This window comes from Lolium rigidum, chromosome 6 (assembly GCF_022539505.1).
Source record: "Lolium rigidum isolate FL_2022 chromosome 6, APGP_CSIRO_Lrig_0.1, whole genome shotgun sequence".
NCBI classification, from domain to species: Eukaryota; Viridiplantae; Streptophyta; class Magnoliopsida; order Poales; family Poaceae; genus Lolium; species Lolium rigidum.
Window position 1 is genome coordinate 67,210,887 of NC_061513.1, and position 72,089 is coordinate 67,282,975.

General features: G+C 47.9%; 3 protein-coding genes across 3 annotated transcripts; 2 read left to right on the plus strand and 1 right to left on the minus strand.

Moving 5' to 3' along the window:
• The first annotated feature begins 4,131 nt into the window (after positions 1-4,131).
• On the plus strand, positions 4,132-6,634 carry LOC124662733. Its single transcript, XM_047200535.1, has 2 exons — positions 4,132-5,146; positions 5,661-6,634. The coding sequence occupies exons 1-2, from the start codon at positions 4,132-4,134 to the stop codon at positions 5,957-5,959; spliced, it is 1,314 nt and encodes a 437-aa protein (XP_047056491.1). The 3' UTR covers positions 5,960-6,634.
• A 1,899-nt stretch (positions 6,635-8,533) lies between these two features.
• On the plus strand, positions 8,534-10,893 carry LOC124667708. The gene is made up of 2 exons (XM_047204966.1): positions 8,534-8,985; positions 10,534-10,893. Exons 1-2 carry the CDS (start codon positions 8,589-8,591, stop codon positions 10,812-10,814), a joined length of 678 nt encoding a protein of 225 aa, XP_047060922.1. The 5' UTR covers positions 8,534-8,588; the 3' UTR covers positions 10,815-10,893.
• Positions 10,894-23,404: 12,511 nt separating this feature from the next.
• Positions 23,405-24,565, minus strand: LOC124667945. The gene is made up of 2 exons (XM_047205168.1): positions 24,145-24,565; positions 23,405-23,798 (listed from the first exon to the last, which is right to left on the minus strand). Exons 1-2 carry the CDS (start codon positions 24,554-24,556, stop codon positions 23,509-23,511), a joined length of 702 nt encoding a protein of 233 aa, XP_047061124.1. The 5' UTR covers positions 24,557-24,565; the 3' UTR covers positions 23,405-23,508.
• Positions 24,566-72,089: the final 47,524 nt, after the last annotated feature.

Below are 72,089 nucleotides of genomic sequence, written 5' to 3' on the forward strand. Positions count from 1 at the left end.
TCACCAATTTTAACAGATAGCATAGGAACACTAGCTTGCTTGGGTTTATTAGGATGTGAAACAATATTAGAAGCATCTTCACAGAAAATAATATGACCATCCTCAACATTTTCAGTCACTAGGTCTTTAACTATGGCAACAGCAGGTTCAATTTTTATTTGTTCTTCAGGTTCTACAGGTTTCTTTTCACTTTTATGAACCGCACTATTTATAACAGAGTACTCTTTCATTTTAGCAGGGAAAGGAGTTTTTTCAATATAAGCTTCAGGAATAACACGATCAGCAGTTTCAACTACAACACACTTATTAATAGATGAATCAATTTTATCTTTATACGGTTCATGATACTTATCAAAATTCTTCTTAGGCAATTCATAATGAGAGGCAAAAGCTTTATAAAGGTTTACGGCAACTTGAGAATCAAGACCATATATAGCACTCATATTACGGAATTTATCAGTATCCATAAAAGCTTCAATGCATTTATAATCATAAATTATACCTGATTCTCTATCCTTGTCGTTCTCCCAACCTTCAGTATTTTCTTGGATTCGATCAAGAAGGTCCCTTTTAAACTCTTCTTTGTTGCGTGTAAATGATCCAGAACAAGAAGTATCCAGCAAAGGTCTTGTCTTGAAAAGAAAGTCTTGCATAGAAATTATCAATAATAATATTACCGGGAAGCTCATGAATGGGGCATTTGAGCATTAAAGACTTCAATCTCCCCCAAGCTTGGGCAATACTCTCTCCATCATGAGGCCAAAAATTATATATGCGATTCCGATCCTTATGAATTTCACTTGGAGGATAGAACTTAGAATAAAACCGGGGTACAATATCATTCCATTCAAGAGAATCCCCATTATCCAGTAATTTATACCAATGCGCCGCTTTACCAGACAGCGATATAGAGAATAGCTTCTTCCTAACTTCATTCATAGCAATACCTGCACACTTGAATAACCCGCATAATTCATGCAAAAACAGTAAATGATCACCTGGGTGGACAGTTCCATCCCCTTCATAGCGGTTATCCATAACATGTTCAATAATTTTCGTAGGTATTTTATATGGTATTACTTCCTCACCTGGCGCCTCATCCACTACCGTTGCAGTAGTAGTAGATTTCCCAAATAGAAAATGAAGAGAAGATCTCTCCATAATGACTTATAGCAGCAGACAGAAATAAAATCAGCACAACAGTAAAGGTTTTCCTTACCAATTCCACTTACCAATAGCGCTTCACTCCCCGGCAACGGCGCTGGAAAATAGTCTTGATGACCCACAAGTATAGGGGGTGTATCGTAGTATCTTCGATAAGTAAGAATGTCGATCCCAATGAGGAGCAGAAGGTGTTGACAAGCGGTTTCGATGAAGGTTTCACTCGTAAATGCTCACGGACAAGTATTCGTGGGGTTTTGATGTGACAGATGAAATAAGTACGAGTAAGTAAAATGCGAGAGAAATAATTGCAGCGAGTGGCCCAATCCTTTTTAGCACAAAGGACAAGCCGGTTTGTTTACTTATAATGACCAAACGTTCTCGAGAACACATGGGATTTTAGTCTAGTGCTTTCGCTACATACGACTAAATAATCTTCATTGTTATGATAAGTGTTGTGTGGGTGAACCTATGCTAATGTACCGCCCTTCCTAGGACTAAATACATACTTGTGATTATACCCCTTGCAAGCATCCGCAACTACAAGAAAGTAATTAAGAATAAATCTAACCACAGCCTTAAACTCGAGATCCCGCGATCCCTCCCGCATCGATATACCAACGGGGGTTTAGGTTTCGTCACTCCGGCAACCCCGCAATTAGCAAACGAATACAAGATGCATTCCCCTAGGCCCATAAATGGTGAAGTGTCATGTAGTCGACGTTCACATGACACCACTAGAAGAATAACACCACAACTTAAATATCACACCATTGAATATTACTCAACCATAGTTCACTACTAACATTTAGACTTCACCCATGTCCTCAAGAACTAAACGAACTACTCACGAGACATCATATGGAACATGATCAGAGGTGATATGATGATGAATAACAATCTGAACATGAACTTGGTTCAATGGTTTCACTCAATAGCATCAACAACAAGTATGAATAGATACCGGGAGAGTTTCCCCTATCAAACAATCAAGATCAAACCCAAATTGCTACGGCGGTGACGAGGTGCTGCGGAGGAGATGGCGATGATGATGGTGGAGATGATGACGATGGTGATGGAGATGATGTCCAGCTCGATGGCGGTGACGATGGCGTCGATTTCCCCCTCCCGGAGGGAATTTCCCCGGCGGATTCCTGCCCGCCGGAGAGCTCTTTTCTCTCGGTGTTCTCCGCCCCGCAGAGGCGGCCGTAACTCTTCGCGAGGTACCCTCTCGTGGCTTAGGTCTTCGGGACGAAGGGTTTGGCGAAGAAAAGGAGGCGAAAGGGGTCGTGGGCCCCTGCACCACATGGCGGCGCGGCCAGTGGCCCGGGCCGCGCCGCCCTAGGGTGTGGGCCCACCCCGGCTCCTCCCGGCTCCTCCTTCCGGCTTCCTTCGTCATCTTGAAAAATAGGATTTTTGGTATAATTTCCTTCCACAGTTGATCTTCCGAAATATTGCGTTCGACGGTGCTTTTTCCAGCAGAATCCCGGCTCCGGCGTTCGATCCTCCAATAATGATGAAACATGCAAAATAGATGAAATAACATAAGTATTGTGTCCCAATATGAAATATATCGATGAATAACAGCAAATTATGATATAAAATAGTGATGCAATTTGGACGTATCACTGGCCACACGAAGATCTCCGTCCAACCGGTGGCTTGCCCATCTCCGGCCAACACTTGATGCAAGGTTCGTTTCATCTTGTCTATATATCGGTGCTAAGGATCCTTCTTCTTCTACCTGTGTTTTTCTGTTCTGAAGTTCGCCGTCCTCCTGGCTGTGATTTTTTTGAAGGGGACATCATCTAGTGTTGTACAGTACAGTCTAGCGCGGCTCTCCCTTCGGTACTATATATATTGTTGTTTGTGTATGCGGTGGCGGTGCTACAACATTTGGTACTATCTCCGAGAGAGTGCATCAACAGGTAAAATACAATTTTATAGGGTGGATATGCGGTGAGAGAACCCATTTTACAAATGTGTTTTTCTAACAGGGTACCGTGCAATCGTGCAACTAGAGCATCAGTTTCAAGAGAGTCAACATAAAAAACCTGCAACAGAGGCAAAAATATATGTAAAACATAATTAAATACATCCAACATACACTTGGTTTGTCAACAACATGTAAAAATTGAGCAAAAAACCACTACTACCAAACACAAATAAGGGCATGCTATGTATATCAACAAGAGAGGGCAACTGGAAGAACTACAGGAACATACCATAAGATATGGCATGCAAGCCTATTTGTCGCTAATCACACCTACATGCATTTGTAATCACCTTCTTTTCATCATACCAAAATCGTACATATTTCATCACACGTGAGTTAATTCAGATAACATAGCTAGTTACCATAATCGTCTATTTCCTCAATCAATAATATTGTGTTATCGAACTACTTAGTTGATATTACATGTAGCCACATGTTAATATCTAGATTACCTATAACTAATCTTAATGGCGTGTGCCCGGTGGCTAGAACCTAAGTAGTAGCCTATGGTTTCAGTAGTGAAGCTGGGATCCGTTGAAATTGAAACAATAATAGGTATCTTAAATAGACTACAAAGCTTATACTCCTTCCGTCCATAAAAAATACTCAAGATTTGCGGAAATCCATTTTGGCCCATAGGTGTAGATGCACCTATTACTGAAAAAACATATTTTAAAATGTCTAAATTTTTTTAAAATAAATTCGGGGTGTACTATCACATATTCTATACCTGCACATAAAGTGTCACGAAAAAATATTATTTTCTATGGAAGACAATTTCTGGTGTTCCAAAAAAGTTTTTAGAAGATATTTATTTGTCTTTTTTACATAGACAACATAAAGCGGAGGTAGTTCTATTATTTTTGACACGAACGACATCTCGGCTCTCTGCGTCCGAAGGAAGCAACCGACTGGACGGCCGCTCTCCGGTGTAAACCCTCGGTCGCACCGCCGCGCGCAGAACCCCACCGTCCATGGCGCCGGCGGGGGAGGCGACGGAGGAGGAGGCCTGGGCGCAGGTGGACATGAGCGCCATGAGGAGGAGTTTGTTGAGCCTCATCCACCGCTACTACCTCGAGGCCATCTCGCGGCTGCCGGCGGCCGACCTCCGGGCCACCCTCGCGCGCGGCCTCCTCGTCGCTGGCCACTGCTACGGGGCCCTCCACCCCGTCCACAACATCCTCCTCAACTCCATCTGGTACGCCGCCGCCTTCCCCCTCCGCGACGCCGACCGGATCGATGCCGGCATGATCAGCAACGACGGCGTCGTCCGCGCGTGCCACCGCTCTCTCGACGGGCTGGTGGCTTCCCTCCGCCTCTTCTGCCCCCACCTCTCCACCGGCGACGCGCTGTGGAACCTGATGTCCGCCGACGCCGATCTGTCCGCCGCCGTCGCCCTGGCGAACCGGACCAGCAGATCCAGCGCACAGACGGCGATGCGGCCCCAGGCCCATGGCGCCTTCCAGGCGGCCGCCATGGCAGCGCGCCACCCCAACCCGGCCGCCTTTGGGCTGTTCTCGTCGTCGGTGTTGCCCACTGTGAAACGAGACATTGTCCTGTTTCTGCGCACGACACACATGCTTTCACCTATGGACATCGAGCGCCTTACCAAATCACTGGTTCCTGACTTGCCAAACGATCTTCTGCAGCCTCGCTTAATGGTCAGCCCAGGAGTTCTTGATGTAATCACATCCCACAGGAAACTGTTCAAGGACACACAAGAGGCAGTGCTCAAAGTCGTGACAGTGGCATTGCGCAAGTACACACTACAATCCGGGGAACAGTTCGTTCTTCATTCAGTGTGTGGTGTGAATTTGCTGGAGAAAGAGAGATTGGATAACTGCTACCACATCAATTTCTTTGCGCATCGTCAGGAATCTGGTTCTGTGTTAGGTGCCCCTCTCCTCTTCTTCACGGAGGCACTTGTTCCAGCTTTGGATGACAGCAGTATCCGCTTGTGTGTGGTTGTTGATCCGTTAACAGAAATAGGTATTTTCTCAAGTCCAGTTTCTGACATCAAAATTTCCATGGCTTAAATACATCCATGGTCTGTTTGGCTTAGTAGCCACCATGCACTACAAACAGCTGGAGATCGTGGAAATCCTCCCTACTGTGAGCATTCTAAACAGATTCTTTTTCTGTGCTTGTTACACTGCTTATGTGTTTGTAATGAGTTTTAACTGCTTTGCTTATAGTTATGCAGGGACGACTTCTAGCATTGCTTAAATACAATTTCTTTTGTTACGTGCTTATTAACACTGTTACTTAAAATAAGTCCTGCTTATTCCACTATCTACAAAGGCACTTGCTGGGAATTGTCTCATTGTGCACATCCAGAATATGCCTTTTTTTCGGGAATATCTGATTATGTTGTTTGCTTGGTGTGATTTGTTCTTATCATGTGTGTTTGAAATACTGACCTTATTTTGTAGATTTTTTTAGCAAGGTTTGTTGAGCAATCTTTACTCACCTTATTTTGCAATGCTGCCTTTTGTAAATATAGGGAGTTGCTTTGCTTGTGAGACTAACAAAAAGAAGATTGTGCACCCCACCTATGATGAATACCTTGGTGGCCGGGACTTTCAAGTGGACTCTGTTGACAGTGGAGGTGATTTTCCAAATCCATTGGATGTCGACTACATCTTTTTTGATGCTGAGAGAGACGGTGTTTTTGCAAATCACTTGGATGGTATAGTTAGTTGTGATACGGGTGGTTCTACAGATGTTTTGGGGACTGCAAGGCCATGCTCTGATGTTGATTTAGGTATCCTGACAGGAAGGTTTGATGATGCAAGTCTGTAGGAAAACAAGCTATTGATTAGGTCATTAGGGAGCAGAGCTAAGATGATATATGGCAAGAAGACCTCTCGGTTATGTTTTAAATGATGACACAACCCCGCCATTCTCCAAAAAGTACTGTAGATGTTATGTGTATCCTGTTAACCTGCTGTTTTGCGTAAGTGTTTCGTCCATGTTCTACTGGGCTATCTCTACCCACTTATGATCGAAGAGCTTGCTGCGAGCCTTTTCCTATAGAGATGGTCTCTGTCTTTGGAATTATGCTTTTAATATATCTTTATCCTTGTTGCCTGTGGATTTTTATTGATCACCCATGCTAAGCTGATAATACGTTCTGTACTTTTGATACACATCTGTAGTTTGCATTCCGCATTCTTCCGGGCACTACGGTACAATTACAAGTATCTTGTAACTAGCAAAATCCAGGTAACCACGTTGATTCGGGAGGTGCTGAAGCTTTAAAGCTGCATTCTCTAGTTTCTAGTGGATTCCTTGTAGCCATGCTGATTTGGGAGGTTCTTAAGCTTTATTCTCTAGTTTCTAGTGGATTCCTTGTAAAACTATGAGCCTTACCATATCGATTTCATGGAGTGGCCAAGGAATCCTTCTTTTGCCAGAGAAGCTCCTGTGATTTTCTTTGTTGAAGCTTATGGTCTGCCTAGCTCTGACTTTTGTGAAGAGGCCATCACCTTTTTACTAAAATTAAGTGCTATTCATAAATCTGATCATCTAATGGTTGAGTTCAGAGGAGAACTGTCAGTTCAGGCCATTGTTGAGTTCATCGCTCTCTGGAATTCCATACGGAACATGCCGTCGCTTACGGTGGAAGAGGATTCATTCTCTTGGCGGCTTACTGCGAATGGGGAATATTCGTTGGCTTCTGCCTCTATGGCCGTCTTCAAGAGTGGTTCCACGGATGTTTTGGGGACTGCAAGAGCATGTTCTGATGTTGATTTTTATGTCTCAACAGGAAGTTGTGATGATGCAAGATGCAAGTCTGTAGGAAAATAAGCTATATACTATTAGGGAAGCACAGTTAAGACGATGTCAAGACTCAAGACTGCTGTTTTGCAGAAGTGTTCCGTTCATGTTCTACTGGGATATCTACCCACCGTGTAGAAGTGATACTCCCTCCGGTGACTCTAATATGGATGTATCTAGACATATTTTTGTTCTAGATACATTCATATTGAAGCCAATTAATATGAATCGGAGGGAGTAGTGCAATTAGTTTGCCTCCTTTTGATAGAATTTAGTTAGACCATTTCGGGTAAGTACATGAGGTACTTGATATAATCATTAATGATTGTGAATTGTATTCAACAATGTAAATGTTATTTTACCTTGTGTTGGGAAATTTTTCTCTTACTTTTATAATTTGAGCACTTAATTTAGCACAATTATGGGTTTGCGTAGATAAAAGACACAAATATTAGATGGCTTTGTGGTACCATGAAGTACTTATATGGCCCTGATAATGGCTGAATAATCCTTATATATCTTGTTGAATGTGTATAAGAAATTTAAGTGACTCATTTATAATATCAGGTGAGTAAAAAAATATATTTTCTTGTGGCACATGCCGTGCACATGATAATTATAAATTGTGTAACAAGTTGTGACCAACAGAACTGTCAGTAAATTTTCGCATCATCCCTATTCTGAACTGAGCAAGTTGATCATGCCAAATCTCCAATTTATCAAGATTCAAAATTTTAGTTTGTACACAACAAAATTTTGTTTGGATGAATAGGTGCACTACGTAATGGTATCAAGCAGCTTATGCCAAATGACAAACACCTGGATTATATGGTTTCAATGACCTCTTTATGAAAAAATGGTGGCAGATAATTAAAAGCTCTTAATGTGTGATGGTTTTTAAAGTACCCAAGCAGTGCCCTAGAGCGTAAAAAAAATGCTGAAAACCTCGTTCCTCCGCAATCAGAAAAAAGAATGTCTGTCCGGCGCAACCGCCGACGCCGGCGGCGCGCTAAGGCGGAGGCTCTGTCGAACCTCAGGGAAGAAGAGGAGGAGCCGCGGAGGAAGATCGTAGCAGATATCCGCGCTCTGCGGTGGAGCCTGCTGCGCCAGATCCGCGGCTACTACCTCGACGCCATCTCCCGCCTGCCCACCGCCGACCTCAATACCACCCTAGCGCGCGGCCTCCTCATCGCCGGCCACTGCTACGGCGCTCTCCACCCCGTCCACAACATCCTCCTCAACGCCGTCTGGTACTCCGCCGCGTTTCCCCTCCGCCCCGGCGACCGGATCGACGTCGCCGTCATCAACGACACTGCCATCACCCGCATCGTTCAGCGCTCCCTCGATGGATTGGTCGCCCTCCTGCGCCATCACTGCCCCGGCCTCTCCCACGACGACGCCCTTTGGCACCTCAGCCTCTCCGGCGCCGACCTCCGCGCCGCCGTTGCATCCGCGCGCGGGGCTGCACCTTCCGTGCTCCCTCCCACGGAACCGGAGGCCGTTCAGGCGGCTGCCACGGCGGCGCGGCATCCGAAACCCGCCGCCCTCGCGCTCTTCGCTTCTTCAGTGATGCCCTCTGGAACGTGACGCCGTCTCGCTGCTCAACAACAAGCGCAGGCTTTCCTCAGCTGACATTCTGCGCCTCTCCACTATGCTGCTGCCTTCACCAATACCCGATGAGCTGCCGCATCCTCCTCTCCAGGAGCGGTGCAAGGAGGCCTTCCAAATCATCGCTAGAAGAAGAAATGTTCTTATAAGATGGTACAGAAGATGGGTTGAAATGGCCGACGCAGCATTATCTAAGTATGCCAAGCAAACTGCGGCAGATTACCAGCTTCATATCATCCATGGCCTAGGAACCATGAAGGATGAATTTAATGTGGACAAATCTTTCCATATCAACTTCATGGCGTGGCCAATGGATCCTTCTTCCGCCAGAGAAGCCCCCGTGTTTTTCTTTGCTGAAGCTCTTCGCCCGTCTGGCTCGCACTTTTGTGAAGAGGATATCACCTTGTGCTGTACAGTACAACCTTCATCAAGTGAAGTTGGTATGCTCTCGCTTAGCACCTTTCAGTACTGAAATTAAGTGCTATCTGATCATCTCATGGTTCGGCTTGTGTTATACAAAACAAAATTTATGATTAGTCTCTCATTTTAATTGTTAGGTTGTCTATTAACCTTAGCGCTGAAAGGGGTGCCTGCCCCTCCTGATGTCTGTTTTATTTGAACTTTCAGATGAACTGCCTCTGGCCTGACATGCAGCATGTTGACATGTTTGCAACTTTTAGATTTTCTGAACTCCTTAGATAAAAATCTTTCTGATCTTGCTTCTACAAAATGCAGATTGCTGCCATTCTTGTCTGACTAAACACTATATAATTGATCATCCGGATAATTCCGAGAACTTCGGTGGCGGGCAGTACTTCAAGATGGATGGAACCAGCAAAGAGTGGGATTACCCAGCCACACTTGACATTGACTTCAGGTGTTTCGATCCTTTCAGAGATGTTGATCTCGTGGAGTACTTGGATCAAGACTACGCCCGTTACATATCCTCTTCACCCTGGCATTGTCGTCATAAAAATGAGGGGGATGTCTTGGGTTATTGCAGCAGAATTATGTGAAATGTGATGGTTGTAGTTTCACTATTGCTCTTAAATCGCTTTGCATCTTTCAGTGAAATAAATTGCTATCTGATCATCTCATGGTTGGCCTTGTGTTGTACAAAATAAAACTTACGACTACCCCCTTATTCTTTTTGTTAAGTTCTATGATTGGTTCATTGGGGAGTTTGACTGCATGGGTTTACATCAACACATGATATTATAATGTCTATTATCCTTAAATGAAGATTGCTGCGGTGCCTGTCCCTCCTGCTGGTGGTTTTCATTTAAACTTTCGGATCTCCTGCCTCTGGCCTGACATCCAGCATGTTGACATGTTTGCAACTTTTTTAATTTCCTATATTCCTTAGATGAATCATCTTTCTGATCTTGCTTCTACAAAATGCAGGTTGCTGCTATTCTTGTCTGACTAAACACTACTCCATCCATTCCATATTCTTTCCGCATATTCAGATGATCTATTCACAAAATATGTCTAGATACATTGCGACAAGAATTATGGAATGGAGTGAGTATATAATTGATCATCTGGATAAGTCCGAGAACTTCGGTGGCGGGCAGTACTTCAGGATGGATGGAACCAGCAAAGACTGGGATTGCCCAGCCACACTTGATGTTGACTACAGGTGTTTCGATACGGACAGGGATGCTGATCTCGTGGAGTACTTGAATCAAGATTATGCCCGTTACATATCCTCTTCAGCCTGGCATAGTCCAATCGCTTAGCACCTTTCAGTACTGAACTTAAGTGTTATCTGATCATCTCATGGTTCGCCTTGTGTTATACTTCACAAAATTTATGACTAGTCTCTCATTTTAATTGTTAGGTTGTCTATTAACCTTAGCGCTGAAAGGGGTGCCTGCCCCTCATGATGTCTGTTTTATTTGAACTTTCAGATGAACTGCCTCTGGCCTGACATGCAGCATGTTGACATGTTTGCAACTTTTAGATCTTGCTTCTACAAAATGCAGATTGCTGCCATTCTTGTCTGACTAAACACTATATAATTGATCATCCGGATAATTCTGAGAACTTCGGTGGCGGGCAGTACTTCAAGATGGATGGAACCAGCAAAGATTGGGATTGCCCAGCCACACTTGATGTTGACTACAGGTGTTTCGATCCTGACAGAGATGTTGATCTCGTGGAGTACTTGGATCAAGATTACGCCCATTACATATCCTCTTCACCCTGGCATTGCCGTCATAAAAATGAGGGGGATGTCTCGGGTTATTGCAGCGGAATTATGTGAAATGTGATGGTTGTAGTTTCACTAGTGCTCTTCAATCGCTTTGCACCTTTCAATGAAATTAATTGCTATCTGACCATCTCATGGTTGGCCTTGTATTGTACAAAATAGAACTTACCATTACCCCCTTATTCTTATTGTTAAGTTCTATGATTGGTTCATTGGGGAGTTTGGCTGCATGGGTTTTATTAACACATGGTATGAAAACGTCTATTATCCTTACCGCCAAGAGCGATGTCTGTCCCTCCTTCTGGTGGTTTCATTTAAACTTTCCGGTCACCTGCCTCTGGCCTGACATCCAGCATGTTGACATGTTTTCAACTTTTTTTTTATTTCGTATATTCCTTAGATGAATCATCTTTCTGTTCTTACTTTTACAAAATGCAGATTGCTGATATTCTTGTCTGACTAAACACTACTCCATCTATTCCATAATTCTTGTCGCATATTCGGATGTCTAGATATATCCAAATTTGCAACAAAAATTATGGAGCGGAGTGAGTATATAATTAATCACCCGGATCCGAGAACTTGGTGGCGGGCAGTACTTCAAGATGGATGGAACCAGCAAAGACTGGGATTTCCCAGCCACACTTGATGTTGACTACAGGTGCTTCGATCTGGACATGGATGTTGATCTCGTAAGATTATGCCTGATACATATCCCCTTCAGACTGGCATAGTCCTCATAAGAATGTGGGCAGTGTCTCGGAGTAGCAGAATTATGTGAAATGTGATGGTTGTGCCAAGAAAAATAAATCCTCTTTGGCTTTTTATTCAGTACAATCTCAACATCAAAGACTTAACGGTGAGAAAAAATTCCTTGCTCAAAGCAGTACCGTTTGCTGTGCTGTGAGCTCACAAATAAAACAATGGTCTGTCTTTTCTCCACGTGACTTCAGCCAAACCTTTTGGTGGAAGCTCAATCATGAATTGAACCTAAATCTTCGCATAATGGATATGCTCACTGATGCTCATAATAGGCATCAAAGTCAATCCTTCAAGGAGATGATTATATTGGGCAGCTGGAGTCCGTGGGATCATATAAATACTATCATTTTTTTTACTTGAAATAGTATCATCTTTGATAGAGATCAGAAGGACATTACTCATTGTTTCAGAGTCATCAGGGCTTACTCTGATGTAATCAGGCACAGGTCTAAGCTTTGTCATCAGGAGTAGTATTTTCTGTTGCCCATTGTGTACACAATCATTCTTAAATAGCTCCCTTTTATTGATGAGAATGGTACAGTAGGGGTCCATACTGTGAATGCTGAAAAAATAGTTGGGGAATATTTCTTCGTCCTGCCATTAGCTGCTCGGTGTCTATCACTGTATTGCATTAAGTATTTTGCAAAATCATCAGTTTTCAGCGATCTGAGCGTTCAATTCTTTGCTCGACAAAGGAACCATAAAACTGTTTACACAGATTTCTTTCACCACCTTTACATATATGATTGGAAAATAAGCACCGGTTTCCTTATTTAGGAATTATGGTTGCATAGGATTGAAATTCTGAATACATAAGACCAATCGTATGAGCCTGTGAGGATCTAAAAAGGAAAATAAGATCGATATAATGGTATTGTATCAACTGTCAAACAACGAAACAAGGTAGAACCGCGCTCACTCCCCCCCGATCCCTCTCTCTCCACCTCTCCTCTTCTGCCTGTTGACCGAGGAAAACCGGGCCGAACCCGACCCTTCTCCGGTGACTCTGCCGGCCGGAGATGGGGAGGGGGACGCGCCGGAGTAGATATTAGGTGTAGATCTAGGGTTCTCGGCAAGATGCTGTGGTTTTGGAGTAGTGTCCAGCTCTTATGGGCGAGATCTGGTGCGAGCGGTGGTGGCGGCGGCGCGGCAAAGAGCTCCGGCGGTTGGAGACGGTGGCGCTCCGTTCCCTCCCAGAAATCTCCATCAATAAGCCCCTGGTTTGTTCCTTTCCTCTGCTATGCACAACCTCTCCTTCTGCTCTTCTCCCGCCGGCCGACCGAGGTGGTGAGGGGTGGGGAAGAACTGGCTCGGGCGGTTGTGCTTCAGAGGGGAACAAGGGCCTCCACCCCCTGGTGATTCGGTGCAGCACCGGTGGGCGGCCGAAGAGTGGACGCGCCAAGCCCCCCCCCCCCCCCGAGGTGGGGGTGGATCTCGTCTGTTCTTCCTGCCGAGGCCCGCGGAAATAAGCACCTTTGGTTGCAGCGCTGCGTCCTCGACGTCCTCAACATCAACCTGGCCGACCGTGGCGGCGAGGAGGAAGATGAAGACGGCGACGATGGTGTTGGCTTCTGTAGCCAATATGTCCGGGATTTCCGAAACTTGGAAGCAACATCGGCGAGCTTCTCGTTGACGGCTTAGTGTCGTCTGTTAAAGCCGGTGAGCTCCGGCACCCTTTTAACCTCCATCGGATGCCTTCTTCAAGGTCAGCGGCCGCGCCCAACGTCGGTACTGAAGCAAGTGGTTTCGTCCCCGCGGTGGTGCTCAACGGCGGTGCAGCTGATTTCTGGCTCGGCAGAGGAGATAGGGAGGGACCTGATTGCTTTTCAGATCTTTCAGAGAGGTCTTCTCCACATAAACTGGGGACCTATGTATCATTTTCTCAATTTTATGAGGTCTTCTGTAATATTGTACACCTCCACTGTTTGTGTTTTAATATAAGCTTCCAGGCCCTTCGGAGCTCTCCTTGTTAAAAAAAAAACAACGAAACAAGGAAGAGATAGGCTCTTATACACCCGAGGACATGTCGTACTGCCAAGGTTACGATGGAGGCAGTGAGTTGAATGGGTTTAGAAGCTTTTATGTTTCAAGAATGTGCTTGTCCTTACGGATAAAATGTTCATTGGTTAGCCCACCAAAACTAATCAGACAGCCTGTTGCGGCATCAAGCATTCGGTTTAAAATTGAAATATTCAAAAAAGTGGGCTTGAAAGTTTCAAGTCATGGGCGACTGCTTTGCGATGGGAGGAAAGGCGTTGCCTTGAGCGCTGCCGCCGCCGCCGGAGTTAGCTCCCGCCGCCGCCGTGTCCTGCTCGCGATGACGCCGGAGCGCTCAGGGGAGTCCCCGCAGGCGGCGGAGATGCCTGAATGCATCCGGGGTCGGCGCTGGGCGGACGTGGGGGATGAGGCGGACGCCGAGGAGGCCGCGGAAGCCGCCCGCGTGGAGGCCATCGCGCGCTGCACGCCGCCGGGGGTGGCGACGCTTGGAGACTATCTCGCCGTCGCGCGTCGTGGTCGTCCTCGCCGTTCGCCTCCCCAGGCTCGACGTCCGGTGGGACGGGGGCGCTGCCAGCCGCCGGTGGGTCGGGCTTCGCCGGCGCGGCGCGTGCCCTCGACCTCGTCCGGGGCGGAGCCGCCCCCTATCTCCTCGCCGTCGGCGGCGTCCTTCGGTGACCCCAGCTCGGTGGGCGGAGCGCCTGTGGTCGGGAACGGGGCGGCGCAGGGGCCCCCGCGGCGTTCGCCGCCGCCACCCCCTCGGGTCGCGTCGGGAGCGACGGGCGCCACTCCCCGTCGTGATGGGCCGTCGTGGCGTGGGCCGTCTGGGCCTTCTGGGCCGTTGCCGGCCTGGAGGCGCCTGGAGGCTCGCGAGGGTGGGCCTGCTGGGCCCGTCGGGCCCGCCCGGCCCCCTCACTTGCCACGCTGGCTCTGGATCCGTCGGGGCGGGCGGGATCTAACCCTAGCCAGCGCTGCACGACCCGACCAGATCCGCCGCCACGCCGCCAGCGCCCGATCCATCCGAGTCCACCCACCCCCGCCGCCGTTCTCGTCCTCGTTCGTCGACATGGTGCTCAAGCGCCCTCGCGCCGCCTCCCCCAGCCGCTCGCCGCCGGACCAGCACCATCGGCGGGTGCGGGTCGCATCCCCACCGCCGCCTCCGCCGGCCCCGTACCGGCCCCCGGCCCGCCGGTCCCCGTCGCGCCGCGGCACCTCCCCACGGCGCTCGCCCCCGCCTCGCCGTGGCTCTCCCCTGCGCCGCTCCTCTCCGCGCCGGAGCTCTCCCCGCCATCCCTCCCCGCGCCGACAGGCGGAGCGGCTGCCTGCCTCGGGTTCGACCAGGGGCAGCGGCCGGGACGAACCGCGCGGCCCCCTGGGTCGTGGAGAAGACCTGGGGCAGCTCGCCCCGCGCCGGAGGTCGCCGGCTCATCGCGTGCCTTCTCCCGGGGGTGCACGCAGGTAGGCTGCGCTGCGGGAGGAATTGGCGTCGCGCGGCCAGCACTCCTCGCGGGACAGATACGAGGCGCCGAGGCATGCCGAGCGGGGTCGTTCGCCGTCCCGCGACCGCCGTTCGCCGCTGCGCCGCGAGGAGCAGGTGCCGCATGCCGCTGCCCCTACCGCGGCGAAGAAGAAGAGGAAGTCGAAGAAGAAGCGAGCCGGCCCAGGTGGTACTGCGGGTGGGGCTGTGGGTGGGAGCCAGGTTGGGCACCCGCCTATGGCACCTCCGCGGGGACAGGCTTTCGACGGCCGTGCCGACACCCGAGTTGGCGGTGTCGGCGTCGCCGGAGAAATCCCCCACCTCCAACATCTGCTTCAACCGTGGCGAGATGGGGCACTTCCGCTCCGATTGCACGATGCCGACGCAAGTGCCTCTTCCGCGGTGACCCCTCTCACCTAGCCGCGGCTTGCAAGGAGAGGTTCAACAGCCGAAGGCGGCGGGAGGTCATCGAATACCTGGGACACGGGCTTGACAGTGGCTTCTACTACATCGACCTGGCGGGGTCGGAGCTCAGTACCCCCCAGCACCTTGCTACCATCACCGTGCTGCCGAAGCAGGACCCCCGCTACGGCTTGAGGTGACAGCCGACACGATCCGCGCCGAGCTCGCTCGCTTGGAGTCGACTTGTGTGTGGAACGTGAGGGCGATCTCTCCCACCGAGTTCGCAGTGGCGTTCCCCTCGGCTGAGCTCCTCCGTGCCCTCTCCCCGGAGCGAGACGACCATCCCGCCGATCAACAACATCCGCGTTTCTCGTCCGAGCCCGTCCTGTGTGGATCCCATCACTGTGGCTACTTTGGCTGAGGTTTGGGTTCGGGTCCACGGCATTCCTGAGGAGGCCAGGAGTGAGCATATCATAGAGCTCGTCTCCCAGCCAATTGGCAAGCTTGTCACTGTGGACCCTCTCTCTCTCCCAGGCGACGGGCCAGTGCGCATGCTGATCCTCAACCCGGACCCCGCGAAGCTCACCTGCACTCTTCCCCTCTTCTTCTTTGGGAAGAGTGGCCGGACCGTGACGGTCGAGGTGGAGGGAGACGAGGCCCAGGCGGGGTCCCCATCACCTCCTCCTGACCCTTCTCGGCTCACACCGAGACGATGATGGCGAGAATGATGATGATTCTTCCGATGGAGACTCGGAGGACGACTTGGGTGGCGACGGCGAGGAGTCCCCACTGCGACAGTCTCCTGGTGCGGGGGCCGGGGCCTCCGACGCTCTGGACGCTAGACCTGGGGCGCAGTCGACACAGCCCGAGTCGACGCAGTCTCACAGGAGCGCGCCGGCCAAGCTGGGGGCGACCATCTCCCGCGCTCCCCCAGCCGTCACCGGGGAGTCCTACGGCCTGTCCATCATGGAGTACGGGTCCAACTCCCCCCAGGAGACGTCGTCGGCAAGTGTGGGGTTGGACGTGTGCCCCCCGCAGTCGCCGAGGTCGCCAGGGCTGGTCTGCTACACGTGCTCCCCGGGCTCTACTCCCACCTCGCCCCGGGCCCCGCGACCCCGGGTCCTTCAGGCCCCGGAGCCGGCCTCGGTCTTCCCCGACACTCCCGTGGCTGGTGCCAAGGTGAGGGCCCCGCGTCGCCAGCGGCAGTCCACACAGCCGTCCCGTCACAGCGCTAGGTTGGCTCGGTCTCGCTCCGGGACTGAGGCGATGGAGCCGACGGTTGCAGAGCAGGCGGAGAGGCGGGCTGCGGCCCGCAACCTTGACTCAGGTACTTGTCCCACCCCTCGCTCCGCTCCCTCCGTCCCCCTCTCCCCTCGGGTTCTCGGTTTTCGTTCTTGCTACGGCTTCGCTCGACCACTTGGGTCGGTGGCGCTCGGATTGTGGTGTGATTTTCGGGGGCGAACGCGGTCCGCGGGTCGAACAGCTCGGCGGCAATTCAGGCCAAGGAGGTCTACGATGGCGTGCTCGCAGCCTCTCGAGCTCGGTTGGAGCGCGAGAGGGCGACTCGCCGCCTCCCCGACCGACCCCGTGCGGGTGGCACTGGGTCCGGTCCGCAGCCTACCATTGGGTCTAACCCTTTGGATAGCTTCGACGTGGCCCCCGGCTTGGGGGGCCGCGAGGGAGACCTCCTCGACCACCGTCCGGTCCCTCGACACGTGGTAGGGCTCGATCGGTTCCCAATAGGGGAACCCCCAATCCGATGCGATCCGATGAGTAATCCCTTCTTCTCACTCATTTGGAACATCAGGGGGTTCGAGGCCCCGGGCCGCAAACAACAGCTGAAGGAATACATTAGGCGCGAGCACGTGGACATTGTGGGACTCCAAGAGACGATTAAGGAGTCCTTCCTCCTCCACGAGTTGGAGGGCCTTAGTAGAGACAAGTTTGCCCGGCATTGGCGCCCGGCCTCGGCCACTCGGCGGCATCCTCCTAGGCGTAAAGGAGGATACCTTCGAGGTTGAGGATATGGAGCATGGCGAGTTCTTCGTGAGCATGGCCGTTACCCATAAACGATCTAACCTTAGCTGGGAGGTTATTATCGTTTATGGGCCGGCGGACCATTCGAGGTCTCAGTCCTTCTTAGAGGAGCTGCGGGGTAAGATCGACCGGTGCACCACTCCTGTGGTGGTGGCCGGCGATTTTAACTTGTTACGCTCCCCGGAGGACAAGAGCTCGAGTCGCGTGGACATCCCTAGGATGAGGATGTTCAACGACTGCCTTGCGGATCTCGCCCTTAGAGAGATCACTAGAGTGGGAGCTCGGTTCACGTGGTGCAACAACCGCATTGACCCGGTCCGCAGTGTGCTGGACCGGGTCTTTGTGTCGGCTGAATGGGAAATGGAATTCCCATTATGCACCCTCGTGGCGGCTACCGGGATCGGGTCCGATCATTCCCCACTCCTTCGTGCTCGGGGGCTCTACCCCCCGAGGCTAAACCGATTCCACTTTGAAGACTTCGGCTGCGTCAGCCCGGGGTTTGTGGAGGCGGTTGGCTACAAGTGGGAGCGGGCCGCGGAGTCCCCTCCGCGGGTCTTCAACGCAGCTTGATGTCCGGCATCACCGCACGAAGCTTGCCCGCCGGTTTATGAGAGGCCGGGGGCGAACCTCGGGGTGGAGGTACGCCAGAAGAAGGACCTCCTCCTTCGCCAGATCCAGGAGCTAGATCGCGCCGCGGACGAGGAGGGCTTAGCCGCTGAGGAGTGGCTTCAGCGCTTCGCCCTGGAACACTCGCTCATGGAGATCTACCGGGGGGAAGAGGTTTTCTGGCGACAACGGAGTCGCCAGAATTGGCTCCTCCAGGGGGATGCGAACACTGCTTACTTCCATGCGATCGCCAATGGCCGTCGCCGGAAGTGTTCCATCCCCTGTCTTTGGGATGGTGACCTCCTGTTGGAGGAGGCCGGGGAGATCACCACCCATATTTATTCCTTCTATAAAGGCCTCTTCGCGGCAGGCCCCAGGACCGGGGTTGCCCTCGCGGCGGATCTATGGCCAGCTAGGGCCTGGGCCTCAGACGAGGAGAATGCCGCCCTCACCCTTCCGTTCCTCCCAACGGAAGTCCGGGGCGCGCTTGAGGGCATGAAGCCTAGCTCGGCCCCTGGCCCTGATGGTCTCCCGGTTGTTTTCTTCCAGAAATTCTGGGCGAAACTCCAGGAGACTATCATGCCAATGTTTCAAGAGTTCTACGTGGGAACTCTTGACATGGGGCGGCTGAACTACGGTGTTATTACCCTGATCCCCAAGGTTGTGGGGGCCACGGATATACGCCAGTTTAGGCCTATTACGGTCATCAACGTAATCCAGCGATTGTTCTCCAAGGTGTGTGCGGTAAGGTTGGCCCCGGTTATGGAGCGGATTACGCACCAATACCAGTTTGCCTTCCTTAAGGGCCGCCACATCCATGATGGGATTCTAGCTCTGCACGAGATTGTGCACGAGGTTAGGAGTCGACACCAGAGGGGTGTCTTCCTAAAACTAGATTTCCAGAAAGCGTACGATCGTTTGGATTGGTCCTTCCTCCGGCAGGTCCTCCAGAGGAGAGGCGTTGATGACCGTATGATTGGCTGGATTATGCAGACAGTGATGACTGGCAGCACGGCCATCAACATTAATGGGGAAGTGGGTCCCTATTTTAGGCCGGCGTGTGGAGTGAGACAGGGGGACCCCCTTTCCCCTATCCTCTTCAACGCGGCGGTTGACTCCCTGGCCGAGATTCTGGAGAGGGCTAGGATCTCGGGCCATATTACCGGAGTGGTCGGCCACCTCATCCCTGGTGGAGGGGTGACCCACCTCCAGTATGCGGACGATACCATGATCATGTTCGAGGGCTCGGACCGGGACATCCAGAACACCAAGTTCCTTCTCCTCTGTTTTGAGGCCATGTCGGGCCTCAAAATAAACTTTGACAAAAGTGAGGTAGTGGTCTTGGGGTACCCTCCGGAAGTTCAACAGCGGATCGCTGACAACCTCAATTGTAGGTTGGCAACCTTCCCTGTGAACTACTTGGGGGTACCTGTTAGGGATTCTAGGATCCTTATTAGAGACCTCGCCCCCCTTGTGGGGCGAGTTAGAGAGAAGGCTGAACCATGGTGCGGGAGGTTCACTTCCAAGGGTAGCAAAACAGTTCTCATCGACTCATGCTTGTCCAGTCTTCCCATGTATATCATGGGCCTGTACCTCCTCCCTGAAGGGGTACATGCGGCCTTCGACAAAGAGCTATCTCGCTTCTTCTGGCAGGACAGGACAGGCCGCCAAAAATATCACATGGTCAAGTGGGCCGATGTGTGCGCCCCCAAGGATCTTGGGGGCATAGGGATAATCTCCTCTCGTCACATGAATGTGGCCCTCATCCTGAAATGGGTTTGGAGGATCCTCTCCGATGATGGGGGTTTGTGGCTTAAGTTAATCAAGGCGAAATACCTACGGGGCCGGCCTCGTTGCTCTCGTGATCGTCGGGAGGGATCTCAGCTTTGGAGGGCCCTCCGAGACGTTAAGCATGAGGTTAGAGCGGGACTGTCCTTCTCCATAGGCGATGGTAGAGGGACCATGTTCTGGCTGGACCCGTGGCTGGGGGCTAGTCCCATCTGCCGGGACTTCCCGGACCTGTTCGCTATTTGCGCCGACCCACCCTGTCTTGTCGCCGCCGTCGCCCAGAGGGGCTGGGATATCCTGTTCCGGCGCGAGCTTACCCAGGGAGAGGCCCTGAGTCTGGCCCGGCTGCGGAACCTCCTCCCGGATGCCCTGCCGGGAGGACTAGATTCGCCTTCTTGGCGCCTGTCGCCCTCCGGTTCGTTCTCTGTGCGGACTGCGTATCGGGCCTTGTTTAGGGGGCCCCCGCTGCCTTGGACGGCTCCCCTTTTCAAAGCTCCAATCCCGCTTAAGACGAAGATTTTCATATGGCAGCTGCTTAGGGATCGCCTTCCTTCTGGGGTGGAGGTTGCGAAGAGGCACGGACCGGGCGACGGGCTTTGTCCATTGTGTGCGGTCCCGGAGACGACGACCCACATAATGTTCTCTTGCCCTGCGGCCCGCTTCCTCTGGAGCTTCCTCCAGGAGGCGCTGGGGCCTGAGTGGCAGGCCTCAGTCCTCGGTGAGTTTATTGAGGCCCACGCGAACAACACCGGTAGGAGGAGGCGCCTCTTCTGGCTGGTGTTCGCGGCCTTAACCTGGACCCTGTGGACTGTGCGTAATAAGATGGTCATTGAGCGTATCTTCCCTCGACGCGCTTCTGACTCCTTATATTCTTTCTTGGCTCTGTTGCAGCAGTGGTACCCGTTGTGTAGGCAGCGGGACAGGGAGCGCCTGGACGGCATGTTGGAGGATCTTCTTGCGGCTGCCCGTCGCCTTTCTACGTCGTCCAGCCTCTGAGTGACCCTTCTCTTTGGGGTTGTATCGTTTTTCTTTCGTTTGGGCATGCTGTGCTGTTGTCCCAGCAGACTGTTGTTGAGTGTGGAGTTCTCGTGATCTTGTATCTGAACCTTGTATGGATGTGGTTGCTTTATTTATAAAGCGGGGCGAAAGCCTGTTTCGAGGAAAGTTTCAAGTCATTATAAAATAAACATTGCATATTAAAGTATAATTGACATCCTAGAATATAATCGATAGCATCATTTCTCAAATAATGGGACAAATCGATGTGGGAGCTACTGAAGTCTAACAGAAGTCATGCTATAAGCCTTTTAAACAGAAGGCTCGATGAGCCCGACTTTGAATTAACAAAGCCATCAACCGGCCAGGTGTACAACGATACAACGAACAACCGAAGGAAAGAAAGAGAAACAAAACTGGGGTTGCCAGCTAACGATACAAGCACAGGCGATGCAAAGCTATAGCCTAAACCAAGATACAAGGGCGCCCGAGACTACAGCTAAACATCGGCAGCTCGGCTGGAACTTCAAGCAACGAGCCGCCACTCCGTGGAGCCGCACCAAACTGAATCGGCACAAGGCCGACATGCAGAGGACCACCCACACCGAGGGAGCTGGCTAACGATGCAAGTGAGCACACGAGCCTCCAGAGTTCAAAGGGAAAAGAACTTCACGACAACGCCTCCAGGAAGGGGAACGGCGCTCACGAGCGTCGCCGTTGTCGGCACAGGGGAGCCGTGCAATGCTTTCGCGGAAGTCTTAAACCCCACCCCAAGGAAAGCCAAAGGCTTTGCACCTACCATCAGGACAGCCACCGATTGTTTAGAACCACCGTTGTCCCCCGGTGCCACGACACACTCTCCGACAGCCACCCTAGGCACGAGAGAGGCCGCGCATGCTATAAGCCTAGTTAAAATCTAGAATTATTTTTCCAATTATTGTATCTGATTTATATTAATTATTATAACAATGTTTACAACCAGAGAATGTGGTAGCTGAATGTACAGACGTGGAACCCCCCCCCCCCCCCCACCCCCCTAATCAAAGAGGAAAATGCAATAACTATCATAAGCCTCAAAATTCACGCCTAAGCCGTTTTTCAGATTCGTTGTTGTTACGCCACCGCATCTCTGGCTTGTGATGGACAACATCAGAAAATTTATCTATTGAAATACTGCAAAGACTTGTAAATGATAATTTCAATCGTTGCAACTGTAGATCGTCACACTAGAGAAGATTGGCAACCATGCCAAGCATATGGCCGGAGATGGCAGGCAACTGCGATAGCATCGCCAGACTAGGCCATCAATCTTGCTCGCAAAGCCTCGAAAGACATCAGACAACAACAAGAACAACCCCAACGTTCATGAAGACTGGCGGGGACAAAAATATCCAAGCTCATTTGCAAGGCCAAACCAAGTGACACCGAAACAAGATTGGAACTGGAGGACTTTTATCTAGGATGACACCCCCATGACCATCTGACGGTCTGAGTGATGTCGCTGTGAACACCAGAACTAGACAAAAACGATATTGCTACACCAGATGAGGGCCGAAGATCCTCTCCTCCCCTCCCCACGACAATGGAGTGATGGACGGGGGCAAAGGGAAGCGGACGTTGGATGGCAGCTAGGGTTCCCTCTTCCTGGTTCTTTATATTCTATAACTATTGGTAGAACACACATTTACATTTTAAGAAACAAAAGGAAAGCAACCAGCAAGAACACATTGTCACGTAACAACGACAATGCGAATATAACTGTTTCTCTTAAATTCACTATATTTATACATAAAGGATGCAACAACCGTTGATAGCCGAGTCAACATCATTCTTATGGCGACCGATGCCAGGGTGAAAATGCTACCAAACAGGCAAAATCCTGATCAAAGTACTCCACAAAATCGATGTCTCTATAAGGATGCAAACATCTATAGTCAACATCACTTGTGATTGGGCAACCGAGGTATTTACCGATTGCATCCATACTGTAATACTGGTGATCAACTTGGAAGTTCTCAATCAGACATGCATGCATTTTGCAGAAACAAGATGAGAAAGATGCTTATTGGAGGAACAAAAAAAAATGCCAACATGTCAAGAGTATGTATGTCTGCTAGGCCAAAAGGAACTGATCTAGAAGTTCAACAGTTAGCAGTAGGAACAGACAACCCATTGACCGCTGCTGTTAAAGACATTTTCAGATTAGCTATCATGAACAGATGTCATGAGTAGCACATATAGTTTCAGTACTGAAATGCCAAATCGATTGGAGGTCAAGAGCATACCAACTGACTAACTGTTGGTGGTGCCAGAAAAACTTCGCAAAACGCGAATATCTAGAATTCACCAGTCTCTTACTTTTATGCCAATGCCAGAAAACTACACAAAACGGCCAGGATTTAATCCCTGGGGCATGTGCATAGGCACCCCATTGTAGATGCACTTACTGCTGAAGTGCAAGAAGGGGCAGAACAACGTTAATAATTAGATGCTAGATATCTACCTTTTGTCTACATATGGCAGCAACATTCACATTTTAAGCAAAGATAATAATGCAAGCAGCAAGTCCATGCATTTTCACTAAACACCAATAATACAACAGATTCTCTTAAGTTGACAACAATTATACATAATAATAACGGTGATGTAGGCTATTAACAACAACGGAATTAGAACCATAGCACATCACCTAGTATATCTCTTGCAATAATACAAGATAGCTGAATCGATATCATCTTTATGTCGACGATGCCACGGTGAAGCCGATGTGTAACTGGTAAAATCTTGATCCAAGTACTCCACGAAATCAATGTCTCTGTCAGGATCGAAACATCTGTAGTCGACATCACTAGTGATTTGGCAATCCAGGTCTTTACCGATTCCATCAATGTTGCAGTACTGCCCACCACCAAAGTTCTCAGAATCATCAGGGTGATCCACTTGGACGTTCTCGGTCAGACATACCTGGCAACTATCTGCATTTTGCATTGCATTTTGCAGAAGGATGAGAAAGAGGATTCATTTTTATGAACATGCAAAAAGAAAGTTGCGGGCGAGTGCTAGGGCAGAAACAACTAGTCTGAAAATGCAACAGTCAGCAGGAGTATCCCCTGCTGTTATCAGACGTTTTCAGATTAGCTATCATGAACAGCCTCCAAATTAACAAGTAATAATAGGGGCTACTAGTCATTAATTAACTCTTAGTTGGGTTTCATATGCCACAAAAGCCAGCCATGAGATGATCAGATGTCATGATTGAGTAGCACATAATAATCTCAGTACTGAAAAGCCAAAATCGATTGGAGGAGGTCAAGAGCATACCAACTCCGGTTGGCGATGGCTGAACCATACAGCACAAGGTGATGTCCTCTTCAGAGAATTCAGAGCCAGACGGATAAAGCGCTTCAGCAAAAAAAAACACCACCGGAGCTTCTGTACTAGTAGCACAACAAGAGGGAGGATCCTTTGGCCACGCCATGAAACTGACATGGTAGGATTCATCCAGGCCGAACTCATCCTGCAGGGCACCGACGCCATAGACGATATGAAGCTGGTAATGTTCCGCGGTCTGCCGGGCGTACTTGCTCAATGCTGCATCCGCTAGCTGGACCCATTTTGTGTAAGTTCTTACGAGAAGCTTCCTCCTCCTGGCGATGAGTTTGAATGCCGCGGGGAACCGCTCCTGGAGAGGCAGGTGCGGCAGCTCATCTGGGAGTGGGGAAGGCAGCACCATGGCGGAGAGGCGCAGGATGTCGGCCGAGGAAAGCCTGCGCTTGCTGTTGAGCAGGGAGACGGCGTCACCTGCCACGGAGGGGATCACCGAAGAAGCGAAGAGCGCGAGGGCTGCAGGTTTCGGATGCCGCGCCGCCTTGGCAGCCGCCAGAAACACCGCCTCCGCCTCCGATTCCGTCTGACGGAATAAGGATGGCGCAGCCCCGCGTGCGGACGCAACGGCGGCGCGGAGGTCGGCGCCGGAGAGGCTGAGGTGCCAGAGGGCGTCGTCTTCGGAGAGGCGGGGACAGTGGCGGCGAAGGGACGCGACCAATCCGTCGAGGGAGCGCTGGACGAGGCGGGCTATGCCGCTTTTGTTGATGACGGCGACGTCGATCCGGTCATCGGGGCGGAGGGGGAACGCGGCGGAGTGCCAGATAGTGTTGAGGAGGATGTTGTGGACGGGGTGGAGAGGGCCGTAGCAGTGGCCGGCGACGAGGAGGCCGCGCGCTAGGGTGGTGGTGAGGTCGGCGGTGGGCAGGCGGGAGATGGCGTCGAGGTAGTAGCCGCGGATCTGGCCGTGCAGGCTCCGCCGCAGAGCGCGAACATCTGGAATCCTCCGCGGCTCCTCCTCTTTCTCCGATAACTGGCTCAGCTTCGAGCGAGCCTCCGCCTGAGCGCGCCGCCGGCGGCGCCGGTTGCGCCGAACGGACATATGAAATTGTTAATAGTATCCCGTATCTCTATTTTTTTTTTTTGCTGATTGTAGAGGATCCAAGGATCAGCCTGTAATTTTCTATACCCTTTGATCCCTTGATGTAATCGAATCAGTTGTGATGTCCGGGTCCTTCGGAACCCTTCTGCTGTTCCAAAAAAAAAAAAGGAACGACTAGAGTTTTTTTTAGGATAGCTGGGGTAATCAGGTGATAATTATTTTATCCATGATCATGGCACTTTTCAACACTGTCTAGGTAATTAAAAATTATTGCAAAAATTTTCGAAGAGCTCCTTAATAATTTGATTACCTTTTTTTTCACAAAGACGTCACTGTATAATCCAGATGATTTTCATTTGGCATAAGCTTGATGATGCCATCACGTAATGCACCTATTCATCCAATATGAGCATTTGTCATAAAAAAAAGTACTCCCTCCGATCCATATTACTTTATGCTAAATTAGATGTATCTATAACTAAAATGTGTCTAGATATATTTATATTAGCATCAAGTAATATGAATCGGAGGGAGTAACACCAAATTGTGATGCACTCAAAATAGTATTTTTTTTTTAAAAAAAATCAGGGAAAATGAGACACAAGAACACACAAATCTTAATATTAGATGGGAATGATATCTTGCCCGTCTTTTCTTTCCTAGACCTGAACATATCTTATGTACACTATGATATTTTGACCTACCTACACAATTTATATTTAGATAATATTTGTTGCTTTATGCATGTCTTTTTAACTTTGAGACCTTGTATAGGTGAAATGGGAGAAACTGTCGAGGAATGCCATAACTAAGAGCATGTCTAACAGGCCCCGTATTTTTTCACCCCTTAAAACGCGAGTACAGAGCCCTGTATTCACTTTTCGCCGGCCGAAAACTCGGACGAGCTAGCAGACCCCGTATGTCTAAACTGTAAAGAAGAATATTCCCAGAATATGCCAATTTTTTTCTTCTCTTCTTCCTTCTCTCTTTCTTCCTCCTCGTGCGTGCATCACAGCTCCTGGCCTCCTGCCCCACCCTACCCCGGCTGCCCCTGCCCCGGCCGCCCCTGCCCTGCCCCGGCACCCCGCCGCCGGCCCTGCTCCGCCGCCGGCCCTGCTCTGCCCCAGCCGCCCGCCGTCCCCCGCCCGGCCATGGCCGCGCTCCGCTCCGGCCGCCCCCGTCCGCCACGGCCGGCCGCGCCCGCTCCCGTCCCGGCCGCCCCCCGCCCGCCACGGCCGCGTCCGCACCGGCTACGCCCGCTCCTGCCCGGCCGCCGCCGGCCCCGGCCGTGCCCGCTCCGGCCGCGCCCGCTCCGGCCGTCCCCACGCCGGCCGCGCCCGCTCCCGCTCCTGACGCCCGCCATGGCCGTCGCCCGCTACAGTGCGCATAAGCAGTTGTGAGCTGAAATTTCAGCCCGCCAAGGGTGAGGGGTTCGCCCTGTATTCACCCTCCCACCCTGTACTTGTAAGGGGCGAGGAGCCGCCCCGTAGCCAAAACTGTAAAAATTCGATACCGGGGGCTGATTTACGGGGTCTGCTAGACGGCCGGGTAGAGCTCTACCCCGTATATTGGCGGTTATTTTACGGGGTTGGGGCTTTTAAGGGGTCTGTTAGACCTGCTCTAAGGGAAACACGTGAAGCCAAATATTATTCAACAAGAAGTTGGAATAGTAGTTATTTTGTTAGGACGAAGGATATGCATTTCTAGGCTAACTATTTCGCATATGAATAATGTATGGGAGTAGAAGAGCTAGGGATTTCTGGGTGGTGGAGGTGGAACAACTTGATCAAAAAAAAAAAACAACTTGATCCAAAGAATATAGAGTGGTTGTAAAAGTTTGGTAAGGAATTTCATAAGTAAACAAGAGTTTTGAGTTTCAAAATATTAGTGCCTAAACATTGAAGAGAACAAAGTTGTGCTGAGAGAGAGAAAGATATGAATTTTTTTTGGTAAATAAATAAGAGATATTATCGATTGCTGCCGAGTTAAGTGCTTAAACCCATCTCTGGCGGATCGGAAAATAAATCGTGAGAAGAAAATTGTTTTTGGTGGTTATAAATTTAAACTACATGATATAGAAATCATTATGGGCGGATAGAAGTCCAATCTCATAATATGCTAACCTATAGGCGGATTGGCCGAAATCATTAGAGGTGGAGACTTGTTGTTGCTTATATATGTTCCATCACACCATGGTATGTGTGGGGATGGCCAGCACCTGAACCTGATCTGGGCTCAGGTGCCAGCAGTGTAGGAGGTTAACGTTGCTCCACAGCATCAGGCGCCGGCATCCTAGAGCTTATGCGCCACCTTCACCATGACGTGCACACGCTTCCACGGGACGACTGGTGGTTTCAGGGTCAAAGGTGCAGGGGCGGTGGGCGCACGGCTATAGGCGGCTTCGTGGTCCTTCCTCCCGTGGGAAAGCCCTGCGACGACCTAGTGTTAGTCAAGGCTTTGTGTGAACGGAGAACTTGTAGTGTAAGGTCATGTTGAACCTATGGATCTAAGGATAGGTTATCATGCGTAGCAGAAGATTTCTCACTTTTTTTCTTAAATAAAGACAACGCTCTGCTTTTCTATCGGATCAATGTGTAGCAAACACGAATAATTCACTATCCTCTTCAATTACACATGGCATCCCCTTTATAAAATGTGATTTACTATGGCTATAATTTCAGCGTTGTTGTAGTCTACATTAGCTTTGGGTATAAATATCGGCAAATTAGGAGACGCCGCTATTTTTGATTTAGGATCACCAAAATGCAAGAATGCAGCCAATTATTGTCGGGCAAACATAAGCTGCAGCAACAATAGAATTGAAAATCACTGCACTGAAAGACCCTTTTTCTTAGGCACATACACCAGTGCAAAGTACATATAAGAAGCCAGACCTATAGCACTGAGCAAGGAAAGAAGCCAGTAGAAGTAATCAAGATGCCCTCGGTTTAGGTTGTTGGAGAACCAGCTTTCTCCGGCGCTTGTGGTCACCCTGTCAATGGCATACACAACGAAGCTACTGATGAAGTTCCCGGCTCCTACAATGCTCAGGAATAGAGCCAGGCCCAAGCTCCGCAAACTGTCAGGCACCTGGTCATAGAAGAACTCCTGCAAGCCCACGATCGCAAACACCTCGGAAAACCCGATCAGCATGTACTGGGGAACCATCCACATGACGCTCATGGGGATAGTAACCTCGGTTTTACCATACTCTGTTGCAACCCGGAGCCTCTTCATCTCCACAAGAGCAGCGACGATCATCATGACGATCGAAATCGCCAACCCGGCACCGATCCTTTGCAGTGTCGTGATACCGGTGTTAGGCTGTAAATACGAGGTAGCTTCTGTACATATCTGTATTGTACCCTTTGGTACCCCTATATATATGAGATAGTCACACCCACGTTGGGTGTTGAGCAGTTGCCCCAAATTACTGTGTCTAATATGGTATCAGATTAGGTTTTCCAACCCACGTTTTTTTCGCCGCCGCCTCTCATGCGATGGCCTCTTCCGTCGCTGCCGCCTCCCACGTGATGGCCTCCTCCGATGGTGCGATCTCCGCTGCCGCGCCGTCCTCCGCAACTGCTTCTCCGTTCACACTACAGGAATCTCTACGTATGCCGACGGCCTCCGGCCCTCGGCGTACCACCGCCTAGCCCTCGGCGTACGGTACGCCGACGGGGACCCTCGGCGTAGCTCCTCGGGGAAGGGTGGCCTCGGCAGAAGCCACGTGGCCCTCGGCGTATCGGCGACCGTCGGCGTAGACGGAGAGAGCCGAGGGTGAGGCCCACCCGTCGGCGTACAAGCCCTCGGCGTAGCACGCAAACGGGAGACGTCAAGTTGACGGCCGTCATAGCTACGCCGAGGGGGAGCCCGTCGGCGTACAGTGCCACGCGGCGGAGCCTGGGAGGCCGTGGCGCAGGCTACGCCGAGGGGGAGCCCGTCGGCGTACGGGGGCACGTGGCGCATCCTGGGAGGCCCTGACGCAGGCTACGCCGAGGGGGAGCACGTCGGCGTACGGTGGCACGTGGCGCGTCCTGGGAGGCCCTGACGCAGGCTACGCCGAGGGGGAGCCCGTCGGCGTACAGGCGACCATTTGGTCCATGTCGACGCTACCCCGAGGGGAAAGCCGTCGGCGTATCAGGGACCATTTGGTCATTTTTTTCGTTTTTTGCTGTTTCGTTCGTTTTCCAGATTTGGCAGAATATAAAAGAACATATAATTCACAGAAACATCGCATGAAGTGCAAATACACATAACATGAAGTGCATACATAGTGCCATAGGTTGCATACATAGTGCCATAGGTTGCATACATAGTGCCATATGGTGCATACATAGTGCAATAGGATGCATACATAGTGCCATAGTGTGCATACATGGTGCCTAGTGTCGATAAGATACATGGGACAACTAGAGGAGCTCGTCGCCGCTATACACCGGCCCGGGCCGATGCGCTGCAGTAGAAGCTGCGGAAGAACCACCGGCAGAAGTACCGGGAGAAGTATGATACGTCTCCAACGTATCCATAATTTCTGATGTTCCATGCTTGTTTTATGACAATACTTACATGTTTTGCTTGCACTTTATGATGATTTCATGCATTTTCCGGAACTAACCTATTAACAAGATGCCACAGTGTCAGTTCCTGTTTTCTGCTGTTTTTGGTTCCAGAAAGGCTGTTCGAGCAATATTCTCGGAATTCGACGAAACGAAGACCCAGTATCTTATTTTTCCGGAAGACCCCAGAACACCGAAGGAGAGTCGGAGGCGGGCCAGGGGGCCACCACACGCTAGGGCCGCGTGGGCCTGGTGTGGGGCCACCCTGTCGCCCCTCCTGCGCCGCCTCTTCGCCTATATAAGCCCTTTCGACCTAAAAACTCGATACCAATTGACGAAACTCCAGAAAGACTCCAGGGGCGCCGCCGCCATCGCGAAACTCCAATTCGGGGGACAGAAGTCTCTGTTCCGGCACCCTGCCGGGACGGGGAAGTGCCCCCGGAAGCCATCTCCATCGACGCCACCGCCTCCATCATGCTCCGTGAGTAGTTCCCCCATGGACTACGGGTTCTAGCAAGTAGCTAGTTGGTACTCTCTACTCCATGTACTTCAATACAATGATCTCATGAGCTGCCTTACATGATTGAGATCCATCCGATGTAATCGGTGTTGTGTTTGTTGGGATCCGATGGATGATACATTATGATTAGTCTATCTATAAAGTTTGTGAAGTTATTGTTGCTGCAATCTTGTTATGCTTAATGCTTGTCACTAGGGCCCGAGTGACATGATTTTAGATTTAAGCTCTATATTATTGCTTAGATTGTATCTACAAGTTGTATGCACATGTCACTGTCCGGAACCAAAGGCCCCGAAGTGACAGAAATCGGGACAACCGGAGGGGATGGCGGTGATGTGAGGATCACATGTTTTCACGGAGTGTTAATGCTTTGCTCCGGTGCTCTATTAAAAGGAGTACCTTAATATCCAGTAGATTCCCTTGAGGCCCAGTTGCCACCGGCTGGTAGGACAATAGATGTTGTGCAAGTTTCTCATTGCGAGCACGTACGACTATATATGGAAAACATGCCTACATGATTAATGAATTGATGTTCTTTCTTAATGCTTTATCAATCCTATCAATTGCCCAACCGTAATTTGTTCACCCAACACTTGTCACTTGTTATTGGAGAGTTACCACTAGTGTAGATCGCTGGGAACCCCGGTCCATCTCTCATCATCATATACTCGTTCTACATGTCATTGGAAGTAGTATCAACTATTCTCTGGTGCCATTGCTCCTGTGTTACTATTACTGCTGTCGTGTTACTCGTTACTATTGCTCTCATATTACTGCTACTTTCACATCACCCCCTGTTACTAGTGCTTTTCCAGGTGCAGCTTGAATTGACAACTCGGTTGTTAAGGCTTATAAGTATTATTTACCTCCCCTTGTGTCGAATCAATAAATTTGGGTTTTACTTCCCTCGAAGACTGCTGCGATCCCCTATACTTGTGGGTCATCAAGACTATTTTTACGGCGCCGTTGTCGGGAGGCATAGCTCTACTCATAAGTTCACCTGGGGAGTACACTCTACCTCTCTCTCTGCTTTTATTTTGTTTTATTTTGTTTTGCTTAGTTTTCTTTTGTTTAGTTCATTTGTGCTTAGTTTATTTCTGTCTAGTATTATTTTGCTTAGTTTACCTTTGTCTAGTTTGTTTTTGTTTTGTTTTACTTTTCTCATATACCCAAAAATCCATAAAAATTTGAAAAACCTAAAAATTAAAAACTGATGTTATGGGAGAACCCACAACTTATTTGGAGCTTACAGAATATTATAATAATTATAGAGAATCAAGAACTGGTAAAGTAATGAGTGCTGTGATAGAAAAATTGAATTCAATTGCTAAAATCTTGCTTAAACGCCATGATATAAATTGTTGCTCTAAAGAGGATACTAAACATCTTAAATTTCAATGTGGCTTTAGTGAAGAAGTTTTAATTAAGAACTATAATTGGAATAACTATATTCATCTTGGGTTTGAAGAGGTAGAACAATTTGTCTTATTTATGGGAGCCTACGAGATAGAATCCTTCATGGTTAAAAATTATGAAACTTGTGTTGTTTGTAAGGACCTTAAAGATTATGTCTCTTCTATCCTTAATTTTTTCAATGAAAGTTACGAGTGATAATCCTTATATCATTGATTATAAAGAGAGACTCATTAATGCACAAGAATGCACTCACAATTTGCGAGGAACCGGTGGAAGAAGAAATTGATGAACCTGAAAGCTCATTGGATGAAAAAGAGGAGGAAATTGATGAACTGGAAAGCTCATTGGATGAAAAAGAAGAGGAGAGCGACGAACAAAAGGAGGAAGAATGGATTAGCTACCCATGCCAACCTTCTAATGAGAGTAACTCTTTATCTCTTACACTATTTGATTGCCCTCCATGCTTACCGAAAGAGGTTGAATGTTATGTTCCTCTGGATTCTCTTGAAATATTACCTATGAGTAAAACTTGTGAGAATAATTATGCTACTATTGTCTATGATAATCCATGCTACTTTGATAAATTTTATGATAATGCTTTGTTTGTGCCTGATGTCGAAATGCATGGTACTAAAGAGTTTTGCGTAGCAAATGTTTATGATAAATCTCTAGATGATGGTCCTATGTTACTTGATAATATTAATTGTACTACTAATGAAAATGGGATTGGAGAGTTCTTGACTTTATGTAGGAGTCCCATATCTTTTGAGATTGATCAATCATCTTGTTATATTATTAATAAAAGTGTGTTTGAAAGTTTTAATCCCACTATTTTTGAGCTTGATAAAAATTATATGCTTGTGGATCATGAAAAGTATGCTGCATGTGATAGTTATATTGTTGAGTTTATTCATGAAGCTACTGAAAATTATTATGAGAGAGGAAAATATGGTTGTAGAAATTTTCATGGTGCTAAAACACCTCTCTATATGCTTAAAATTTTGAAGTTACTCTTGTTTTATCTTCCTATACTTGTCACTTTGTTCTTCATGAATTTATTTGTGTACAAGATTCCTATGCATAGGAAGTGGGTTAGACTTAAATGTGTTTTGAATTTGCCTTTTGATGCTCTCTTTTGCCTCAACTGTTATTTCTTGCGAGTGCATCATTAAAACTGCTGAGCCCATCTTAATGGCTATAAAGAAAGCACTTCTTGGGAGATAACCCATGTGTTTATTTTGCTACTGTTTTGTTGTGTTTTGGAAGTTGTTACTACTGTAGAAACCTCTCCTTATCTTTATTTTATTGCAATGTTGTGCCAAGTGAAGTCTCTAATAGAAGGTTGATACTAGATTTGGATTTCTGCGCAGAAACAGATTTCTTTGCTGTCACGAATTTGGGCCTAATTCTCTGTAGGTAACTCAGAAAATTCTGCCAATTTTTGTGAGTGATCCTCAGATATATACGCAACTTTCATTAGTTTTGAGTTTTCTGATTTGAGCAACGGAAGTACCTCTTTAAAATTCGTCTTTACTGGCTGTTCTGTTTTGGCAGATTCTGTCTCTGTTTTTTGCATTGTCTCTTGTGGACTTTAAGCAAGGCTTTCTAGACGTGGAGAGCTGTAGCTAATGTTTTATTGAGTTCTTGCAATGTGTCACTACAGGACCAAGGTGGATTCAAGTTTTTTGAGTACTAACCCCTCTAATGAAGTTTATGAGAAGTTTGGTGTGAAGGAAGTTTTCAAGGGTCAAGAGAGGAGGATGATATATGATCAAGAAGAGTGAAAAGTCAAAGCTTGGGGATGCCCCCGTGGTTCATCCCTGCATATTTCAAGAAGACTCAAGCGTCTAAGCTTGGGGATGCCCAAGGCATCCCCTTCTTCATCAACTTATCAGGTTTCTTCTATTGAAACTATATTTTTATTCGGTCACATCTTATGTGTTTTACTTGGAGCGTCTGTGTGCTTTTTTTGTGTGTGTTTGAATAAGATCGGATCCTAGCAATCCTTGTTTGGGAGAGAGACACGCTCCGCTTTTTCATATGAACACTTGTTCTTCGTTTTACTTTTAATGTTCAATGATAAAAGTTGGAAGCTACAATACTTATGGTTATTTGGTTGGAAACAGAAAATGCCTCATAATGTCTTGGATAATTTGACACTTGGCAATTGTTTTGAGCTCTCAAGTAGATCATGATTAAGTTTTTTCATGTAGTTTAAACCTATTAGTGGAGAACTACTATAGAGCTTGTTAAAATTGGTTTGCATGATTGGTCTCTCTTAAGGTCTAGATATTTTCTGGTAAAAGTGTTTGAGCAACAAGGAAGACAGTGTAGAGTATTATAATGCTTGCAATATGTTCTTATGTAAGTTTTGCTGTACCGGTTTATACTTGTGTTTGCTTCAAATAGCCTTGCTAGCCTAAGCCTTGTATCGAGAGGGAATACTTCTCATGCATCCAAAATCCTTGAGCCAACCACTATGCCATTTGTGTCCACCATACCTACCTACTATGTGGTATTTCCTGCCATTCCAAAGTAAATTGCTTGAGTGCTACCTTTAAACAATTCAAAATTTATCACCTCTGATTTGTGTCAATGTTTTATAGCTCATGAGGAAGTATGTGGTGTTTATCTTTCAATCTTGTTGGCCAACTTTCACCAATGGACTAGTGGCTTCATCCGCTTATCCAATAATTTTGCAAAAAGAACTGGCAATGGGATTCCCAGTCCCAAATTAATTAACCAAAATAGACACTCCTCCATGGTATGTGATTGTTGGACGGCACCCGAAGGATTCGGTTAGCCATGGCTTGAGAAAGCAAAGGTGGGGAGGAGTGTCATCATAATAACACTAAAATAAAAGGGCACTCCTTCATGGTATGAGACTGTTGGCAGGCACCCGAGGATTCGGTTAGCCATGGTTTGTGAAAGAAAGGTTGGAAGGAGTGCCACCCAAAAATAAAATAAAATGGGAGTCGCTCTTTGAAGGTTTGCCTGGCAAGGGGGTTAGAGTGCCCACTACCATTCGTTGACAACAACAAACACCTCTCAAAACTTTACTTTTATGCTCTCTTTATGTTTTCAAAACCAAAGCTCTAGCACAAATATAGCAATCAATGCTTCCCTCTGCGAAGGGCCATTCTTTTACTTTATGTTGAGTCAGTTTACCTACTTCCTTCCATCTTAGAAGCAAACACTTGTGTCAAGCTGTGCATTGATTCTTACATACTTGCTTATTTGCATTCATCATATTACTTTATGTTGACAATTATCCATGAGATATGCATGTTGAAAGTTGAAAGCAATCGCTGAAACTTATATCTTCCTTTGTGTTGCTTCGATGCCTTTACTTTGAATCTATTGCTTTATGAGTTAACTCTTGTGCAAGACTTTTGATGCTTGTCTTGAAAGTACTATTCATGAAAAGTTTTGCTATATGTTATCTATTTGTTAGCAACTATAGATCATTGCCTTGAGTCACTTCATTCATTTCATATGCTTTGTAATAGTATGATCAAGGTTATGTAAGTAGCATGTCACTACAGAAATTATTCTTTTTATCGTTTACCTACTCGAGGACGAGTAGGAACTAAGCTTGGGGATGCTGATACGTCTCCAACGTATCCATAATTTATGATGTTCCATGCTTGTTTTATGACAATACTTACATGTTTTGCTTGCACTTTATGATGATTTCATGCATTTTCCGGAACTAACTTATTAACAAGATACCACAGTGCCAGTTCCTGTTTTCTGCTGTTTTTGGTTCCAGAAAGGCTGTTCGGGCAATATTCTCGGAATTCGACGAAACGAAGACCCATTATCTTATTTTTCCTGAAGACCCTAGAACACCGAAGGAGAGTCGGAGGCGGGCCAGGGGGCCACCACACGCCAGGGCCGCGCGGGCTACACCCTGGCCGCGCCGGCCTGGTGTGGGGCCACCCTGTCGCCCCTCCTGCGCCGCCTCTTCGCCTATATAAGTCCTTTCGACCTAAAAACTCGATACCAATTGATGAAGTCCAGAAAGACTCCAGGGGCGCCGCCGCCATCGCGAAACTCCAATTCGGGGGACAGAAGTCTCTGTTCCGGCACCCTGCCGGGACGGGGAAGTGCCCCCGGAAGCCATCTCCATCGACGCCACCGCCTCCATCATGCTCCGTGAGTAGTTCCCCCATGGACTACGGGTTCTAGCAGTAGCTAGTTGGTACTCTCTACTCCATGTACTTCAATACAATGATCTCATGAGCTGCCTTACATGATTGAGATCCATCTGATGTAATCGGTGTTGTGTTTGTTGGGATCCGATGGATGATACATTATGATTAGTCTATCTATAAAGTTTGTGAAGTTATTGTTGCTGCAATCTTGTTATGCTTAATGCTTGTCACTAGGGCCCGAGTGGCATGATCTTAGATTTAAGCTCTATATTATTGCTTAGATTGTATCTACAAGTTGTATGCACATGTCATTGTCCAGAACCAAAGGCCCCGAAGTGACAGAAATCGGGACAACCGGAGGGGATGGCGGTGATGTGAGGATCACATGTTTTCACGGAGTGTTAATGCTTTGCTCCGGTGCTCTATTAAAAGGAGTACCTTAATATCCAGATAGATTCCCTTGAGGCCCGGCTGCCACCGGTCTGGTAGGACAATAGATGTTGTGCAAGTTTCTCATTGCGAGCACGTACGACTATATATGGAAAACATGCCTACATGATTAATGAATTGATGTTCTTTCTTAATGCTTTATCAATCCTATCAATTGCCCAAGCTGTAATTTGTTCACCCAACACTTGTCACTTGTTATTGGAGAGTTACCACTAGTGTAGATCGCTGGGAACCCCGGTCCATCTCTCATCATCATATACTCGTTCTACATGTCATTGGAAGTAGTATCAACTATTCTCTGGTGCCATTGCTCCTGTGTTACTATTACTGATGCTGTGTTACTGTTACTATTGCTCTCATATTACTGCTACTTTCACATCACCCCTGTTACTAGTGCTTTTCCAGGTGCAGCTGAATTGACAACTCAGTTGTTAAGGCTTATAAGTATTCTTTACCTCCCCTTGTGTCGAATCAATAAATTTGGGTTTTACTTCCCTCGAAGACTGCTGCGATCCCCTATACTTGTGGGTCATCAAAGTACCGGGAGTAGCACCGGGAGAAGGACCACCATGATGAACCGGTGTCATCTCCCTCCCACCACCCTGGTTTCCGGAACATCCCGTTCCCTACACACATGTTCCCGAGATGTTAGCAATTTGCAAGGCAAAGGAATGCCGTAGTATTCGGTTTGGCGAAGAACTTACCGCTGTTCTCCCATAGTACTCCGCAGCGAAATTTTCCTTCGATGGATAGTTTGGCGCCGGCCCCGGAAAGGGAGGCATCAGCCCTAAATCCACTGTCTGTCCAGTTTGATTGGCCAGCATCGACGCTTGCAAGATAGTTTACATGTCGGTCTTTGCGAAATGAAGCATCAAACTAGGGGAAAGTGGGACTTGTCATCATTTGCGAAAACAAAGGTTGGAACTTACATGTATATATGCCATGTACTCCGTGAACTGCTGCTGCTGCCGGTTGAAGGCCACCTGATATTCTTGATGAGCGGCCGCGTAGGCCGCCTCGAAATCAGGCTACAATTTCACAAATTCATGTCTCGTTAGCACTTAGCAATGTATGAACGAAAGTCGGAAAGAGGATGGAAATGAGGGAAATTTACGTCGTATGCGGGTTGTTGCCGAGCCCGGCGACGAGGCGGGAGAGGGGGCTGTCCTTGGTGAGGCCCGCCTTGAGACGCGTGAAGGTCGTGGTGAGGGTATGCTTGACGGCCTTGTTCAGCATGGCGAGACGGCCATGCGGCAACCCTCCGAACGACAGGACCAACGACTCCTCGTCGACCTCCGCGCTCATGGGGTCATCCACCTCCGGGTGACGATACCTCACCATCGCGCAGTAGTTCTCGACGTCCTCGGCGTAGGTGCCGAAGTACTCAGGGAGCGAGGGCTGAGGCTGCGAGAGATCGGGCTTCTTAAGCCGCATCTTGTTGTATATCTCGAGGTCAGACATCTCCTCCTCGGGTCCTAACGCGGCCCTCTGCATCACGAAAGGAAATGTTGTGAGTACCAACTTTGAACCTGACGGAAAATAAAATGTATACATACCATCTTCCCCTTGTAGCGCTCGTAGCTGAGGTTTCCCCCACAGTGTGTGCCACCGTCGCCTCGGTTCTCCGCGTTCCGCCTCGCCACGGCTGCAAAGTCCTCGTCCATCTTGAGCCACCTCGTCCTAACCATCTCCTCCCATGCCTCGGCATGCGGCTCGGCCCAATCGGGGATAACCTGAAAATGCAATACTCAACTCAATCTAATGCAATTGCAACTTAGTAGCAATGTAGAATCTCATTGACATTTTACTCACCGACATGTAGTCCTCCACCGTCATCTCATACTCGGCCTTAGCATTCTTACTGACAATGTCCGGCTTATGGACCCTCTCGCCTCTCTGTGCCCAGAAGTGACCCGCGGCCGTGATCCTTTGGTTGTACCACACCTGCGGTGTCAACCTCTCACAAGTCGCCCGCAAAGTCATGTTCGCGGCCGTCTCCTCAACCTCGGGCGCCACACGATAAAAACACTTCAATCATGCAAAAAACAATAGTGAGAGTCATGAGTTAGAACATTGGGGTCATCAAATATGAATGAAGCTCGAGAAAATATGTCTTACCCAAAACTTTCTTGAAGTTCTTTTTGTCTTCTCTGAACGGATGCCTCCGTTTGAGGTACTGCCGATTCGTGTCAAACGCAACATACTTGCGACCCTTATTTAGCCAAAGGAACTCAAGTCGATGCCTGCACACTGGGCATGGCCATTTACCAGCTGTACACCATCCGCATGTTAGGGCGTACCCGGGCATGTCATGCATGGTATACCGCAACCAAACTTTCATGCGAAGTTTGTCTTCGATGCTCGGTCGTACGTCAACGTCCCGTGGTGCCAAGAGTGGTTCAAATCATCCACAATCGGCTGCATGTAGACACTCAAGTTCTTCCCCGGGTAATGGGGCCCCGGAATGATCGGCGACGAAACATGGTCTTCCTCGTCATTAGGACTCCGGGAGGGAGATTGAGCGGAATTACAAACACGGGCCAACAACTGTAATTGGCATTCGACATACCATATGGATTGAAGCCATCTGTAGCTATCGCAATTCTGACATTCCGAGCATCTGCTGCCCTATGGGGGTATTTTCTATCAAAGTTCTTCCATGCATTGCCATCAGATGGATGTCCCATCTTCGTCCGCCCCGATTGTCCTTTATTCGAGACCCCATCTTGTGCCACGTCATCCTGTTTGGCGGTCTCCTCGGTCAAGTAAAGCCGCTGGATTCTTTTTATGAATGGGAGATACCGAAGAATCGACTTCGCGATCTTTGACCGCCTCACCGACCATCCTTTCCCGTTACCTCTTCATACCTAGAGGCCTTACAAATGGGACGAGTACTTGTCCTCTCGCAAACTGTTTCCGAAGAGAACGCAGCCTTTTGGACAACGAGTCTATCCTTTGATAATCCATGTTGAGCGCCGACATGAGTTGCCTCGTCTCGTGCAGGCTTTTAGGCAGACAATGCCCTTTGGGCAACATGTTACCACTTGTTCTCAGACTTGCTTCGAAGCCGTCACGGGTGGTGTTGTACCGGGTCTTGTCGGCTAGACATTGGGAGATGGCATCGAGCTGAGAAATCGCGGCGCCATCGTACAGAGGCGTCTTAGCAGCGGCTATCATATCATAGAAGGCCTTCGCGGCTGGCTCTGGTTCCTCCGGGTTCTCGGCGGTTCCTCCCGTGAAGGTGGCGACTCGGCATGTGGGCATCGACAAGATCATCTAGAAAGTCTCTAACCCCATCGTACTCATTGCCATTGAGCCGCTGCCGCATCACCTCACCTCTCGTCACGTTCGTGCTCATCAAAGTCGATCTGCGTGACGTAACGAGGCATATACCCATATTGCGGAAGGTGTTTAAACATTTCATCCTTTCCACGACGGTGATGCTTCAAGCAACGATTGCACGGGCAAAGTGGCTGAACCTTCGTTTTGTACCACGCGCCAACTCCTTCACTAAATACCAAGTCTTCCTTATCCACTCATCTCGTTTTATTAGTCGCACTAACACGGCCGGTGTACATCCATCCATTATCAGCCATCCTCTGCTCTATTGGAAGCCAAACCACAAGCATAGCATTTATATCAAATAGGAAAATAAATGCATCATATTTAAATTTTTTACCAGGCAAAACGAATGCATCAACCTACATCTCTACTAGGTGGGCTCCTAGCAGCCGCCGGATCCGTAGATTGAGTACGTTCTCCATGCTCTACCCCGGTCCGAGTCAGGATTTCGGCAGCACCTCCCCGCTGCTCTCCCGATACACGTCTCGCCAAAAAGACAAGAGGATGTGCATCCGGAGAACAACGGTGAGACGCTGCCGAAATCTCGACTCGGACCGGAGCGAGCATGGAGAACGTACCCAACTACGGATCCACCGACTGTCCCGTAAATGCCGCAAGCGTTACGGTTGAAAATATGCCGACCACTAATGCATATTTATCCGCGTAACGCTTGAGGACGGGAAGTGACACCTAGGTTACGCAACTTGACTTGGAAAATGAATCTAGTGACATAAATAAAATGCGGAGAAGAAGTTGGAAATTTTGCTCACCCTCGGCTGTAGAGGAAGTAGTCGAACAACCGGTGAGAAGCGCGTCAAGATCCGGGATCGTCACGCCGGGGTGCTCACGAAGAGGCGGTCACGGCATGGCCTATTACAAATTCACCAAATTCACATTATTAGACATATTTCTACTACACAATCTATGGATCCGGTGGCGGCTAACAAATTAACTAAGCAAAAAAATCCTAACTAACTAACTAACAGCTAACAAATTTCTATTTCTAACTAACTAACTAACTAACAAATCCTAACTAACTAACTAACTAACTAATCCTAACACTAACTAACACTAACATATACATGCGGGAGGAGATCGATGGCCGGGGCGGCGCGGGAGGAGAGGGCCGAGGGGCGTGGTGGCCTACGAGAGGAGGGGCCGGGGGGTGGGCGGCGGCTCGGGAGGCGGCTCAGGAGGGGCGGGCGGCAGCTGAGGGCGGAGCGGGCGACGGGCAGCGGCACAACAGCGACGGGCGGCGGCTCAGCGAGGGGCGGGCGGCGGCTCAGGGAGGGGCGGGCGGCAGCACAGGAGGGGCGGGTGGCGGCGGCGCGGGTGGCTGAGAGAGGGGCGCGCGGGTCGGGCTCGGGAATGGGGAGCAGCCTGGCCCGCGCGTTAGTTATTTTAGGGTTAGGGCTCTACCCCGAGGGCCGGCCGTACGCCGACGGCCACCCTCGGCGTAGAGCAATTTTTTTTTGTTTTGTTTTGTTTTTTCATTCATTGTTTTTCTTTCATTGTTTTTTCTTTCATTGTTTCATTGTACCTTTTTTACCACGTCGAAATTAAATTGAGTGTCGACGGCCACCCTCATAGCCCAATTTTTTTTCATTTATTTTGTTTTTTTTTGCGGAGGAAAAGGAAATGATATTAAAAGTTTCGTTCTTACAGAAAGACCCAGAAAAAAAGAAAACGGGGCGTAGGAGGCACGCGGTTACTAGGACACATAAAATGACGACGGGACATGCAGTATGGCCGTACCGGGCGCGCACGTGCACCCGTCCGCCAACGCGCGAAACGGAAAACATTTAGCACATAAAATGACGCGTCCTCGACCTAAAAACATTTTTCCCTCCATTTATTGAGCGAAGGAAAGTGTCACCCCAGTTCAAATCCGGTCAGTTTCCAGCGGATTCGGCGGGACACCGCAGTAAGCGTGAGGGACTCCCAGATGGCTACCGCGCGCATATGGCATGTGATAGGTGGTGCGTAGGAGGTATCCTACCGCTACGCGGAGGTCCCGCGCGATACTGAAATGCGCACCATGTAGCTGCTTCACAAAAAAAGCCCTTCCGGCACGCCGAAAATGGAAAAACCGTCGCCCGTGGTTCGGATTGGAAATCCGCGACCGGGGCCTTGCTTCCCATCCTAAGGCCCACGCACGTGCCAAATATGGCCTCGTTCCGACAAACTATGTGGTGAAACGGGCCGTTTCCTACTCATTTCCCCTAAAAGCCATAGAACTCCGGACGAGATAGCCCTCTTCGTGAAGGGTTTTTCAAGATAATTGCCGTATCCCAGTTCCGTCTTTTGCAGTGGTTACTAGGACACATAAAATGATGCCACGCGGCTGTTGCGGTCAGAAACCCACCGGCGAGCAGCAACGGGCAACACAGTACAGCCGGGAACAACTTAGGGCTGCGGCTGGCCCTGGTCCCTCCGAGCGACGGCCCGCAAAGATTCGGCACGCACGTCCGATGCTGGTGTGAGGGTGTGCCACGTGACCTATACCTGGTCAGGAAGGTGATGAATGTGCCTCGCTAAGTTTCCTGCATGGCATACACGTAAACATTAAATACGAGCCTCGATCGGCTCTCAGGTTATCCTGTGAATCGGCTCAAAGAGCCGATCCACCCATGATTCGCACGAGGTGTACGAATATATGGTGGTCCTGCTTGATCAGAATAAAGCTAAAATGATCTACGACGATTTAGGGTTTTCACCGCATAATCGGAACATCCTACTCGTGATTGAGCCTCGCGGCCACGCACGGTGATTGTAAGCCGATCCTAGACAAGGCCTAAAAACCAACACGAGGTTGATCCCCGGAACATCCTGTCTAGGGCTAGCAAACTACACCCTACGTGCCGCTGGATCCTTCAACCCTTTGTAAGGCCTAACTATGCAGATATTAAACTAATCCTTGCGGAACAAGGAGCAACCATAACGGATCGGATCTACTAAATAATGATCAGCGGGGTGCCGCCCCTACACCTAAGATAGGTGTAAGGGCGGCTAGATGTCTAAGGGTTGCACGACGACGACGCATATGATACGAAGAACAATGCTAACCCTAACACATCTAAGATAACTACGTTGCTCGCCATCAAAAAGGCTTCGATACGAGCAACGCATGAACAGCGAATAAACTTGTACTGCCTAGATCGCAAGATGCGATCTAGGCAGCATGATGCTTACCCGGAAGAAACCCTCGAGACAAGGGAGTTGGCGATGCGCCTAGATTGGTTTGTGGTGAACGTGATTGTTGTTTATTTCATAAACCCTAGATACATATTTATAGTCCGTAGACTTTCTAACGTGGGAATAATCCCAACCGTGCACGAGTCAAACTCTAACTAATCGACACGTATCCTACTATATTACAGATACACGGGCAAACTAGCCCAAACTTTGCATATAAGGCCGATTCACGTATATCTTCCATGTATATTCTTCAAGTCCATCTTGATCGCGGCCCACCTCTGATTCGGTCAAATTCTGGTGATAACACATGCCCCCCTGGTTTTGGAATTTATAATTCCAAAATCACTCTGTTTTTCTTCGTCGGGTCATGTCGTGGCAGAACCGTCACAGTATCCTTCATCATGATGCTTTGCCTCTTCCACTTCCGCGTGTCCTGGCAATTTTTTTTTTGTTGGGCACCACTTCCTCGGAAACTGCTATGGCATTGAATTTCCACTATATCCCTTTTTATTTAACCGCTCCAAACAGTTTGCTTCTTCATCCCCTTCGCATTAGCACTCCCAAAAGCCCTCCTGCGCCACCATGTCTTCTTCCTCCTCTGCCTCATTGGATCTTTCCACCCAATCCTCCTCCTCCCGCGAGCCGACGCCGGAGTGGAACCCGGAGGAGGCCCATGCGGCCAACATCCGCCGCGCCATCGAAGCCGGGAGGAACCCGATCACGATTTCTCCGTCTGGTCTGAGGATGACAAGTCCTCGACCGACGGGGAAAGCGACCTCCGCTTCCTCGCCGACGGGGAAACGGAGGAGGAGAGCGATGACGAACGCTTCTCCTGTGACGACTTCACCTCCCCCGAGGAGGAGGAGGAGGACGACACCTCCTCCGATGAGCCGCCGGCCAAGCGCTTCTGTCCCTGGCCGGGGAACCTCAGCGACTTCGACAGCGACGACGACGACGCTGACGAGGAGGATGAGGACAACGAGGGCCCGGCCGGCGGCCGCTGGAGCAGCGACGACGACGAGCCCGCGGGGAGTAGCGCCGACGGCGGCGGCGACGGCGACGACGAGGGCAGCGACGGCCCGTAGATAGGACCTTTTAGCATAGGATCAGTAGTTGTAGATGGGGCAATGTATCCCCTAGTACTTCCTTTTGAGAGTAATCAGCTCTTCATGTAAGAAATCCTGCTTATCAATGAAGAATTTCCCCCAATTTGATTTTGCCGATTTCCTTCGAGCTAATTTAGCCGATCTCCCCTCATACTGATTTTGCCGATTTGTCCCCTTAGCCAATGCTTAATGAGCCGATAGCAACGCATCGGTCCTTCACAAACCATCCTTCAATTCCTCAACTGATGACTTTGAGATCTGGTGGATAATGTGGAGTCTTCAAGAAAGCCCCTAAATTCCTCCCACCAGGTCCAGTGATCTTCTTCTGCCAGAATTCACCATTTTTTGAAGAAGGTTGCGACGAAGGATCAGCCGATGACACCCCAATCGGCTTTCAAAACAGAGCATCTACCAGGCCAGCTGCCCCCCGAGCCTTAGTCAAGGCGAGAATAACGGTGAGGATGCACAGATCAGACAAAGAGCTTTGAACTCAGGTAATTCTGAGACAGCCACCATGCAGAGTCAGCCAACTTGCCCCCATTGATCACCTTTCTTCCGCTGAAAGCCGATGTTGTAGACGAAACACCAACAGCTTAATGAGAAAGAGGCTGCCTTGCATGCCAAAACTGATGCTTCTGACGAGCAGCTGCGAGCCGGCGCAAAGGGTTGGAAGTCCTCGAAGAGAAGGCCTCACAGCTGAACTGGACTTTGGTGAAAAATCCGCGTCTCGAACACGCAGCATGTAGATCTTGTGTAATTTGTAATAGAGTCGATGGCTGTGCATCGGCTTTGTTTCTTAGCTCTAAAGTCGATGTCCGTGCATCGGCTGTATGAAATTTTTTTTTACTGGCCGATTTTCTATCGGCCCCCAGCATTTCACTGCAGATGTATCGCACATGTTCATCTGATTAGGTGCCCCCCGAGCCGAATCTGTCAGGTAACTGCAGATATCGGCTCTGTAGTTAGCCAAAGCACTGTATTTGCACGTCGGCTCCGTTAGGACTAGTGTTGACTCTCAGCAGCCGACGCAAAACCGCTGCCCATCAAATCGACGTCGAACACAGGCAGAACGTATGGTGAGGATAATTTTGGCCGATTCTTTGGAATCGGCCTCCATGTTGATCGAATCGCTCAATGAAGGTTTCGCAATGTCCCTCCATAGATCTTTGGGGCCGATCCCAAGGATCGGCCTCGCCACGTTTGTCCATAGGTTTGTTCTTGCTACACGGTCGAGGCCGGTGGATAAGACCAGCCTAACCCCATCCTTTGTCACGTCGATGCGCTCGCGAGTCGTCCAAATTGATGCACGAGTGGCTCTGGCCTCGCTGTTTCCCAAGCGTTCATGCCAGGCCGTTGAAATCTCGGGCTGAGTCATCTGCACTGGACAACCTCTACCTCATCTCCATCCCACTGTATTACGCATTGGTGCATCGTGGAGGGAATGCAACAGTTGGCGTGGATCCAATCTCTTCCCAGCAGGACAGCATAAGTGCTCTTGCTATCGACAACAAAGAACGTCGTAGGGATGGTTTTCCTTCCTACGGTCAGATCCACGTTTAGAACACCTTGTGCGTCAGACGCTTGGCCGTTGAAATCGCTCAATGTCACATTGGTCTTGATCAGATCCGAGCTAGAGTGTCCCAACCGACGTAGCATGGAGTATGGCATAATGTTGACTGCCGCTCCGGTGTCCACCAGCATCTTGTTGACAGGCCTCCCATCGATATAACCTCGCAAGTACAGGGCCTTCAGATGTCAGTAGCTTCTTTCTCGTGGCTTCTCAAAGATAACTGGCCGTGGGCCGCAGTCGAGTTGTGCCACAGGTGCCTCGTCTAATCCTGGAGCACTAAACTCCGTCGGAAGGATGAACACCATATTTGTGCCAGCCGATGTTTCATCATCGGCTTTCCTTTGCTTGGGGTGCCACTCCATTTTTTGTGGTCGACCCTCTTCATCTAGGGTTCGTTGAATTTTCGCGGCCAGATCAGGCCGCGCCTTCCTTAGCGTGTGCAGGTATAGCCTTTCGGCTTCCTCCAAGCCACGCAGTCGCTGAACCCTACGCTTTTGGGAACGGCTGAGTCCATCAGGGCACCACCTTGGACGGTGGTACCTGTCTTCTTCTTCTTCTTCATCGTCTTCCAAATCCTCGAGATCTTCCACTCGAGGGGACTCAGCGTGCTTGTTCCGAGGCGGGAGAGGCCCTAAGCGTTGGAACACAGACACGTTAGCTGCCTCCTTCTTCTTCTGTTTACATTGCAGGCAATTGCCGATTGTAGGCAATCGGCTCATTCACGAATCCCAGCGGTGTACGAAGAAGGGACAGTCCCAGTGCCTATCCTCGTCGTCTTGCTCCCTTGACTTTTCCTTGGCACGGCGCTCGTACTCCTCCTCATCGCGATCATGCCGACGATGTCTCCTGGCGTCCCTAGCCAGACGATCTCTTTCATCATCATCGTTGGGTTGTCGGCGTTGGTCATACTGACTCACATACTTGTTGAGGAGGTGATCAGAGAGAGGTCGCTGATATCTTACGTTCCTTACTTCTCCCTCTGTGATGTAGCGCTTGCCATCGTGACGGAGCCGATCGCGTGAAGCGGCTTCCTCTGTGTCCTTGCTATGAGAGCAGCTGCCCTCGTCTCCATCCTTACCAGAGTGGTGTCCAGGTCCTACCATGTTGATGTTGAACGAGAATCTGGTGGCACCCTCCGGGGGTAAGTGCACTCCCCCATGTTAACAGCGGGGAAGGGGTGAGTGTCGACTTTCATGGCGTACTGGTTGAAAATTAGACGGCCTTGTTCTATCGCCATTTGGATCTGCTGACGCCACACCCTGCAGTCGTTGGTGGTATGGGAGTACGAGTTATGCCATTTGCAGTATGGCTTTCCGTTCAGCTCTGTACCGTGGGGATTTTGAGGCCTTCGGGTAACTTCAAGCTGCTTCTCCTTCGAGTAAGAGGTCAAAAATTTGCTCGGTTTTAGTTACGTCGAAATCAAACCCTACTGGGCGGACACTGGTGGCTTAACCCATTTGCAGGATATGGGGGTTGCCCCCGAGTCCATTCAGCCACTGCTACCTCTTGATCTCCCGCAGACCCTTCATCTTCCTCTGTTTCAACCAGGACTACCGCACGCTTGAATTTGTCCTGGTACAAGTCTGGGTGGCGCTGTTCATATAATGACAGTTTCTGAACCATGTGCGCCAGTGAAGGGTAGTCTGCTTGGGAAGCCATATCCTTGATCGGTGATGCGAGACCCACCACCGCCAACTCGACTGCTTCCTTTTCGGTCAAACGGGCCGAATAACATCGGTTCCTCATGGTCCTGAAGCGCTGGATGTATTCTGACACTGTTTCTCCGCGCTTCTGACGTACTTGTGCTAGATCGGCAATGCCAGACTCGGAAGCCTCTGAGTGATGCGCATGTGGAGCTGTTCCTCCAAGCTGCTTCCAAGTCGGATCGAGTCTAGTGGCAGCGAAGTGTACCACCCGAAAGCCGATCTGTGAGGGCTTGTGCGAAGAACCTCACGCGTAGCGGATCTGATGCTGAGATCGTGCCCAGCTGTGCCAAATATCGGCTCACATGCTCAATGGAGCTGGAACCATCTGATCCATTAAACTTGGAGAAATCAGGGAGCCGATATTTGGGTGGCAGCGGGATCAACTCGTACTCGTTGGGGTACGGCTTGGAATAGCCGATTGTCCTCCTTTTCGGCACCATGCCGAACTGGTCTCTCGGGATTGTGCGATCGATCCGCGGTGCTGGCTGCAGGAGTCGAACTGCGAAGATTCGCCGGAGTGGCATACTTGGCCAGCCATGCTTGCTTTTCCAGCTACGAGCCAAGCTGCAGGAGCTGAGCTGCGGAGGTTTGTCGGAGTGGCATACTTAGCTAGCCACGTACGCTTCTCAAGATCTGTTCCTGAAGCTCCTCTGTTGTTCCGAAGTCCCTGCTTGTCGCGATGCGGTTTGTGAGTGCCCGATTCTGCCGGTCGGCACGTATGTGCACGTGTATCCGTGAGGGATCTCCTTAGGCGCCTCATGCAAGAGCTGGTAGTCGCTAGGGTCACCACCGATCTTGTAGACGACGTATGCCGGTGAACTCGGCACTTACGGGTGCTGCCAACGCGAATGGCAGCGGTGGACGGGGACTGGAGTGGCATCTCTCCTTGGTAAGTCCCGAGAGCTGGTCTCGACGGAGAATGCGATGCCTCATGATCTCCTGGATCACCCGAAGAGCGACACGCTCCAAAGTGTTCACCGGGCTCTCGGAATGGCGGTGCGGCGAGTGAGCTACCATGTAGTTAATCTCTGACGCGAGAGACACTGGTGCGTTCTTCGACGGGGCGGACGGGTCCACTCCATCGAGCGCGCCTTCGGGTGAGAACCCTTTCCACCGGACGCCATGTGAGCGGGTTACGTGAAAAGAGCCGATGAGGTCGAGCTTCGAGGATCACTTTGACCTCGTCATACTTCTTCTTGAGCTCCTCGGTCAAATCCTCGTACGTGACTGGAGTGCCGTCCGCCATCTCATATGTAGATGGCGAGGTGGTTGATGTCGAAGATTGTCCCACCGGGCGTGCCAGAATGTGTTGCGGTCAGAAACCCACCGGCGAGTAGCGACGGGCAACACAGTAGAGCCGGAAACAACTTAGGGCTGCGGCTGGCCCTGGTCCCTCCGAGCGACGGCCCGCAAAGATTCGGCACGCACGTCCGATGCTGGTGCGAGGGTGTGCCACCTGACCTATACCTGGTCAGGAAGGTGATGAATGTGCCTCGCTAAGTTTCCTGCATGGCATACACGTAAACATTAAATACGAGCCTCGATCGGCTCTCAGGTTATCCTGTGAATCGGCTCAAAGAGCCGATCCACCCATGATTCGCACGAGGTGTACGAATATATGGTGGTCCTGCTTGATCAGAATGAAGCTAAAACGATCTACGACGATTTAGGGTTTTCACCGCATAATCGGAACATCCTACTCGTGATTGAGCCTCGCGGCCACGCACGGTGATTGTAAGCCGATCCTAGACAAGGCCTAAAAACCAACACGAGGTTGATCCCCGGAACATCCTGTCTAGGGCTAGCAAACTACACCCTACGTGCCGCTGGATCCTTCAACCCTTTGTAAGGCCTAACTATGCAGATATTAAACTAATCCTTGCAGAACAAGGAGCAACTATAACGGATCGGATCTACTAAATAATGATCAAGCGGGGTGCCGCCCCTACACCTAAGATAGGTGTAAGGGCGGCTAGATGTCTAAGGGTTGCACGACGACGAGCATATGATACGAAGAACAATGCTAACCCTAACACATCTAAGATAACTACGTTGCTCGCCATCAAAAAGGCTTCGATACGAGCAACGCATGAACAGCGAATAAACTTGTACTTGCCTAGATCGCAAGATGCGATCTAGGCGACATGATGCTTACCGGAAGAAACCCTCGAGACAAGGGAGTTGGCGATGCGCCTAGATTGGTTTGTGGTGAACGTGATTGTTGTTTATTTCATAAACCCTAGATACATATTTATAGTCCGTAGACTTTCTAACGTGGGAATAATCCCAACCGTGCACGAGTCAAACTCTAACTAATCGACACGTATCCTACTATATTACAGATACACGGGCAAACTAGCCCAAACTTTGCATATAAGGCCGATTCACGTATATCTTCCATGTATATTCTTCAAGTCCATCTTGATCGCGGCCCACCTCTGATTCGGTCAAATTCTGGTGATAACAGCGGCTCCGCTCGAATTTTTGGCTCCGTTTACTTTGCCAACTGTGCAAAACGGGGCCGCCGGGACATGCGGTATGGCCGTACCGGGCGCGCGCGTGCACCCGTCCGCCAACACGCGAAACGGAAAACATTTAGCACATAAAATGATGCGTCCTCGACCTAAAAACATTTTTCCCTCCATTTATTGAGCGAAGGAAAGTGTCGCCCCAGTTCAAATCCGGTCAATTTCCAGCGGATTCGGCGGGACACCGCGATAGCGTGAGGGATTCCCGGATGGCTACCGCGCGCATATGGCATGTGATAGGTGGTGCGTAGGAGGTATCCTACCGCTGCGCGGAGGTCCCGCGCGATACTTAAATGCGCACCATGTAGCTGCTTCACAAAAAAAGCCCTTCCGGCACGCCTAAAATGGAAAAACCGTCGCCCGTGGTTCGGATTGGAAATCCGCGACCGGGGCCTTGCTTCCCATCCTATGTCCCATGCACGTGCCAAATATGGCCTCGTTCCGACAAACTATGTGGTGAAACGGGCCTTTTCCTACTCATTTCCCCTAAAAGCCATAGAACTCCGGACGAGATAGCCCTGTTCGTGAAGGGGTTTTCAAGATAATTGCCGTATCCCAGTTCCGTCTTTTGCAGTTGTTACTAGGACACACAAAATGACGCCACGCGGCTCCGCTCGAATTTTTGGCTCCGTTTACTTTGCCAACTGTGCAAAACGGGGCCGCCGGGACATGCGGTATGGCCGTACTGGGCGCGCGCGTGCACCCGTCCGCCAACGCGCGAAACGGAAAATATTTAGCACATAAAATGACGCGTCCTCGACCTAAAAACATTTTTCCCTCCATTTATTGAGCGAAGGAAAGTGTCGCCCCAGTTCAAATCCGGTCAGTTTCCAGCGGATTCGGCGGGACACCGCAGTAAGCGTGAGGGATTCCCAGATGGCTACCGCGCGCATATGGCATGTGATAGGTGGTGCGTAGGAGGTATCCTACCGCTGCGCGGAGGTCCCACGCGATACTGAAATGCGCACCATGTAGCTGCTTCACAAAAAAAAGCCCTTCCGGCACCCCGAAAATGGAAAAACCGTCGCCCGTGGTTCGGATTGTAAATCCGCGTCCGGGGCCTTGCTTCCCATCCTAAGGCCCACGCACGTGCCAAATATGGCCTCGTTCCGACAAACTATGTGGTGAAACGGGCCGTTTCCTACTCATTTCCCCTAAAAGCCATAGAACTCCGGACGAGATAGCCCTGTTCGTGAAGGGTTTTTCAAGATAATTGCCGTATCCCAGTTCCGTCTTTTGCAGTGGTTACTAGGACACATAAAATGACGCCACGCGGCTCCGCTCAAATTTTTGGCTACGTTTACTTTGCCAACTGTGCAAAACGGGGCCGCCGGGACATGCGGTATGGCCGTACCAATGGATCCCTAGGGCGGGGACCCTGCAGATCTACCCCTATAGTTTTTTCCGTGCGAGGGTTTACCAATGGATTTTTTTATTTGCTTTGCTTTGTTTAGGACATATGCACATGGAAACCATAGGTTTGGAATGAAATAGGCCCCGGATGAGCCGTAGCAGGAGTTTCCACATATAGATCCTGGATTTTACAAAGTGCGGGCCCATGTATGCGGAAATCGTCAACGCCGGGTACATGCAAGGTTCGAAAAACTTTACATCACACTTGTACATATATGTTAGGGACAAATGCAAGTTTTCAAGCGATTCCGATGCTCCGGTGATCTGTATCTTGGGAAACCCTAGGGCGGGGACCCTGCAGATCTACCCCTATAGCTTTCTCCGTGCGAGGGTTTACCAATGGATTTTTTATTTGCTTTGCTTTGTTTAGGACATATGCACATGGAAACCATAGGTTTGGAATGAAATAGGCCCCGGATGAGCCGTAGCAGGAGTTTCCACATACAGATCCTGGATTTTACCAAGTGCGGGCCCATGTATGCGGTAATCGTCAACGCCGGGAACATGCAAGGTTAGAAAAACCTTACATCACACTTTTACACATATGTTAGGGACAAATGCAAGTTTTCAAGCGATTCCGACGCTCCGGTGATCTGTATCTTGGGAAACCCTAGGGCGGGGACCCCGCAGATCTACCCCTATAGCTTTCTCCGCTTGATCTTGATGATAGCTCTTCAAGCTCCACTCAAGCCGGAATGCCTCACTTGATCATCGTTGCTTCGTGAATACTCACAAATGCTCCCCCATACACCATGATGGGAAAGCTCCATTGATGCACATCTTCACATGTCCATTATCACCAAATGGACGACAAGCTTCAAGCATGTGATCCACTCAAGATGCTCATCTTGAACTTGCCCAACTCAACCTTGTATCTTCTCATACTCACTTAAGATAGAGCATGGCTAATATTGAGTTCCACATAAGAACTCCATCTTCATTTCTTCTTCTTGATCATATCACATATGTATCTTCAAATCGATGATCTTGATGCCAATACACAAGGTATATCTTTATCTTCATGGCATCCATACTTGAATCCAACACATGGAGAACAAGTAGTACCTATGGAATATTCCTTCATATAAACTTAATGAAAACATTAGTCCATAGGGGTTGTCATTAATTACCAAAACCACACATAGGGGCAATGTACCCTTACAGTTGTTCCTATTATCTTGGTACCTAAGAATGATGGTTCTTCACGCATGTGTACTGATTGTAGAGCTATTAATAATATTACCATTCGATACCGTCATCCTATACCTCGTTTAGATGATATGCTTGATGAATTGAGTGGTTCTATTATGTTCTCTAAAGTTGATTTGCGTAGTGGTTACCACCAGATTCGTATGCAATTAGGAGATGAATGGAAAACAACGTTTAAAACTAAGTTCGGCTTATATGAGTGGTTAGTAATGCCTTTTGGTTTAACTAATGCACCTAGTACTTTCATGAGACTGATGAACGAAGTTTTACGTGCTTTTATTGGACGTTTTGTGGTGGTATACTTTGATGATATTTTGATTTATAGCAAATCTTTGGAGGAACATTTGGATCATTTACGTGATGTTTTCACTGCTTTACGTGATGCACGTTTGTATGGTAATCTTGAGAAGTGCACCTTTTGCACCAATCGAGTTGCGTTTCTTGGCTATGTTGTTACTGCACAGTGAATTGAAGTTGATCCAGCCAAGATTGAGGCAATTGAGAGTTGGCCGCAGCCAAAGACGGTCACACAAGTCAGGTCTTGGCCTCGCTGGTTTCTATAGGCGCTTTGTGAAAGATTTTGGATCCATTGCTGCGCCGCTGAATGAGCTTACAAAGAAGGATGTGCCCTTTGTTTGGAGCGATGCACAACAAGACGCCTTCATGATTCTGAAAGATAAGTTAACACATGCTCTATTACTCCAACTTCCTGATTTTAATAAGACTTTTGAGCTTGAATGTGATGCTAGTGGAATTGGTTTGGGAGGTGTGTTATTACAAGAGGGTAAACCTGTTGCATATTTTGTTGAAAAATTGAGTGGGCCTAGTCTGAACTATTCTACTTATGATAAAGAATTATATGCGCTGGTTCGGACATTAGAAACTTGGCAACATTATTTATGGCCTAAAGAATTTGTTATACATTATGATCATGAATCTTTGAAGCATATTCGTAGTCAAGCTAAGTTGAATCGTCGCCATGCAAAGTGGGTTGAGTTTATTGAGTCTTTTCCTTATGTTATCAAACACAAAAAGGGTAAAGATAATGTTATTGCTGATGCTTTGTCGCGCCGATATACTATGCTATCTCAACTTGACTTCAAGATTTTTGGATTAGAAACCATAAAGGAACAATACTTGCATGATGTTGATTTTAAAGATGTGTTGTTGAATTGTAAAGATGATAGAACATGGAACAAATTCGTCCTCAATGATGGATTTGTGTTCCGTGCTAACAAGCTATGCATCCTAGATGGTTCCGTTCGTCTTTTGTTGTTGCAGGAGGCGCATGGAGGAGGATTGATGGGACACTTCGGTGTGAAGAAGACGGAGGATGTACTTGCTGCACACTTCTTTTGGCCACGTATGCGTCGAGATGTTGAGAGATTTGTGGCATGCTGCACTACATGTCAAAAAGCTAAGTCTCTACTTAATCCACATGGTTTATATATGCCTCTTCCTGTTCCTAGTGTACCTTGGGAGGATATTTCTATGGATTTCGTTTTGGGTTTGCCTCGTACACGAAGGGGAGGGATAGTATCTTTGTTGTTGTGGATAGGTTTTCTAAGATGGCACACTTTATTCCATGTCACAAAACCGATGATGCTACACATGTTGCTGATTTGTTCTTTCGTGAAATTGTGCGTTTACATGGTGTGCCAAATACTATTGTTTCGATCGTGATACTAAGTTTCTTAGCCACTTTTGGAGATGTTTATGGGCTAAGTTGGGGACTAAATTGCTGTTTAGTACTACATGTCATCCCCAAACTGATGGACAAACTGAAGTAGTAAATAGAACTTTGTCTACTATGTTGCGGGCTGTTTTGAAGCAGAACTTAAAATTGTGGGAAGAATGTTTACCTCATGTTGAATTTGCTTACAATCGTTCGCTGCATTCTACCACTAAGATGTGCCCATTTGAGATTGTTTATGGATTTGTACCACGTGCACCTATTGATTTGTTGCCTTTACCATCTTCTCGTGCAAAATAATTTGGATGCTACGCACCGTGCTGAATTGATACTAAAATTGCATGAGACTACTAAAGACAACATAGCACGCATGAATGCTAAGTATAAAATTGCTGGGGATAGAGGAAGAAAGCATGTTGTGTTTGATGTTGGTGATCTTGTTTGGTTGCATTTGCGCAAAGATCGTTTTCCTGAATTGCGCAAGTCTAAACTAATGCCACGCGCTGCTGGTCCTTTTAAGGTGTTAGAGAAAATAAATGATAATGCATATAAACTTGAGCTTTCTGCAGAATTGGGTACGGTTAGTCCTACGTTTAACATTGCAGATTTGAAGCCTTACTTTGGTGAAGAAGAGGAGCTTTCGTCGAGGACGACTTCAATTCAAGAAGGGGGGCATGATGAGGACATCCCATCTCTTGATACAACCGCTGTACCTACAACCACACAAATACAAGGACCAATCACTCGAGCTCGTGCCAAACAACTTAACTATCAGGTACTTTCGTTTCTTGGAACTATTCCTCACATACATGAGAATATGATGCTGCCTAAATCAGATATGTTTGTTACTCTTAGGAATGATGGACCAAGCATGGAGGAGGAGGACAAGCATTGGACCATGATCACGCATGGAGGAGATGGCAGCAAGCATTTGAGGATTGAAGATGACGCCGCAAGTGGAGATTTCAGAACTTTGAAGCCACCATAAGAAGAGATGAAGACATGGACGAAATATAGAGTTTTCCACTTCATAATTTCGTCCATAGCATAATATGGTGCCACGTCACCTTTAGTTTTGGGCCAGGCCCATGTCATTTTCGCAGGAATTAAGTCAGCCACTTTTTAGGGTCCGTATTGAAAGGGGAAAGGCATTTTAGGGTTTGGTTCGGCCACCATATGTATGGCTGGCCGAAACCCCACCTTTTCCTCCTTTAAATACCCCCATAGCCGTCACGTTTAGACTCGGATTTTGATTAGACTAAAAGTTAGCCATTGCTGTAACTCTCGTGTACTTCTTTTGAGGCCAACACCCAGAACAAGACCGACTATTCGGAATCCCACCTCTTTCAATAAAGCTTTCATCTATATCCGCAATATTCTGATTGCATTATTAATTCTTATTTGTTCTCGATTTCAGGTAGGAATTAAGACCCTCGCTGGTCAGGCTGATCGTGCATTCCGCAAGATCAGTAACTCCCGGAGATTTTCCTAGCGATTGCATTGGCGCACGAGCTTTGCACGTGTAGTCGGATCGTCAAGCACGAACTCCACCAACAAATCGATCTACCCACGTCTCATCGAAAGATCAGCCACCTTAGCCCTATCAGTTCTGCATCGTCATGATCTTCCAGTTGTGTCCAATAAAATTGCTGAAACTATATGTGATGCCTGTCAGCAAGGCAAGAGTCACGAGCTTCCTTTTTCAGAGTCGAGTCGTGTAGTCAAACAGCCTCTTGAGCTTGTGTTTTCTGATGTATGGGGTCATGCCCAAACGTCTGTTAGTGGCCATAATTATTATGTCAGTTTTATTGATGCTTACAGTCGGTTTACTTGGCTTTATCTTATTAAGCGTAAATCTGATGTGTTTGATGTCTTTGTTCAGTTTCAAGCACATGTTGAGCGTCTCCTAAAGCATAAAATTGTTCATGTGCAATCTGACTGGGGGGTGAATATCACATCCTCAATACGTTCTTTAATAAGCTTGGGATCTCGCACCGTGTGTCTTGCCCACATACACATCAGCAGAATGGTGCTGCCGAACGTAGGCATCGTCATCTTGTAGAAACTGGCTTAACTCTACTTGCTCATGCCTCCGTTCCTTTTCGGTTTTGGAGTGATGCCTTTGCTACAGCCTGTTTTCTTATAAATAGGCTCCCTACACGACTTCTTCAAATGAAAACACCCCTTGAACTCTTGCTTAATGAAATTCCAGATTACAAGTTTCTCAAGGTCTTTGGATGCGCATGTTGGCCTCATATTCGTCGGTATAACAAGCGTAAGCTAGAGTTTCGGTCTAAAAAGTGTGTCTTTCTCGGGTATAGTTCCCTTCACAAAGGGTACAAGTGCCTTCATGTTTCCACTAACCGTGTCTATATTTCACGTGATGTCGTGTTTGATGAGAACGTGTTCCCTTTTTCCGCACTTCCGACCACCACCACCACCAGTCCCACACCACATGTGTCTTCCACTACACCGTCGCCTGACCAGTTTGTTGATGTTGCATACTCTCCTGCGTTGCTCCCTAACCATGCTGCAGGTATTGGTCGTGGAGCTCGTCTTCAGCTGCTGGATGATCAGGCCCCCGACGCCGCGCCTATGACGGACGTCGATCGACTGCATGCGCCATGCATGCCCGACCTGTCCGCGTCGCGCGCGTGGCCCGCCCCTGAGCCGGTCCCCTCTGCCTCGCCCGCCGCCCCGCCTGGGCCGGCTCTGTCTGCCTCGCCCGCCGGCTCGCCTAGGCCGGCTTCGCCCGCGTCACCAGCTGGCTCCCCTGGGCCGGCTGAAAGAACATCTCTCATGATATGTTTTGAGTGTTTGATGTCAATGTATGTGATACACTAATGTTTGATGAAGTGGTACAGGGATTATATAGATATATGTTTATGTGTGACGGATGTGGTAAGACGTGTCAAAAAGAAGATGTAAAAAGATCACCAGGCCGGATAATCCGGGCCGGATACCCCCATTTTGCGGCTAAGGACTCGAGGTTTTGTGGCTCAGTACTCCCCTCGACTGGGGCCGGATATTTGGCCGGACATTTGCCCGGATTTGTCCCAGGGCCGGATATTCCGGGCCGGATATTTCCAAAATATCCGCCCCCCCAAAATCGGCTAAGGACTCGAAGAAAAGCAGCTCAGGACAGGGCCCGGACATTTGGCCGGATATTTGCCTGGTTTTGTACCGAAGGCCGGATTTTCCGGGGGGGCCGGATTATCCGTCCCTAACTTAGGCCGGATTATCCGGCCCCCCGGAAGCTTCAACGGCTGGTTTTTGGAGGGGGTATTTATACCCCCCTTCTTCTACCTTGCTCCTTGCTCAATCATTGCACAAATATCTGCCAAGCTTCACCACCATTAGAGCCACCTGAAGAACACAAGATTTGCAAGATCTCCTTCCTCCCCCAACCAAAGCTCTTGATCTTTGGATATTCGAAGGAGAAGACACCGATCTACATCCCCACCGAAGCGATTTACATTTCCCCCTCATTTGTTTGAGGGCCCTCTTGCTAGTGTTCCTATTTGGTTCCCTAGTTGATTGTTGTTGATGTGTTGTTGTTGATTGTTGTATTGTTGCAGATTTGGGAGCCTCCAATTCGGTTGTGGATGTGTGCCCCAAGAACCTTGTAAAGGCCCGGTTTCCGCCTCGAGGAAATCCCTTAGTGGAAGTGGGCTAGGCCTTCGTGGCGTTGCCCATAGGAGATCTGAGTGAAGCCTTTGTGGATGTTGGTTTGGCTTTCGTAGCAACCACACTCCTCCAAACGTAGACGTACCTTCTTGCAAAGGAAGGGAACTACGGGAATCATCTCCGTGTCACCACGTGCTCCACTCTTGGTTACCTCTATCCTATTCTATCTCTTATTGCGTAGCTATATCTTGCTTAGTTGTTTGCCTTGTCATATAGGTAAATTCACTTAGTTGCATATCTAGAGAATTTACCTTTGTGTCATGCCTAAATTGGAAAAAGAACTAAAAATTGGTTAGCACCTATTCAGCCCCCCCTCTAGGTGCGGCATACGATCCTTTCAATTGGTATCAGAGCCTCGACTCTTATTTCGGGCTTAACCGCCTAAGAGTATGCCGGACGAAGAACCTATGGAAGGGGACGCTAAGATGGTCACCATGGATGATTTCAATTTGTTGAGGTCCTCCATGGAAGCTCAAATGGAAAGCATGAGAAAAATGATTTCCGAGCTTTTGACCCCGGCTCCTCCGTTGGGTCCCACCAAAGAGGTAAATGTCACAGATGCGTTAGAAGAGGGAGATGCTTCGGTATTACCCTCCGCTACCTAAACCGTGGATGGTGATAACTTAAACACTATCAAATATACCATTGCATCTCCTAGGGGAACTAGTGGAGGTGAGAGCTACAATCGAGTGGCTCCACCTTTTCTATCTCCCGATATACCGGTTCCCCATCCTCATATAAACATTCGGGGCGACCCACCTAAGTTTTCCGTTAATGATTTAGATACTTGGCAATTTGAGTTTTGCTCTCATGTTCGCAGTGCCTCCAATGAACTTTGGAGAATCATCGTGGAAGGCTTCAAGCCTTACAACCCCGACAAGTTGACTAGAAGAGAAGCGGTTGATAGTCAACTCAACAACACCACCTTGCACATGATTCAAACTAGTGTGGGGACAAAGGATTTGTCTCGTGTTCGGCATTTCACCACCGCCAAGGAAGCTTGGGAAGGTTTGGCCGCTAGTTGCATTGGAAGTGAGAGCACAAGAAGGAACAAGTTTAATGCTCTTCGGAATAAAGCCGAAGGGTTCATGAGGCTACCGGATGAAGATCATGAAGACATGTATGGAAAACTTCTCACCGTTGCTGATGCCTTCCGGATTGTTGGTGCCACCCACATCAATGACACTTGGATCAAGGAAAAGTACAACGATTGCATGATGCCGTTTGAACCCATTGATGTCAAGACTTTTGTCGGTAGAGAATGTTATTCCTCTCTCACTTCTCAACAAGCCGTGCACGAGATGCAAGCTCTTAAGGTGCTTGAGCAAAACTCTCATGATTCTCGCAATCGAGCTCTTGGGATGTCAAAAGGGTCCAACCTTGCCTTGGTGGTCAACTCCGTGGAAGAAGTGATCCCTCAAGAATCTTATAGGGCATCTTGGAGTATGTCCTATCCGGAAGACTTGGAACACCACTACCATGACCACATGGCATTCCATGCTAACACCTTTTGGATTGACCCATCCAAGGCCAAGGAAGATAACATCAAGAGAAAAAACTCAAGGGGGTCCACTAGTTCGGGCCCAAGGACAAGATCTTGCTACAATTGTGATGACAAGCGCCATTTCATTGCCGAGTGCCCCTATGAGAATAGGGAGACTCATGGTGAAAGACTCATCCCCAAGGACAAGAGCAAAGTCTCAAAGGGCAAGTATTCAAAGCCCCCCAACAAGAAATTCTATAACAAGAACAAGAAGGGCAAAGGCCCTCAAGGATTGTGCTAGTGACTAAAGAAGAATATTCTTCCGATGAGATTGAAAGTGCTAGTGATGATGAAGAGGAAAGCTCAAGAGAAGTGTAATATCCCAGGTTTAGAGGCAAGAAAAAGAGAGAACACGAGAGTGTGCATTGCATTCATGCATAGAAAATCCGGGAGATTTTCACGCGTTCATCTAAAACACAAAGTGATCGAGGTTTCTCTTGTGTCGATGGAATTGAGGTATGTCATCGTCACAAGTGCGATAAGTTTCGACATGACCTTTGTTGATTTATTACGATGTCGAGGGAAATAGATTGAATTCAAATTCAAATATGAATGACAGAATTCAAATAAGATTTTGAATTGGAATTTGAATTCTAAACAATTATATATTACAAGGTAGGGATTTCTATTTTCGTGCCCCTGCTTCGTTAGTTGTACTCAGTTTTCCCCAGCCCCTTAGTTTTTCCTCAGCTTTCCCCTCCCTCTAGTTTGAAACCCCTCGAAGACGCGGGTTGCCGTCATGTCAGAGGCCTTACCGTTACCGTTAATCTGACGGGTGGGGCTGCACAGAGGTGGGGCTGCATAGAGGGCAGTTCCTCTCTGACCGTCTCGTGCTGACGGTAGCCATCCATCTACCACTGACGCGTGGTCCGTTTTATTTCCTGATTGTATACGCGGTGCTGCCAATGACAAATGGGGCCGCTCTATGGGGCTGCCGCAACCAATGACCAGTGGTTCGTCTATTTATTTATAGAAAATTATATATTGCCGCTCTGTGGGGCCTCCGCAGCCAATGACCGCTGTGGCAGGTGACTATTTTCGCAGCTTAATCTAAAGTGACTCTTATGCTAAACATTGTGCATCCCGACGTTGACCTAGCAGTGGCGGCGAGCATAGCCGTTCTGACCATGCCGATATCGGCATCGGCACCGGCATCGTTTGGAGGATGTGGTGCTCGAATAATAGTGGAAATGCGATATTATTTTTTAAATGCATAATATATAGGAAAATAGCTAGATCTCTAAATCGATGCATATGAAGCTACATATATATTCTTGGTCATAATCCCCTTATCTAAAGGGGATGGATGCATGGCTTCACGTCGTCGTCGCTTTCATCGTCAGTATCTTCGTCGTCCGAGTAGTAGTACCTCCTCGCACATTGTTCCGTCGAACACCTTCACCGTGAGCACATCATCGCCTTCATATTTGAAGTGTACGTAGCAGCCGAAATCCACACCGTGCGCGATGGCGAATTTCTCCCAGCCCTTGTCGAGGTACATCCGGCCTTGTCCGTCAAATAGGACCTCCACGTTCCAGAGACGAGGACCGCAGTCAGCTGCTCGCAGATACACCTTAGCTGGCTCCTGTCCGTCAAGATAGTCCGCAAACTTTTTTGGGAGTTCCTGCAAAGAGATCGAGCGCCGATCGTTTGAAATTAAAGGTTTTTTAGAACATGCCCATAATTAATCACATGCATCATATATGTGGGAACGCGTACGTACCTTCTTGACCAAAGGGTCTTCATAGACGACGATGAAGAACTCCTCTATGATCAATGGCAGTGTTGACGGTGGTGGTGGCAATGATGATGATCCACTTCCCCTTCCCCTTCCCCTTCCCCTTCCCCTTTCCCTTCCCCTTCCGGTCCGCGTCCGAGACGTGGAAGCCATGGCAATGGATGATCAAGTGTATGTCAACGAAGAAGAGAGAGGCAGAACCTATTGACACAAGGGATGGCCGTGTGGGTGTTTATAAGGGAGAGATGACCGTTGTAGGGGTTTACACAATAAAATAAGGAGGAGGTGAACGTTGGTGGGGGTTTACACAATAAATTAAGGAGGAGATGACCGTTGTGGGGGTTTACACAATAAATTAAGGAGGAGACGACCGTGATATAGTTTATCATTTTACCGTGAAAAGTAATGCCTAAAAGAAATGGTAATTCGTGATAGTTTATCATTTACCGTAATGGCTACAACAAATCGTTGATGGTTTATCATTTTTTGCGTGAAAAGTAATGGCTACAAGAAATGGGTGATGGTGTATCATTTTTTGCGTGCAAAGTAATGGCTACAACAAAATCGGTGATGGTTTATCGTTTTTTGCGTGAAAAGTAATGGCTACAAGAAATGGGTGATGGTGTATCATTTTTTGCGTGAAAATTAATGGCTACAACAAAATTGGTGATGATTTATCGTTTTTTGCGTGAAAAGTAATGGGTACAAGAAATGGGTGATGGTGTATCATTTTTGTGCGTGAAAAGTAATGGCTACAACAAATCGGTGATGGTTTATCGTTTTTTGCGTGAAAAGTAATGGCTACAAGAAATGGGTGATGGTGTATCATTTTTTGCGTGAAAAGTAATGGCTACAACAAAATCGGCGATGATTTATCGTTTTTTGCGTGAAAAGTAATGGGTACAATCCCTACAAGAAATGGGTGATGGTGTATCATTTTTTGCGTGAAAAGTAATGGCTACAACAAATCAGTGATGGTTTATCATTTTTTGCGTGAAAAGTAATGCCTAAAAAGAGTTTATAATTTAGCTTGTGAAAAATAATGCGAGAAAACCAAACTTTGCGTGAAGCTAGCCGACGACGAGAGAGAGAGGGTGGTGGCCCCGACCAGAGAGAGAGATAGGGGTTATCCCGCCCGTTAGATCATACGATCAACGGTCGGCGGGCACGATCCGCGTGACATGGGCTAGACCAATCGGGGCAATATTGGGCGTCCGTGAGAGTTTGTGAAGGGAGAGGGCAAAGCTGAGTAGTATCAAGAAACCAAGGGCAAGTGAGTAGTAAACGAGACTAAGGGATTCAAATATGAGATTTAAAAAATGGAAAATGCGTGTTTTGTACAATGAAACCCATCTTGGCCTACCTCAAACTATTTGCAATACAAATCTACATGAGTGTGAAAATTATGGCCTCATTCGGACAAAGTATGTTTTGGGGAAAGTCTGTTTTGGGTAGGGCTTATTATGGAAAACCATGCACCTTCATAGCTACTAGGTGATTTGAGAAGTGGCAATTTGTGGTGAAACTTGATTTATCTATGATTTATCTATGATTTGAGAAGTGGCAATTTGTGGTAAAGACTCCATGAGTAAGTGCCACTCTTTTTCGGAATTTTTTGCACATTAAATAACTCATTTAACTAGTTAATCACATTTGTTGACTCTCCGTTGACCAGCCACTTGAGGGTAAAACCGAGTATATTACACTAGCCGGTATTAGCACTCAAGGAGAAAACCGAGCACACAAAAAATGCTAGTATATGACTCGGGGGTATACCTGAGTATATCTAAATTTCCAGGGTTAGACCCGAGGGACGCGTGTTGCGGTGCGAAGTGGTAGACCTGCCATTGTTGACGCGTGTCGCGGTGCGGACGTGCAAATAGTGGACGCGTAGGACGCGGGTTGCATTTAGGGACGCGTAAGCCCCTCCCTCCCTCCCTCTCGCACACGATCGTCTCATTCTCGCTCACGCACGAAACCACCCCTCTCACGTCCCATCAACTTCTCCAAATCGAAAAACCCCAACCGCCGTACGCACGCTACCCCGCCGGCGATGGAGAAGAAGAATGCGCCGGCGGCCGTCGCCTCCGAGCCCGTCGCCTCCGAGCCAGTCGCCGCCGAGCGCGTCGCCGCCGAGCGCGTCGCCGCCGAGCGCGTCGCCGCCGAGCGCGTCGCCTCCAAGCGCGGCGCCTCCGTGAACTGGGCCTATCTCTCGGCTGATGGACCACTTCACAAGATCGGCCAATGCTTACTAGCGAACGAGGAGTACGCCGACACCTACTCTGCTATGAGGCAAGTCTGTAGAAATTGGCGCTCAGGTTTGCCCGAGCCCGACGTGCACCTGGACGAATGGATCATGCTACACCACGCCCTTCCACGCGTCGCTGAGTTCACCTTCCTCCAACTCGGCACATCACGCTACGTCACCATAGATCTATCGGAAGTTCATACAAGGTTCAAATTCCTCCATATCTACCTTTTTATTTTCAATCTTAAACATCTTAGTGCTGAATGTTATCTTCATCAATATATTTTAGATACTACTTCGTCGACTTTTGCCGTGGCGTCATCGTGCTTGCCCAGAAGAACCCGCTGCACAAGATACGGCTGCTGAACCCACTCACAAAGAAATCGAACACTATGTTTGAGGCGCGGATGCCATCTGTTTTTCTGAAATCAGTCGCTGTTATCAAATCCCCGACTATGGTCTTCGTTGCCGCACATTACCCGCCGGAAATTGGTTGGGTCGATGAGCGCACTCCAACTAAGGATATAAATGAAGATTGGGGAGAAGGAAGATTTTCGATCAAGAACCATTGTGCTGCGTTGCATTACCCCGTTCAATGGTGAACTGTATGCAGTAGCTGGGGACAATTTTGAGATCGGAAGAATAGTGTGCACCAATGTACAGTTGAAGCAGCGCGCGAGCACTGTCAAGATGGAGACACTAATTTCATTTCCAGAACTTGGACGTCAGAAGTTCTACCTTGTGAAGTCGGATGGTGATCTGCTGCTTGTGTTGTTGGTCAGCGAGGCTTTGGCGGGCAAACCATTGGTGTACCGTGTGGACACTCGAGCCGCTCTCTCCATCCGGTCAGTAACATTGGCAGTAATGCCTTCTTCGTGAATTATATCCGGTGTATCTCCGTCGGCACCAGAGTGTACCCGACACTTCGACCTGGCAGCATCTACTACACGGATTTGGGTTATATCAGAGAGTACTCTCATGATACAAAGGCCTGGGATGAGTGGCCACTACGTGTGGATAGAATAGGACGTTACGGTATGAGAAATGAACACAGGCCATACCGTTTGGAGGATGTATTGGCCTCACACTGCAGACGGAAGGAGTTCAATGCATATTTCCTTGGGGTAATGCACGAATGGACGGAGGAAGAAATATATGAGGAGGAATGAAGAACAAATTCATTCATCCCGGGGTCCCTATCCTAATCTTCTTGTTGTCCATACATTGCGTGCGTCTTGTATATTTTTCAGCTTAGTTTGTCGTGAACATTAACAACGTTATTGGCTGCTTTTGGCTGCTGTATGCGCTTTATGTATTATACTTAGTTTTCTGATTATGCTGTTGTGAATTTATCATATACTAGCTTCTAGATTTGCTGCCATATTGGGCAAAAAACGAGGGCCAAAAGGCATAAATAACCCCAAAGATTTGCTACTAGATTTGCTGCCATATTGAAGAAAGACAAAAATAGAAGCTTCTCTAGATTTAATACTAATTTGGTGAAAAAGACAGAGAGAGAAAGAGGGGAAAAGGTGCTCTTAAAAATGCCAATTTGGGCCGAGAGAGACAAAACCCAGCTCCTGCTCACGTGCAACCAAACGCTTCTCGTCCTGTCCCACGCGGTCCCTTTCTACCAGCCCCACGCGACGCGGCCCCACGCGACGCGGCCCCACACGACGCGGCCCCACACGACGCGGCCCCACAGACGACGCGGCGCAACACATCAGCACAAAACGTCCAAATAAACGGATTCCTTTCGTCTGAGCTCCTTCTGCGGGTTTCAGACATAGGCTTGGGGAAAACTGAGGAAAAACTAAGGGGCTGGGGAAAACTGAGTACAACTAACGACCCGAGGGCACGAAAATAGAAATCCCTACAAGGTAAATATAAATATAAATGAGAATCAAATATTACAAATAACAATTCACATAAGTGTTATTACAACACTTATTAAAATATTACAAGTTACACAAGAAATATGAGAATACAAAATGGAACTAAAAGAAGATAATAAAAAGAAAACCCTAAACTAATCTTGCTCTTCTCGAGTTCCCAAACATCTTCTTTTCCTGCAAAATTAGACAAAAACAAAAGAGGGTTGTTGATTGGTTAGAATGTATGCATCTCCTGAGGAGATGCAAATTTAATGTTGGAGCTAGTACTTAGGAAACCTGGGAACTAGTCCAGATTTCCTAATTTCACTGGAATCATCAAGTTAAGTAAGGAGGCAACACTTTGAAGGCAACAGGAGGCAATCAGAGAACATTTATTCTCATTCCATCGAAGGCATCAACGAGGCATCATCATTTCAGGCAGCTAATCATCATATCTTTAGGCAACAATGACAAATGATTGATAAGCAGCTAAGCAGACAAAAGGCAACAATTTATCAAGTGACTAATGCCAAATTAGCACTAGCTCCTTATAGAAAATTAAGCCACAACCTTTTCCATTTAAATTTGGATTCTATATTGACATGAAATGGTCAATATGAACCAAGCCAAACTACTTAGAAACCATCAGGGGAAGCCCACATGAATTAACACTTGGCAGTACCAAAATAAGGACAGTATGGTCAGGCAAGGGATAAAGATGAACCAGTCATGCTTTGCACCAGCAGGCAGGGAAAGCCAATTTGGCCACCTCCACATGGAGAAAGGGGCCACCTGCAAGCAGCATACTCAACACATGCAAATGGGGTGTTGTCAACACCACAGACAGCAGCCCATCACTATATAAACAGCACAGCCACAACAAGCCAAACCATTTGATCTTTCCAGCAAATTCATTCCAGCCATAGAATAGCATCAGCAGCTATAGAACAGCAAGAACAAATCCACTAGATAAACCACTGAAATCATCAGATAGATCCTAGGAGAAGCAGAAGCAGCGAGGAGGTGCAGGCTAACCACAAGAAGCAATCAGCATCCAGAAGACAGGCTACCAAGTACAGTAGGTAGCAATTCAGAGACCAGATCTTGCAGTATCTGTTCCTATCTTTTGCATAGTCATATCAAGTAAATCAGGGGAATAATATAAATCTGTCCCATCCAACTACCCTTCAACTAGAACTTGTCTAGGAGGATTTGATGGACTATTTCTCTCAGATCTGGCATAGAAGTGCTATGCTATATTCATCATAGAGTTTGGAAAGTTGCAACTAGTATCTGTTCTTATAAAAAAAATCTAGCCTCAACCTTTGCATCATCGGCAAGGCTACAAGATCAAGCATATAATCTGTTCTTCTCAGTTTATATTTAGAACCAGAGAAGCCATCTATGAGGGCAGCTAGATTCATAAATACAAGCCAGCCAGTAAATAATCAAGCACAAGTATTTGTTTATATCAAGCATACATCATATAGTAATTATATGCCTGGGTGAAGGAATCATCCAAACAGGGGCATCCTCAATATATAGAAACTGGTAGAGCAGTCAATCAACTTGATACATGAAATTACTTGGGGTCCAGAAAATGAATTCCTAGGCCAACCAAGTAGCACCATGGCAGCAATCAGAGGCTACAAGCATACAAGCTAACCCAGCAAGCCATCAAGTGAATTGCCAAATTGAGTATCAAGCAAATAAGGTCTCTGTATACATCAATACTAGTATACTACCATATCTCAGTTCATCCTTGAGATAAACACAACCGTAATCAAATCAGGTAATTGAAATTATACATTCAGTTTGGTCAGACTAATGGCACCACAAACTGCACATGCTTTGGATGATTAATCCATCCAAAAATGAAGCATTCCACTTCACATATGAGTTACCAATCTTAAGCATATAATATAACTCACTAGCATCAATACTTGACTGATAATTTTACAAGTCATATAGCACATGTATAGCACTCCCTATCATATGCAATAATCTGGCCTAGCACACATAAAATTTTGGCCAACAAATGTATAGCCATAGAGAATACAGAGCGAGAGGGAAAGAGGGTAGAAATAGCTCACGTTGCAATTGCAGCAGTAGAAGCAGTCGACGCCAGGGGTGCGTCGGCGACGCCGTCCTGCCGGCGTCGACTCATCCACCAGTAGCCACCACCAGTTCATCGCATACCAGCAACATCACCACACCATCACCAACATCGGGAGTAAGCCGAGAGCAGAAACGCGTGTGGGCGCAGGAGGCGTCGGGGCGGTGGGGTGGTAGCAGCAACGTCTATGGCGGAGCCACGCGCAGGAGCAGAGAGCGTCCAGGCGGTGGGGGCCGACGGCTAATATCCAGTCGGGGCGGAGCCAGCAGATGGCAACGCCAAAAGCGGCCGGCGATGACCAGACAGGCATGAGGCAGAGCTAGGGTTTCGGGGTCGAGGCGACCGCTAGAGACCACAGCGGCCAAATCAACCTAGGGGAGGTGGTAGACTTCGTCGAGGAGAGCAAAAGCCCCATCACGCCGGTGCCGGGGTTGGCCAGGAGCGGCCGGGAGCGAGCGGCGCCGCCGCAGGGGCGTGGTGGTCACGAGAGAGAAGAGAGGTGAGGGCGGTGACCGTGTGCGTGCGTGTGTGTGGGGTGAGCGAGAGAGAGGGGTCGGGTCGGTGTTTTGCCTGGCTCGACCAGGTCGAGTCGGTCGGGTCAGGTTGGACCGGGCCTGGTTTGGGCCAAACCAATTGGGCCAGCCCAACAGACCACTTGGTCTATTTTTATTCTTATTTTTATTTGTTATTTTTAGGAAAATCTTTTAAACATTTAAGTAAAATAAAAATAAATCAATAAGTAGAAGTGAGTATCATAAAATGACCTCTATAAATAAAATAGAAAACAAATACTTAAAGTTTAAAAGAACAACAAATGAATTTCCTCTAAAATTAGAAGACCAAATTTTAAATATTAAACTATTAAAACCTAAAAACTAAGCAGATAATTTCTTGTTTCAATTCTTCACATGAAGAAAATATTAAATATACCTTAAGATTCCCTATAAAAACAACCAATATTTCTAGATGGTTATGTCTAATCCTATGAAATCCTAGATTGATCATTATTTCAATTAAAAAACCATAAACACTAATAGTATTTATCCTATTTTCTTAATAATACAATGTTAAATCCATTATTATTGTTATATCAAAGTGATTAATAATTTCAACTTTGTTACCAATTATTACTTTAAGAATTATGTCACAATTTAGGAACCTAGATCTAAAATAAATAGAAGACCAACCTCATGATTTCATGTGGTCATCTCAAATGGTTTCAATTCTAAAATCCTAGGGGATTAGCCCATATAATTCTATGAGCTTCACCTATACTCATAGAACCCTAGTTAACAACAAATGAATCCATGTTTGTGATCTACTAAAACAACCAATTCACATGTGATCATTATTTCATGTCTCTGCTTTTTAATTAAAACCTATATGATCCACTAGTGTCACTTAGGAACAAACCCTAGCTTGTTAATATGTTAGCACCATTGATCATCAATCCTAAATACCACACCATTAGGATCAACCGCAACCATCAAACCCTAGTAGAACCATAATGATGAACCCTAGTACCAACCTTGTGTAGCAATTCACATTACATGCTCCTATCTCACTAAACCCTACTTAGAAAGTAATAAACTACTTAGCTTGGCAACCATTAGAGATTACTTAGTTAAGTAGATGTGAAGTCATAGTAAACCCTAACTCATAGCAACACCTTGACCATCATTCTTTGATATGATACCATAATCAACCATAGTAATAAACCTGCTAATACTTGCTACAGATAGACCAATTCTATTTAAAAACCCAACTAATCCCTATTAGAAAACTAAATGAATCCAATAGTAAACTCTAGAAGCCATAGCTCCTATTTATAATAGCTCTTGTTCTTATTTAATTGGTTCTTCAAAAGTTATTCTTTTGAAGTACAAAGGTCAATCAAATCATAGAAGCCATAGTTCTTATTTGAAATACTTGCTAGTTCTTAATTAACATGTTCTTCAAAAGTTATTCTTTTGAAGTATAATATAAATAATCATCAACCATGTCCTGTAGAACTTAAAATTGACCACTGTTCTTTAAATATTGTTCCACCACTATTCTTTATGTGTGTACTTGTTATAATGTCTTATATCACTTGATTATGATACTAATATAACCAAACCCTAATAAGAACCTTGTTTGAGAACCATTCTAAAAGTGCAACACACCCTAAAGAAATCTTTACAACTCATCAATCTTAAATCATCGGGATCAGGTTACGCTCGGGACGATTGCATCTCATACTATGCATTATAGCATCTTTGCCAGTTCTTTAAACATTGTCCTTACCGGACGATGATGGTATTTCAGCATTTGGAGTTCTCACGTATCGAAGCTTTTGCCTGCATAATCTTGCTGTCAAGAAAGGCAAGTTCATCGCTTGCTCATGTCATTTGATTATTTGTATCAAACTATATGCAAAGTACTATACTTATCACTCATGCATTGAAAAGCAAAGTATTATTTTACAATTATGAATATGACTATGTGGTGGGCAATGGAACCATGGTATGTGTTGATATGGTGGAGGTTCCATTGCATGGGTACTACTCATCTAGGACTAAGTACCAATGCCGTCCAGATGATTCTAGCGCCGTACATATCGCGTTGACCATAAGATCTATAATGGCTCTGGGAAGTCGATTGTATCTTTTCCCTTCTGCACGCCAACGGATTGGTAGAGCTGCGGGGTGTTGGAGGCACTGCCGTAGGTTGGGATAGCCTTTTAAATCCCCATCCATTAGTGATGTTAGCTCTACGTTCTATGATGGATTGTCCGGAGTACACCGTGAGTAAAGCCGTATTATCGGAAGAAGTCTACTGGGGGTGTACGGTCGGACAAAAGGGTGGGTTTGCAGTCGCGGAGAAGGCAGTGATTGGCTTGGACCTTACACCTGGCCCCACACCAAGGAAGTGTGGACGGGAACGATCACCCGGTTGGTATCAAGGATAAGTTCTCTTATGGGAAAAGTAACGCACCTCTGCGAGAGGATACTGAATTGTGACTCGTCACTCCTGTTCGGGAAGGAAGCTGCGAACGCGAGCAGGAAAGGAACTCCACGAAGTTCTGTTCAACTCCGTGAAGACCGACGGGCATAGTTTTCAGAATAAAATAAACCTTTTGAAGAAATGTTTACCAAAAACTTGCATTCGCCTATGACTTTCTGGTCTATGGCTGTAGCTAGTGCATGATACACCTATTTCCTAATATGAACTTGCTGAGTACGCTCGTACTCATTCTATCCCATTTGAACCCCCTTCTTAGATCAAGGCACCGAAGGAGAAACTACCGTGGAACTCGAAGACAAAGGAGTCAACTGCAACAAGATGAAGAATCAAATCAAAGAAGTCAATGGAGTCAACTTCTGCATCAGTTAGAGTGGAAACTTAGATTAGAAATAGAAGGGAACCTTTACCTAATCCTAGCACCTAAGTAGCTAGATTTCTATAGCAAGCCAATTAGCTCTTAAACTTGAGTTAGCAATAAGGTAGACTACGAGTCGTTCTTCTGGAGCTTTATTTGAAGTTTTACCTCACTGTAAAGTAGGAGGCTGTGTTGATCTTATGTAAACGGTTCGTGTGTACTTCTATAGGCATACCTTGGACTCGCATATGTTTCTGTTGTACCACTCTGAGAGATGTAATATGAGTGGAACGGTGTTTCACTTGTGTTATGTCAACGACTTGTGTACTACACCATGCAGTGGTACGCTGGGTCATCACAAGAAGTGGCCGCCATTGTCACTACCAACACTCCCTCTTCCTCTCTCTTTGATTCACCCAATGATAATCCTCAATTCAAGAATGCACATTGCTTCATGGCAAGGTCCACCTTGGACACATCAATTGTGCTATCAACTCAAGAAGAGTATACCTCCGGAGATGATGATGTTGATGATGAAGAAGATGCAACCTCAAATGGATTGGTTGCCCTTGCCTCCCTCTCCACTAACTCTTCATCAACAAGTGAATCTCCCAATGAGGTCATTCATGTGGAGGAAGAAAGTTGCCTCATGGCTAAATCTTCCGAGGTATCATCTCCTAACCCCTCTACGCCTAACATTTCAAATGATCTAGGGGTTGATCTTGCTAGTCTAAAAGTGAAACAAGAAATGCTAGAGTTTGATGATTTCATTCTTAACCTACAAGGTAACACTAAGAAGCATGTTTCAAATCTCATGGTTCGTATAGCTCAACTAAATGATACTCTTGAGAAAAAGTGCCAAATAGAAAGAGAAGACTCTCTAGAAATACATGCTCTTAAAAATGCTCTTGAGGAATGTCAAGAAACCATAGCATCTCTTAAAGAGAGGCTAGAAAATCTTGAAGAACCTCAAGATAAACTTAACAAGCTCACTAAAGCTAGAGATCTTGCTAGAGCTAAGACTAAAGTGCTTATAAAGGAAAATGCCAAATTTGGTGTTGATCATGAGAAACTTGTGAAGGATCTAGATGAACTAGACAAGGCTCACAAAGCTTTGAAGAGTGAATACTCTCTCCTCTCCAAGTCTTATGAGCAACTTCAAATTAGGCTTGCCTCATATGACATACCTAGTACCTCTACTCCCTCATGTGATCATGCAAATATTATTGAGGAAAATGCTAGGTTGAAGGATGAACTTGCTAAGGCCTCCTCTCCCCAAAGTAAACTTTCCTTGGATGATCTTTTGAGTAAGCAAAGGTCAAACAGTGGGAAGGAGGGACTTGGTTTCAATGCCAAGGCTAAAAAGGCAAACAAGCCAAAAGCCAAGCCCGCACAAAAGAAGGTCA

Excerpts from the sequence above, each read along its gene's own strand:
- LOC124662733 (XM_047200535.1), top strand. The coding sequence starts at position 4,132 with ATGGCGCCGGCGGGGGAGGCGACGGAGGAGGAGGCCTGGGCGCAGGTG. Across the intron at positions 5,147-5,660 it reads TGATCCGTTAACAGAAATAG|GGAGTTGCTTTGCTTGTGAG; the intron begins GTATTTTCTCAA and ends TTGTAAATATAG.
- LOC124667708 (XM_047204966.1), top strand. The coding sequence starts at position 8,589 with ATGCTGCTGCCTTCACCAATACCCGATGAGCTGCCGCATCCTCCTCTC. Across the intron at positions 8,986-10,533 it reads ACCTTCATCAAGTGAAGTTG|ATTGCTGCCATTCTTGTCTG; the intron begins GTATGCTCTCGC and ends TACAAAATGCAG.
- LOC124667945 (XM_047205168.1), bottom strand. The coding sequence starts at position 24,556 with ATGGTGCTGCCTTCCCCACTCCCAGATGAGCTGCCGCACCTGCCTCTC. Across the intron at positions 23,799-24,144 it reads GCCATCGCCAACCGGAGTTG|ATAGTTGCCAGGTATGTCTG; the intron begins GTATGCTCTTGA and ends TGCAAAATGCAG.